The sequence below is a fragment of the Medicago sativa genome, chromosome 1 (assembly GCF_051527215.1).
Source record: "Medicago sativa cultivar Bolivia chromosome 1, Bolivia_mono, whole genome shotgun sequence".
Classification (NCBI taxonomy): Eukaryota; Viridiplantae; Streptophyta; class Magnoliopsida; order Fabales; family Fabaceae; genus Medicago; species Medicago sativa.
This window is the reverse complement of record NC_140749.1, coordinates 50,967,690-51,039,778: the sequence shown is the minus strand read 5'-3', so window position 1 is coordinate 51,039,778 and position 72,089 is coordinate 50,967,690. Positions and strand designations below refer to the sequence as shown.

General features: G+C 34.5%; 4 protein-coding genes, 3 long non-coding RNA genes and 1 pseudogene across 8 annotated transcripts; 5 read left to right on the top strand and 3 right to left on the bottom strand.

Annotated features, from left to right (window-relative positions):
* Nucleotides 1-8,776: 8,776 nt before the first annotated feature.
* Nucleotides 8,777-8,855, top strand: LOC146955166 (small nucleolar RNA R71; annotated as a pseudogene).
* A 4,113-nt stretch (nt 8,856-12,968) lies between these two features.
* On the top strand, nt 12,969-21,457 carry LOC146955164 (bZIP transcription factor TGA10-like). Its single transcript, XM_085720411.1, has 11 exons — nt 12,969-13,419; nt 13,641-13,747; nt 14,360-14,454; nt 14,629-14,751; nt 14,872-14,940; nt 15,019-15,078; nt 15,204-15,281; nt 15,638-15,713; nt 15,806-16,077; nt 17,276-17,515; nt 21,140-21,457. The coding sequence occupies exons 1-11, from the start codon at nt 13,142-13,144 to the stop codon at nt 21,287-21,289; spliced, it is 1,548 nt and encodes a 515-aa protein (XP_085576537.1). The 5' UTR covers nt 12,969-13,141; the 3' UTR covers nt 21,290-21,457.
* LOC146955165 (uncharacterized) lies at nt 14,448-21,272 on the bottom strand. The gene is made up of 2 exons (XR_015016431.1): nt 21,135-21,272; nt 14,448-14,728 (listed from the first exon to the last, which is right to left on the bottom strand). It is a non-coding gene; the product is annotated as an uncharacterized LOC146955165 (long non-coding RNA).
* Nucleotides 21,458-24,111: 2,654 nt separating the features above from the next.
* Nucleotides 24,112-24,648, top strand: LOC146955163 (uncharacterized). Its single transcript, XM_085747901.1, has one exon. It carries the CDS (start codon nt 24,112-24,114, stop codon nt 24,646-24,648), a length of 537 nt encoding a protein of 178 aa, XP_085604027.1.
* Nucleotides 24,649-26,671: 2,023 nt separating this feature from the next.
* On the top strand, nt 26,672-27,073 carry LOC146955162 (uncharacterized). The gene has a single exon (XM_085747894.1). It carries the CDS (start codon nt 26,672-26,674, stop codon nt 27,071-27,073), a length of 402 nt encoding a protein of 133 aa, XP_085604020.1.
* Nucleotides 27,074-29,328: 2,255 nt separating this feature from the next.
* LOC146955161 (uncharacterized) lies at nt 29,329-33,645 on the top strand. 2 transcript variants are annotated; one of them, XR_015016425.1, is made up of 3 exons: nt 29,353-29,499; nt 29,589-29,682; nt 32,360-32,586. It is a non-coding gene; the product is annotated as an uncharacterized LOC146955161 (long non-coding RNA). The 2 variants fall into 2 exon arrangements; XR_015016429.1 differs by lacking the exons at nt 29,589-29,682; nt 32,360-32,586 and adding an exon at nt 33,289-33,645 and having other exon boundaries at nt 29,329-29,499.
* A 14,939-nt stretch (nt 33,646-48,584) lies between these two features.
* Nucleotides 48,585-51,598, bottom strand: LOC146955160 (FT-interacting protein 1-like). The gene has a single exon (XM_085720401.1). It carries the CDS (start codon nt 51,443-51,445, stop codon nt 49,049-49,051), a length of 2,397 nt encoding a protein of 798 aa, XP_085576527.1. The 5' UTR covers nt 51,446-51,598; the 3' UTR covers nt 48,585-49,048.
* A 16,010-nt stretch (nt 51,599-67,608) lies between these two features.
* On the bottom strand, nt 67,609-68,140 carry LOC146955159 (uncharacterized). Its single transcript, XR_015016377.1, has 2 exons — nt 67,985-68,140; nt 67,609-67,887 (listed from the first exon to the last, which is right to left on the bottom strand). It is a non-coding gene; the product is annotated as an uncharacterized LOC146955159 (long non-coding RNA).
* Between the last annotated feature and the right edge of the window lie 3,949 nt (nt 68,141-72,089).

Genomic DNA, 72,089 nt, shown 5'->3' with positions numbered 1-72,089 from the left:
CCTTATTGAGTTTATCTGCGCATGAGAATGCACTATTGAGATTGTCTCGTGCTGCTTTTGATATTACTGCATCTGAGACTTGTTCAAAGATTGAAGGATCCACGAATTGGTGAATGAAGAACAATGATTTGTAATCTTTTTTCTTCAACTCTTTATGTTATTCTCTTTGTGTTTCAGTTGCATTTTCTACAAGTGCTTCATAACCAGAATCAACAATCTCAAATACATCTTGAAAACCAAATAGCAATTTCATCTGTTTGTGCCAGCTATCATAATTCTTCCCATCAATAAATTGTAAAGCTCCAGGAAGATTGATGAACACATTCACCATGATTTCAAGGTTCAAGGATCAAAATCGTTGTTGCGATAAGAATTGTAAGAGCAAAATCCTTGTGTTGTGAATTTGAGAGAAAGTAGAGAGGAGATGAGAGAAGAGATTAAAGAGAGTTTTGGGAGAAATTCTAACTTGTATATAATTTTAGAATGTCTCTAATACATGATGATAAAAGAGGGAGTAGGGATAGAACGTCAAAAAGAAATCCAAGTTACAACCAATGCATCCTTAAATGGAGATAACATGAGGCAACAAAGATTGATACAGTACATCGATAGAATAGTAATTCAAATTCGCTAATAATGAAAAGGATTAATTTGTTAACAAACTCACAATATCCAAATTAATAGCGTAGAACGGAAAAAATACATAAGTTGACAAATATGATGATTTCCCATTGCTTGAAATACTTATATCTTTGAACTTTAAAGTCATTGATTGAATTTGTATTGAATTTAATTAATCTTTCAACCTGGATCGATTGATTAACTGCACCAAAATGGTAAATAAAAAACATTGAACTAAGATGAGAAATTATAACAAGCATCACACTAAGACGGCAAAATCACACAAAAAAGTGAAAGAAAAATTAAATTGATGTGAAAACTACTTATTTAACTAAAATAGAAATTACAAAATGACCTGGAGGGGTTATTCTGAGTCAAATTGACTTTGAACCACACAAAGAAAAAAACGGATTTGTTAAAGAGAAAGCGGTGGCTAAAAAATAATGTTTGTGGAGCTCCCAGACAAGTTTTTTATTTTTTATTTATGTAAATGAGAAGTAAATATGATTGTTCCTGATCAGAAGGTGACTGCTGTAACACCCTAAACCCTTAAAGCGATAAATCATGCAAATAATTCAAACATGCAAAAGATTGAGATGTTACGTCTTCTATAAGTTCAAAACTTGCATAATTAATTTTTCAAAACATCGCAGCGGAATAATTATCTTGACAGTTCATCAATAATAAAATAATTCTCCAAGTAGCCACGTCAACATACTACACATATCATCACCAATACATAGTATAAAAAGTCCTCAATATTCATAATAAAGGTAAACACCAAAGACCGACCCCTCAGACTCACCAAGTATTCAAATGCATGCGGTCATAATAATAAGGCACCCTATCCTCAAGTAACTCACCAAAGCAAAACAAACTACTCTTGCACATCGTCTACCCTTCCATAATAATAAGGCAGACGGTCAACCAAACGATCACTGTGGGTTAGTTCACATCTCATAATTAAAGTATAGTCAAACATAAGCATTTAAGGATTCATACATAACATATATACATACCCAACATTCCTAGAATACTAATTCCACATAGATACCATCTTTCCCTTATCATATCATATCAACATATTCATTCTTAATCTACATTATCATCAAAAGCTTGTCACCTAACAACACCAATCTGATATAAGAATTTCTCACCTCAATCCTTATTTAATCTAATAATCAAACTACACCAATCTCATCATTTAGGAATTATAATCCTACATGTCACCCTATTCATTTTACATAAGGTACATACTTTCCTAATACATACAAATCATCTAATCCACACCAATCATATATGTCACCTAAACCTTTGCCTAATCAACTTAACAACTACATTTCTTCATTTCAAAAGTTTAGGCAAAGAATTCATCAACACCAAAGAAATCATCAAATCATATACGTGTAATTCACATTTATTACTATCACCAATATAAACATCATCCATTAAAATCACCAAGTATACAAGCATCACCAAAATATCAAATATCAACATGTACAAATCTTCACACAATTCACATAATCACAACGTTCATTGAATTTCACCAATGCACAAATTAACCAAGTCATATATTCAATTATAACACGACTCACCAAGTATTCAAATGCATGCAATGTTCTAGACTCTTCTTTAGATGCATGTGGTACCAAATTTTGGACATCGGAGGTAATATTACCGAATAATCCACCAATCATCGTGATTCCCATCTTCATGATTTATTTGGATACAACCGGATATACTGATTCATTCCCTCATCTTTGTTATTTTTCCCATATTCGTGATTACATACTCAATGAATACATGGACTTCAAGTAATGACTCGACAATGCATAACTAAAAATTCACCATCATTATATAATTTAGACCAGTATATAATATATATCCCATCTTCATGATTAATACCTCATTTGCATCGCCAAGTAATTACAATCCATACGTAACAAATCACCATCAACATTATCATAATTAACATCAAAACATAATCATATTTATCACCAAATGCTCATCAAATAGTCATCACCAAAAGAACACCTTCACTTCATAATTCAGAAGTCATAATTCAACAAGATTCATCATCAATTCATCAAATTAAAATCACCAAAGAATAATCATCAACAACTATCTTCTCAAGGAAACAACACCTTTTAATAATTACATTTTACATAATTACATTTTACATAAAAGACGAACAACTAACCACATCATGCCATTCATCATTTTTAACACCCAATCTTCATTGACTCAATCTTATACTATTATATTATCATGAAAGCTTGTAACCAAAAAAAAAATATTATCATGAAGGTAAAACCATTTGCAAGTTATCCAGTCATGAAAGCATATTTTAACAAAGTTCGTCTATTGAAGTGGAACCAAAGTCATTAGAAAGTTAACATCCATATCTAAAACTTTCATGTTTACAACTAAGGCTGAATCGATTCAAACAAGTTAGAGAGAAACCATGATACGATTCAAAATTGTCTGAATCGATTCAAAGCTGCCCAAATGCAGATTGATGCGATTCAAACTTTCTTGAATCGATTCAATGGCCTGGAAATCACATTTTCAGCTTCGGGTTCATCCCCAAATCATCCCAAAAATCCCTATTTTGATTCCCAACAAACTCAATACGATAAAAATCATTTTTCAAGGTTCAAATACACCATTTAGACCTTTTTCACGACAATACAAAACAACTTATACTTCAATTCACTTCGTTCATCAAGGTTCCAACAACAACAACAACTTACACACACCAACACATACATCACACTCAATTCATGAATCATCATCACCAACATATACCCAACAACAATCATAGCATTTAAATTATGAACTCGTCAATTGTCAAGAACAACATCATATTTTTCATCAATTTAAGTTAAAAGTTCATCATAATCATTTTAACACATAACCACCATGAAGTTTAAGCATAATCAACAAGTTTATGACTAATTTCACATACCCAAATTCATCACGTAAACATAAGCACGAAAATCAGCATATAAATTCATCAAAATCACAATTCATAAATAATCACTTAGGACCCATAATTGAAAATATGAAATTATAGCTTAATTGATGAAAGGAATCTATTCCCCTTACCTCTAACTTCACAAATCCTAGCTTTGGCTTCACTTTAGCTCCTAGCTCTTCAACCCCAAGCTCCCCCTCTTGCTTCCTCTTATATCCTCTTATGACCTCCATTCTCTCTCTACCTCTTATGTTTTTGTGAAATGAAATAATGAAGGCTTAACCTAATTTCTCACAAGAGTTATGCTTATATAGTTGATAGGCCAAACCGCAAGTGCATGGTCTATCGAAGTAATAGTAGTAAAAGAGAGTATCGTTCCGCTAGGGAGTTATGAATTTAATTAACTTTTAATAATGATTAGATGAAGGTTTCAAAGGTTAAAAAGTTTGGATTTTTAATTAAAAGAAATAACAATAATAAAATAAAAGAGTCTTGGAATTATTGGTTCATCCTAATGACAAGTCCTTCACTAGCCAAGACTTTAACTTCTAATTTCATGCTTTACACCTAATTTCTAAAGACCGGTTTCCCTTTAGCCCCTCATATTTCCGATCAAGTCCGGTGAGAGCTTACCTCTAGCAACCAAGCCTATTTCGCTGACTTGATTACTAGAAGAAGCTTATAAGGATTGAAACTACACATGTCTCATGAATTGCAAAGACTATTTCACTGCCTTTGCAATTCTTGTCTAAATTCACTTGTTCCAATATCAAAGCTCCTCTTTCGCATTATGAATTGATATTTGAGATGATGGATTAACAATTATCAAACCCTCCACTTTCGTTTCCACAGTTTGATAATGGTTAATTCATGTTAAAACGGTGAATTTAGATTAGAAATTAGAATCACATGAAATTAGGGTTAAAGCTTGGTTCGACTAGGATTATGTCATTAGACTTATCCAACAATCCCAAGACAAGAGAAATCTACTCACTCACGTTCATTGTAGATATGGAGGAGAAGAAGAAGAACATAAAATAAATAACAAGAAAATAAAGATGAACTTTTATTCAAAGAAACAATTGTCACATATTATTTCCAAGAACAAAAGTTGAATATTTGTGATGGAATGCTACTCTATTTATAGTTTTACAATCGACTTAAAATCTAAGCAATTGCAAGGGCTTTTCGGTAAAACTAAAACAGAGTAACTTGGCCTTCAAGCAAAAGCAGCAAAAAGAGTTCTGGGAGGTGGCACGACCGTGCCACATGTTGGCACAGGCCGTGCCAAGCTTCTGACTTGTGGGAGGCATATTTTTGTCTCCGTATCTTCGTATTTTTGCTCCGAATTTGCTCCAGACTCCTTTCTTTTGCTCCAAGGCTCCTTCCATCATATATTCGTTCCTGAAATATAAAATATGCAATTGAAGTAAAAAGATTCAAAAAGGAAATAAAATTGCAATAAAATAAAATAAAATCTAAATAAAACTAAACTAAATAATATATAAAAATAGACTAAATATAGACTCATCAAACTCCCCCACACTTGAATCTTTGCTTGTCCTCAAGCAAAAGGCAATAGACATAGCAGCAACAAAAAGATTTAACATGGCAATACAATTGAAAAACTCAAGTCTCTCTTAGGGCTTAATTTCAAAGTACACTAATCACAATCTTAAGCATTCCTTATGAACCTATTCAACACAGCATCAAGTCTCAAGTGAGCGTGTGTGTAGTCTAACCCTTTTCTTGCTCCTGTATAAGACAGATATTATGAGGAACATGTTCTATCCTTAATCCTAAAGTAACCGAGAAAAGTCCTTTCTTCATTTCATATAAGAGAGATGGGAATTTAGTTAAATTTAGATTAACAATTTAAGCACAAGGGGCTGCAGATTGCTTAGGGGTTATCTATCCTCATAGGAAGTCTTTATGGAGAGGGTGTCCTTTCCCCCTAGATTCAAAATCACCCTAAGTAGTGCTGCAAAATTTTTATCATCTCCGCGTAGGAAGTCTTTTTGGAGAGAGTGTCCTTTCCCCCTAGCTTTGATGAATTTATTTCCTCATTTGAGGGATTTGGAATTTAAGCTCAATTAGGGAGTCACCACCACATTTAGGAAGTCAGAGAGAGGGTGTCCTTTCCTCCACATGTTGGTGCCATTCTCTCGCCCCATTTAAGTTTAACACATTATAAATATAACAATAAAGCACAATTATTTCCCACACAAACTTATACTACTTTTACTCTGAAGACTTTTAAGGGTCTAAGTTAACATTAAAGCTAGAACGTGTTCCTTAAAATACCTACTCATACACTTGCTCAAAGATTGCAACCGAGTGCTTTTCTCATTGGAGAATTTTTCACAATAAAACAAGATGTGGGTATAGCAAGAACACAAAAAACACAAGAAATCACTTTCATGTATAAGAAAAAACCTTTTAAGGAGAGACAAAACAAAAAATTTTATGCCATAATTTCCATTAAAAACAAGCTACTTAATCATGCCTTTCGCTATAAAAATAAAACAAAAGAATAAAGTTCAAGGGAGTTTGGAACACTACGACTCTAGAAACTTTATTAGGCTCCCCCCACACTTAGGAGAAGCATTGTCCTCAATGATTCAAAATAAAAGAAAATTAAAAGGAAAGAGAAGAAGAAGAAGAAGAAGAAGAAGAAGAAGAAGAAGAAGAAGAAGAAGAAGAAGAGAGAGAGGAAAAAGAGAGAAGATATAAGGAAGAGAGGAAGAGGAAAGCTCACAATTGTTCATTGAGGTCCATAAGGAGGACCTTGGAGATGAAGGTGTTGCATCCTTCGTCGGAGCATTTCATTGCTCTCATGTGTCATGCAGTTGCCTCTTTGGACATCATTTCTTAACCCCGATAGTTTAACACCTTTCCTTTGTTTCTCGGTGGTTATCCTCTCAACCTCGGTTCACATCCATGCCCATCTTGCATTGTCATTTAGCTCACCGGTTTCTTGGTCATGGTGCTCTCCCTCATGGTGCAAGTTAGCACCGTCTCCTCATCTAGATTTGCTCCTCATGTACCTGGACATCATCAACATACAACAAATTTTCTTCCACCTTGGTGTTAGTCCGAGATGGGTTATGAGGTAGTAACAAAAATAAGCATATTGAGTTCGAGTGAATATTGCATTGGCGGATGATGTTTTATGAAGTTCATAGCAATTAGGGTGTCTATGTTAAGCCTATTATTTCCCTAAATTGGATTGATCCCCTCATCTTCACCCACTCCAAATTGCCTATCTATGTATGTGATGATTCGCCCCGCCACTATCTATCTTGCCTGATGGTTCTTTTCCATTTCTCCTTGAAGCAATTGTACTTGACCTTGGTTTGACTTTGTGTTTTGATAAAGGTTAGGGTCTAGAAAGGTTTTTGGTGTAAAAGGTTGGTTTAGGTTTGGGGTTTATGTTTGAGTAAGGTTTATGAGTTTAGGTGTGGAGATTGGTTAAGAATTTGTGGTTTTTAGGTTTAGGTTTAGGGAGAAAAGGGGTTGGTGAATTATGGGTTTGGGTGGATGAAAGTTGTTTTTGATGGAAGGGTTTTGTTTAGAATTTGGGGAAGAAATTGGTTGAATTGGTGAAGATGTGATGGAGATATGAAGGTTTGAAGGTTGTTGGTTATGGAGGTTTTAGAGAGAAGTTTGAAGGTAGAGAGATGTTGGTTTGTGAGAATGAGGGAAGAAGAAGAAAATTTTTGAGGTTATACTTACCTAGAGATGTGCACGGCCGTGCCACATATTGGCACGGGCCGTGCCAGGCTTCTAGAGTTTGGGTTTGGCTTGGTGATGTTTGGCACGGCCGTGCAGTCTGGGAGCACGGGCCGTGCCAGCCTTCTGGTCACGGGGGCTTCGAAATTTTTCACTTTTCTTGAATCTACTCGGATAATTACCTACAAAACAACTTAAAACAACGGAAAACAAACAAAACTAAAACAATTAAATGTGTGGGTTGCCTCCCATGAAGCGCTCGTTTAGAGTCATTAGCTTGACGGTTAGAAAGTGGTTTAGCTATCCTATACCCAATCTCTCAGAAAGGGACAATGGCAACAAAGGGACATTCTCTCCCAAATCACACATGGCTCTCTCAAATGTTTCAGATCCTATGACACAAGGTATGGAAAAGCTCTCTGGATTCTTAAGTTTAGGTGGCAATATGTTTGGAAGTATTTCAATAAAATTTCGAAACTGCGCATCTAACTTGGATTTAGCAAACTCTTGTGTTAAAGGAATTTTAGGCTCATGAGATGGTGAAATAAATGGCTTTTCATTCTCTCCTATGACTTTCTCACTGTGAGGCTCATCACTCCCTACCTCTCCTTCATTGTTCTTAACTTTCACAACGGGGTCCTCTAATCGTTTACCATCCCTAAGAGTAATAGCACTTATATGGTCTTTGGGGTTGGTTTCGATTTGACCTAGAAGGACTTCGGAGGTTTGAGATGAAGTAGCCGCTTGTTGGGCTACTTGAGAGATTTGAGTCTCTAGAAATTGTTGGTGAGTAGAAATGGAGTCCACTTTAGATGTAAGTTTGACAACAGAGTCGTTCAAAAACCAATGTGATTTTTAAGTTCTTGAATTTGCTTGGATTGATCCATAACACATTTTTCTAGTAAAATTTCCAAGCTGGATTTTTGAGGGACTCCTTGGTTGTTTGCATAACCGGGTGGTGCTGTTTGTTGTCCAAAGGGATTTTGAGGTGTTTTGTTATAAAAAATTTGATTTGGCCTCATCCCTCGATTATATTTATCATAGTTTAATTGCTTGGGACTTTCAACAGTACTACCTAGTTTGCATTCAACACTAGTATGACCAAGAATTCCACAAAATTCACATGGTGGTCAAACAGGAGTAGGTGTGACAACACTTACACTTAATTTATCAAATTTTTGAAAAAGTGTGTCCACCTTAGCAGCTAGATGATCAAGGGAAGAAATTTTATACATATCTACCTCCTTTTTAGAGGGTGAAGGAGCAACATTAGTGATGTCCCTTTCGTAGGTCCACTGATAGTGGTTTTGTGCCATGTCCTCGATCAAAGCATAAGCTCCTTTGTATGTTTTATTCATCAAAGCTCCACCTGCAGCTGCATCAACATAAATTTTTGTGGTACACAAAAGGCCATTATAAAAAGTGTGAATAATAAGCCAATTCTCTAAACCATGATGGGGACAACGTCTAAGCATTTCTTTGAAACGCTCCCACGCATCGTAAAGAGATTCTCCTTTTTGAGTGAATTGTATGATTCGATTCCTTAATTGAACAGTTTTAGAATAGGGAAAGAATCGGGCAAGAAAAGCTTGCTTCATTTGATGCCATGAAGTGATGGAACCAATTTCCAATGAATGAAACCAAGCATTAGCTCTACCTCCTAAGGAAAAAGGAAAGTAGTGCAGCCTTACGGCCTCTTGGTTTGCATTCAAGGTTCCACTGAGTCTTAAAAATGTTGAAATATGAAAATTCGGATCCTCAGTGGGTGATCCGAAAAATTGATTTTGCTACACTAAGTGAATAAGTGCAGGTTCTATTTCAAAATTGTCCTCAACCGTTGGGTACACAATAGCATCGTATGACTTATTTGAAGATGGGATTGCATACTCTTTGAGAGTGCGTTCCTCAGCCATATCTTTATTATTTTATGCTTCTCAAAAAGTTAAAGGCAAAAGAAAGAAATAGAAAAAGAAGGAAAGAAAAAGAAAAAAATAAAATAAAATAAAATAAAAAAGATTTTTTTTTTTTCAGTCTAATCTTTAAAAAAAATTAATCAAATTACAATAACTCCTCGGCAACGGCGCCAAAAACTTGATAGGCCAAACCGCAAGTGCACGGTCTATCGAAGTAATAGTAGTAAAAGAGAGTATCGTTCCGCTAGGGAGTTATGAATTTAATTAACTTTTAATAATGATTAGATGAAGGTTTCAAAGGTTAAAAAGTTTGGATTTTTAATTAAAAGAAATAACAATAATAAAATAAAAGAGTCTTGGAATTATTGGTTCATCCTAATGACAAGTCCTTCACTAGCCAAGACTTTAACTTCTAATTTCATGCTTTACACCTAATTTCTAAAGACCGGTTTCCCTTTAGCCTCTCACCTTTCCGATCAAGTCCGGTGAGAGTTTACCTCTAGCAACCAATCCTATTTCGCTGACTTGATTTCTAGAAGAAGCTTATAAGGATTGAAACTACACATGTCTCAAGAATTGCAAAGACTATTTCAATGCCTTTGCAATTCTTGTCTAAATTCACTTGTTCCAATATCAAAGCTCCGCTTTCGCATTATGAATTGATATTTGAGATGATGGATTAACAATTATCAAACCCTCCACTTTCGTTTCCACAGTTTGATAATGGTGAATTCATGTTAAAACGGTAAATTTAGATTATAAATTAGAATCACATGAAATTAGGGTTAAAGGTTGGTTCGATTAGGATTATATCATTAGACTTATCCAAATATCCCAAGACAGGAGAAATCTACTCACTCACGTTCATTGTAGATATGGAGGAGAAGAAGAAGAAGAACATAAAATAAATAACAAGAAAACAAAGATGAACTTTTATTCAAAGAAGCAATTGTCACATATTTTTGTCTCCGTATCTTCGTATTTTTGCTCCGAATTTGCTCCAGACTCCTTTCTTTTGCTCCAAGGCCCCTTCCATCATATATTCGTTCCTGAAATATAAAATATGCAATTGAAGTAAAAAGATTCAAAAAGGAAATAAAATTGCAATAAAATAAAATAAAATCTAAATAAAACTAAACTAAATAATATATAAATATAGACTCATCAATAGTCACCACATAATTGGGCTAGGTTTCTAATTGTCTTAATGGGCTCAACATTCTTACAAACTAATTCTCAAAAGTTCCGTCAAATAACGAATAATTATCGTCTCTAAATAATTACCCCAAATCACTAGTAACTTAATAAAAATAACTATTCTCACCAAAACACAAAAATAACCTTCAAATAATATGACTAATTTACACTTTTCTTACAAAATGACCAAAATACCCCTGAGTCTAAAAATGACTAAAATACCCTGTTAGCCACAAATCCCAATAAAATACACACAAAGGAAAATAATCACACACAAGTACCTATAAATACACAATAAATAAATAAAATAATTCTAGCGAAAAACGGGATCTTACAACTGCCAGTGCTCTTTAATGCGGTTGTTTGAAGGTGGTGGAATGCGTCAATTTGAATACTAGAACGGCGGGGAGTGGGAAGGGGGGGGGGGGGAGGGGTGGACCTACAGACACTCCGACGGTCAAGTCAGTATACGTTAGAAATAAGGGTTAAAAGATGAGAGAGAGTCTACCTTGGGGTCTGCGAGGAGTCCCGTTTATATAGAGGTGGGTGTTTGCAGAGACGTTGTAACTTGTAAGGCACACATGTGTATGACGGTGAAAGATTTGCGGGAACGTGGGAAAGAGGCGTTACAGTTCCTTTGAACAGGTCTCTGTTGCTCCGCGCACCACTCTCGTGGGGAAGGGGTGTGTTGCGAGTAAACTGCCAAATGTGGTATTGGACTTGATTTGTTATTGGACCTAAACAACTGGGCCCTAGGTCTTTGACTGGTCCAGAACAAAATATTTATATACTTTTTTAAATGAGATACTTACACTAAAAAAACATGACTATTACGACGGCTAAAATTTGCATGTTACGACATTTTTGGCACTATAAAGCATTCTGGCGTTTTCAAAACTATCGTAATTTTGCCTGCCGCAAAGTTTAAATTTGCGGTCCGTAGGTAACCACCATGACAACTGCTGTTTTATACATAACTGTTATTATTTTTTGACCAAACGGGGTTTGTTAATAATCTATCCGATCGTAAATATAAGAAATAATTCAAATGTAGACCACATACATTTGACTTTGACTCATTTAGATGAGATGGAGTATTACTCTTACACATAAATTAAGTTTATTCAAAAATGTATACTTCCCGTCTTTAATTATAAGATTTCATTTTCTTCAAAATTATAAGATTTCATTTTAAATTTTACGGATAGTAAGAAATAGTTAGAGATTAACTTTTTTTTTTTGACGTTAAAGACAATTTCATTAACAAAAGTCTGACAATAAATCAAATGCCAAGACTGCAGAAATACAAGGCGGAGTTTCTTCGACCCATATAACTTTTAGAGATTAACTTTTATAATTGACAATGTAAAATTTTTTTTAGACGTGCATATAATTAAATTGTCTTTTTTCATTAAATATATTCAATATTGGTTTTTCATTTTCCATGATAAATATGTAATATTATTTAAGATTGGCAATGAAAAAAAAATAAAAAATGCATCAAATAATTTAAAAGCGACTTATTGTTTTATACATAATTGTTATTATCTTTTGACCAATCGGGGTTTGTTAATAATCTCTCCGATCTTAAGTATAAGAAATAATTCAAATGTAGACCACATACATTTGACTTTGGCTCATTTAGATGAGATGAAGTATTACTCTTACACATAAATTAAGTTTATTCAAAAATGTATACTTCCTGTCTTTAATTATAAGATTTCATTTTCTTCAAAATTATAAGATTTCATTTTAAAATTATAAGATTTCATTTTCTTTCTTTCAAAAAAAAAATATTTTAAGTTTCATAGAAGATTATGCGTATTTCTAAAAAAAATTATTAAAAAGACATATGTTTTAAGTTTCACATAGAGAAAAATATAACAAACAAAATTGAGTTAAAAATGATCCTAAAAACAGAACCGCGTGTAAGTTTGCATGGAAACGTTAATAGTAAAAGTTCAACAAAAACAAAGGAACAAGACTTTTAGTCATTTCCACACTCAACATCATTAACTAAGGGCTACACAATGGAGCCATACCTGGTTTTTACATTTCACATAAACGTGGTTTTTCTAATCAAACAAAAAGACAGTTTCTCTTCCTCTCAAGTGTTATATAAAAATGCATAAACCGTTAATCTTGTTGTATCTTAATAACATACGAAACAATTTTAGATTTTCGTAAAAATTTACGTGAATGATCTATGTGATACAAACTTAGAATCTAACGATCAAATTTAAAAAATATGTATCGAGTAAAACGATATTGAACGGTGTAACATTGTTGTAACTTTTACTCGGTTTAATTTGATCCATATATATGTGTGTGTGTTTGTGTGTGTGTGTGTATATATATATATATATATATATATATATATATAAACTTGTAGAGGAGGATATCCTGGGAGAACCGCTTTATCTACAATATTTTAATATTTTGTAATAGTCAAAAAGATGAGAGAGAAAACCAAAGGGGAGAGAGAAATATACATAGATATAAAAGAAAGAAAAAAAGTTTTGTTGTTTAGTTTCATAGCATTCAATTCCATTTTCTCTCTTTAATATCACTCTCTTCTATACCCTATTTCAAATAAGTTTATAACCGACTCTTCCTCAAATAAAGCTTCTTTTCTCTATCTCTTTGTGTAGTCAAATGAAATGATTTTAAGGGCAAAAGACAGAAAGAAGTTTAATTATTAATGGGGTTTTCTTTGGCTTTTGAAGAAGCTGAACAACAAGACCAAGTAGATGCAAGTTTTTTAGGTACCAATAATAACAATTCTATGCTCATGGCTTCCAAAAACTCACATGAATCTCAACATGAATCTCTTCAACAACAACAACAAAACGATCAAAATCTTCTTCATCATCACCAACAACAACAGAATCAACATCATCCTCATCATATGCATGACCATCAAATTTCTTTTGGAATGATGCCATCTTCATCTTCATCCTCTATGCCTAGCAACTACTTGTGAGTTTTTTAATTTTTATTTTAATTTTTTTATATTTTTTTGTAGAATAATAATATTTGTCACAATCAAACTTGTTTACTTTCTGCAAAGCTGTTGAATAACTGATCCAACATGCCAGTTTCTTATGAAAACAAATAACCAATTTTATTTTATCATTTTAATATTATGATTTTTTTTTCTTATGTCATTTTTAATGTGTTTTTTTTTTGTTTGATCTCAGAAGCAAAGATTCAAGTGCTTATGATTTAGGTGAATTGGATCAAGCATTTTTTTTGTATCTGGATGGACAAGCACAAGCTGATCCCTCTAGTGTTCAAGATCAAAGACGTGAGCTCTCTCTCTCTCTCTCTGTGTGAAAGAGAAATTCACAAATAAAAATAAAATTTATTTCTGTTTCAAGTATTAATTTTTGGTCAAATTCAGTAAGATGGGCATGCACTTTCTTGCATAATTTTTCATATCAATTTTAAAGATTCTCTGTCTAAGGGTTTGTTTTGGTCACAGAAGATTCATATCTTATCTTCCGTATACTAGTACTTTTATTTTGACTAGATCTTTTCAAAGAAGAAAAATAAAGCAAAAGATTTGAAAGAAAAAAAAAATGCAGAAGAAAAATTATTTTCTCTCTAATTATCTTTCTCCAATTTTGATTTTATTAATTTTTTCTTGTTTTTTTTTAGCGTGAGATCATGACATATAACAAACCTTGGTGTCATGATCTCCTTAGAAAAAGGTGGTATGCATTGAAACATGATGCTTTATTTTCTCTCTTTAATTTCTCTCTTGACTTTCTTTAAAACCCTTTGTCTTCTTCAACTAAATATATGTGATTTGTCCAAGTGTTACATTTCCCATAATTAAGATAAGACTTGGTAAGATATTATTGATGATGGTGATGAATGAAATGAAATGTATTAATGTATGTGTTTATTTCAACAGAGAACTCATCATCATCAGGAATGAAGCCACCACCAACTCTTAACATTTTCCCATCTCAACCAATGCATGTAGCACCACCACCATCTAATTCAAAGGTATAAATAATTATAATTAACTTAACTAAATTGTCAACTAACAATTATACTATAGATATACAATGCAACCTTGAGTTGACAATCTCATAATTTAGTTAGCTACTAATAATATAATTTATAGTTGAATATTAACATTATATTAAAATATTATTTGATAATTTGTATTTGGTATAGGTTAGCATGGGATTAACCTCTCCAATAACAAGTGGCTCCAAAAAACCATCTCAACCGTCCATGGAGTTGGCAAACCAACGAAATGAAAACCCTTCTGCACCTGCACCACCAAAACCTGTCAAGGTAGGTACATTATAATATACAATATACATCATATAATATTTATTTATTTATTTATCTACTTATTTTTTCCCATTTTTTATTCTAATTAATCAACTTTGCAATATGAATGATGTATGGCAGAAAGAGAATAATCGCAAGGCTACAACTTCAAGTTCTGAACATGAAGGACCAAAAACACCAGATCCTAAGGTTAATTAAATTAATTAATATATCTTAATTTAATTTCATTGAACATATAATTAAAAATATTGAAAATGTTATGCACAGACTCTGAGAAGACTTGCTCAGAATAGAGAGGCAGCAAGAAAAAGCAGGCTTAGGAAAAAGGTGCAGTGAATTCCCTTACAGGATGATTGTGTTTTTATTCCCAAAAACTGTAGTATTTGCTTTTATACATTTTAGGAAAAAAAAGTACTTGTCAAAGCTCTTGCTTATATACCAATTTATTTCAGGCTTATGTTCAGCAGCTAGAAACAAGTAGGATTAAGCTTAATCAGCTTGAACAAGAGTTACAGCGTGCTAGAGCTCAAGTAAGGAACTAACCTCTATTTTTGTGTAAAAACTAATTGTTAAAAATTGGTATCAAGACTGGTACCGATTCTCTGCGGTGACTGCACCGTGCAATCTGCTGCAGATTCATTGGATTGTAAACGAGAAAATGATCTTAATATTTTTCTCCGAATATACTTCTGAAATGAAATATAAGCAAAAATATTTAAATATACCTAGTCAAAATTTAGAACAGATACATTTGACATTTTGATTTTTTTTTTTTTTTTTTATATATTTCATTTTAGGGGGAGTAAAATTTTCTCTCTCTTGATCCAACATGATCCAACAATTGTAGAGCAAAGGACCTAAAAACAATGTTTTGTTTGATTTTTAGGGCGTGTTAATGGGAGGAGGTGCACTTTTGGGAGGAGACCAAGGAATTCCAATTTCTATGAATAGTATTAGCTCAGGTATCTTTCCATATACTAATAAAATCAAACTATAGAATATAGTGTATGATTTTTGTGCACTTGTAACAATTTAGTTTGGAACAAATTTTCAGAGGCTGCAATGTTTGATGTGGAGTATGGGAGGTGGTTAGAGGAGCATCACAGGCTAGTGTGTGAGCTAAGAGCAGCCGTAGATGAACACTTGCATGAAAATGAGCTTAGGTTATATGTGGAAAATTGTTTGGCTCACTATGATCAAGTAATTAACCTCAAAAATGTTCTAGCTAGAACAGATGTGTTCCATCTTGTTTTTGGAATGTGGAAAACCCCAGCTGAACGTTGCTTCATGTGGATTGGTGGATTCAGACCATCTGAACTCATTAAGGTAAACATATGTAGCATCAATATTCAACCTAGCCTTATAGAAATATTGGTTTTAAATTGCCGTTACAGTCAGGGCCGGCCCGATGGGCGTGCAAGGTGAGCTACCGCCCAGGGCCCTAAATCTTTGGGGTCCATATTTCTTGAAACATTTCCAAAAAATATGTGTCAAACTTAGGAATATGTGATCAAAATTGCAGTTATGATGCCGTTACGGTTAGCGCCGGCCCAATGGGCGTGCAAGGTGAGCCACCGCCCTTGGCCTCAAATCTTTGGGGTCCAAATTTCTCGAAACATTTCCCAAAAATACGTATCAAACTTTGGAATATGTGATCAAAATTGCGGTTATGATGCCGTTACAGATATCTAAATAAAATTTTATATTGTGCAATCTAAAATGATGATGGAAATTTTTATTATTTGCATATCCCACACTAAAATTTTGTGACAAATAGATGATAAATCACCAAAACAAAAGGGTGATCTATATACCTTTTATCTGAAATTTAACAATGTATAATCTTTTGCATTAAGAAAAATATCCATCCTTTTTTATTTGTTTAAGTAAATTGTTTTTTTTTTTTTTTAAATTGAATTTGACTAAAACTGTAGTTGGAGTTCCCAAAGTAAATTTAAGGGTAATAGATTTGATGTCATGAATGAATGTGGAATTAAAGGTACATTGAAGTATTTCAGTATAGAGTTAGGCTTGATTCCCATAAAGCCATACCTTTCACTAAAATTTGTTATTGGAATCAGAAAAATGGACTAAGATGGAAATAGAAGAAAAGTGGCACGGGTCTCTATCTCTCATTGTCTATGGGAATGAGTTTCCAATACCCAATTTTCCCCCTAATTGACCATAAACTCGTGTAAAACAAGTTGATCACTTCTTCTTACACCCTATTCGGTCACTATTATAATTAAAAATCAATATTTTAGATTAATTCATTAAATGATATATATGATCTATAATAAAAATCATATACATTATTAACTGAGTGAATTTGAAATGTAAATTTTTGTTTATAATAGTGATTAGAGGATAACTCATGTGCTTTAATAATATTTAGGCGTGTAAAAAAAAATGGACCCTTATCATTTTAAGTAATTTTTATTAGAATAATAAAATATTAAAAACATTTATTATATTATTTTTTGGTTGAATTAATATTGTTTTATTTGATGGATATGTGTTTTAGATAATTGTAAGTCAAATTGAGCCTCTTACGGAGCACCAAATACTTGGTATATGTGGGTTGCAACAATCAACACAAGAGGCAGAAGAGGCACTTTCCCAAGGGCTTGATGCACTCAACCAGTCTCTTTCAGAGACTATAACATCAGACTCTTTAAGCAATCCTCCTAATATGGCTAACTACATGGGACAAATGGCTCTTGCCATGAACAAGCTCTCCACTCTTGAAAGTTTTGTGAGACAGGTATGTTTAATTTCTTATGCTTTGACTTATATAATTCATATTCTCCCAACAACTTATAATGTTTTGCATTTTCTTGGAAAAACCCATTTTCATTTTTATTAATTTTTTTCTGTTTAAGATTGAATTTTATGAGAAATTGATTATATAAATGTTTTAAAAGTCTTCACAATAATTTTAATCGAATTGCTATTGTGGTTGTATCAGCAAGACTTTTTTATTTTTTGTTAAGTTGATGCTCACACCACATATTGCATCGGGATGTCCTTACTTAATTACTAAATTGGGCGACATTTTTTTAATTTTTTTTACAATTTTACAAAATATTAAGGATTGCGACATAACCATAACTGCAATTTATACCATGGAACATATATATTATACCAAAAAATAAAATGAAAAAAAATCAAAAAACTAATGTTCATTATTTCATATTGAATTTCTGGTACAAGCAATGTTGTGAATAGTTTGTGATCTTGGTTAACTAGTTTTGTGGTCCCCCTTGAAAATTTTTACCAAGTTACTATAAGTCCATAACTGATCTCGTGGGGATCAGGTAGGAACAAGAATCTGTTCCTTCAATCATATGGGTAGGGACACCAACTCCAACCCTCACATTATAAACTACTACTTGCATGCATTCCTCACTCTCATGAAGTTGTTACATAGAATCTACGAACCTGGATTTTATAATATGACTCCAACTTATTTTTTTTTTTTAGAGGAAATTAAATATGACTCTCATTTTCATATTAGTAAGGTATGTCAATGCTTAATTATTATTTTTTTACAAGATATACACAGCTAGAGAGGGGAAAGACACCCATTTATATTTTTAGAGTATTTTGCAATATAAGAAATTATTGTTTGTTAATATACTCATTACATAAAATAATACAAACTAAAAAAGAGACATAGAAATGGAGAAATACCAAATTATTTAAGGATAATTAAATCCAACCAAATGTAAGTCTAGATTTGTATTTTAGTTTGAAAATAGTCATTTTTAGTTATATCACCAAAATATTTGTTGTACTTAATAAGATCAAACACTAATTAAGAAATACACAAAAAAAATAATAATTAAGAAATACACTTTTAATACAAAAAAGGTTTAGTCGAGTTTAGTATTGTACTAGGAAAAGCTTAGCAAAGGTACCAATATAAGGACAAGTTGCACGGCCTTTAAGATATATTTCATGGTTGTTTGTGATTCATGTAAATCAATGAAGATATTAATTAATCATTGAATTTATAACATTGAGTATCAAGGTTACTAAATGAACAATGTGACATTGAACATAAACACGTGAGACTATGGTAGATTAGTGTGGTCCCTCATTGATATAATCTTCATATTTTGAAACCCATATCTGTGTGATGTCATGGTCGTAACCGTAACTTGAAGACATAACATAGAGTCGTCACCATAACTTGTTGCTTTTTAGCTATTCTAAAACTCAAACACGTTTTGGGTTGGCTTATTTATTTTGGTGAGGTGAATACTTTTCTATTTTTATTTTATATCTTTATACTATATATGGAACTGATGAAAAACAATTATAAAATTCTATACATTACAAACAAAGAAAAGTGAAAGCATATAGACTGAGAAATTGTATAATATTGTGTCAAAAAAATGAAATGTTGTATAACGGAATTGAACATTAATTAGTCCAATTCACACACTCACTTCATACTATTTGGCCAATGACTTAACAAACCACAAGACCGACCAAACACATTATATTTTCCTAAGATGGTGTTTTATTATCAACCATAACAGCATTTTACTGAACCTACAAATTTTTGTTTAAATTATATTTTTCATAACTTTCATAATACAAATTCATTCATTAAATTAAATCCTCGTGAGCTTAGCTCAGTTGGTATGGACAATGCATAATATATGCAAGGTTCGGGGTTGTTCAAACCCCTGCCACCACAAAAAAAAAAAATTTAAATTCATGTAATCGATTTGGTTTCATACTTCTTTTTAAGTTGACGATAAAGTCTATCAATTTAATCTTTGTTAAAATAAAATTTATTTTTGATAAAAGTTTTATGAATTTAATGTTGTAAAGTACAATAAGAGGTGTTTCCAATAAATTAAAAAACAATCAAGAGACTAAAGTGTTACCTTTGTTGGCCTTACCCTTAAGCGGCCCTGACAACCGATACATATAAGTCCAATTCATGCGACTGGTTCAGATTGTAAAATCCGAACGTTTAAAAGTTATAGAATTTAACCATCAGGACCTAACCCTCCAACGAGAGTTAGTTACGTCTCGATAGAATCGGGGATTAGGAATCGAGGAGGGAATTTTGGGGGTTTTGAGAAGCATATGAATAATTTGAGTAAGGGTCTTTTTCATTTTATATTCTTTTTCAAACTTTTTTGTGAGTTTAACTCAAATGAAATAAACGAACAATAGACATTTGGGCTCTGTTGTTAAAAGACCAACCCACAACCACTCCATAATTTGATTAAGTGAATATTTTCTAATTTTGTTTCATTGCATAGCTGAATTAGTAGTTGAAATATTCAATTGAAGAAAATTTTCAATTATTGGTAATTACTTTAAAATGTGGCCATACCGAGCTACACTTGTCTGTAAGTGTAAAAACCTTCTTCAAATAATAAAAAAAAAAAAAGTAAAAACTCAAAACTTTTCCACCGTAGCAAAATTGACCAAGTTGTTTAGATATCCTAAATTTCTTTGTGAACTTTGCTAAATAATAATGGATTTTAATTACAAGTCTCCAACTGATAATTTATTTGAATGATGTATTCAAAGTAATCAAACTAGAATAAGAAACTTAGGAATCATTAGGTAGACAACATTATCATAATGATTATATTTGATTTTAATCTCTCAAGCAACCTTTCTCGTTTAATTAATTTTTAAGCTTGTCCCTTTTCAATTTGACCAGTTTTTTAGTTTTGGTGTACCTATGATTCAAAACATTTTTTTTATCACCTCTATCTTTTCACTATATTTTCTTTGTGTGTGATATATAGTTCAAAGTTTTACTATGACCATCTATTTACCGTTTATTTTTAATGAAGACCTGTCCAACTTTTTCAATATGCTAGTACATCTTTTCTTCTTATAATTTTCATGGCTTGAAATATGTTCACCAATTTATAATTTTCAAAACTATATGTATATTAATTAATACAAAGTAGAGAAGTCTTTTATCGATAAAATATAAACTAGAGAAGTCGGTTGATTTAAATTACTGGTGAGAGAATTGAATAGTCTTCTATACATTAGAACAAAAATTCAAATCCTATTACAATTATTGAAAGAAAAAACTAGTAATAATTAGCATATAGTATGTAATTTCAAGTTTTTTTTTTTTTTTTAAGAACTTTTCTGAGAAAAGAAGGTTAATTATATTTGTCTGTTCATTTGCTCGAAAAGTCAGTTTCAGTTTTATTAATTTCTATATATATGATGTCTATGTGTGTGACCATATAACTCTTTGTTATTCTAACGTATAATAACTAAACTATAATAATCCATTAATATCAACCCTTCTAGTTTGAGTTTGAATTTGACTTGCAATATAATAAACTCAGAAAGAAAGTGACAAAATTATTAATTTGAAAACTCACTGCAGGCAGATAATCTGAGGCACCAAACAGTTCATCGTCTGCATCAGTTGTTAACAGTTCGTCAAGCTGCAAGATGTTTGGTTGCAATGTCTGAGTACTTTCATCGTCTTCGAGCATTGAGTTCTCTCTGGTTGACCCGTCCTCGCCAAGAATAGTGTGAGTGATGAGTGAGTGTGGTAGAAATTAGTATTACTATTAGTGTCACATTTCATATAGCTATGTGCTATGGCTAGCTAGATTTATATACATATGGTCTTGTAGTTTTTTTTTTTTAATATTTTCTCTAACATTCTAAGTTAAATTTATTATATTTTACTGTGATATATTACCCTTTGGCCCTTCTTTTCTATTTCCCTAACTTGATTATGACCACTTGCTTGGATAGACAAAATAATAATGATAATCAACTGAAAATTGGTTTAATTATGTTTCTAGTCCCTATAAAATAGCGACCTTGTAAGTTTAGTCCTTACTTAATTTTAATAGCATTTTTAGTCCCTATAAAAAAAAATGTACTTATAATTTTAGTCCCTGCTAAAACAAAGTTTGATTAATTATCCTTAAACTCTTAAATTTTTAAACGATTTTTTTGAGACAAGATTAGAACACTGTGAAAGGTTCGTTTACTAAAATTTAGAATTTTCAGACATGAAATGAATTAAATATGAATTTTTTAAAACGACAAAAGTTAAAGATAAAAAGTAATAAAATCTGGATGTAGAAATCAAATTTTGCGATAATTTTTTGCGGAGGAACTTTTAGTAATGTTCTAAACATGTCTGCAAAAAATTGTTCAAAAATTTAAGAGTTTAAGCATAAATTAAACAAATTTGAATTGAGTAGGGACTAATACTCAGGGCAAAAAAACAAAATTAGGGACTAAAAATGCTATTAAAATTAAGTAAGGACTAAACTTACAAGGTCGCTATTTTATAGGGACTAGAAACATAATTAACCCCTGAAAATTTAAGAAGTAAATATGGTTATTGTGTTGTGTACGGTAACAAGATTATCTTAAGGAAGATAGATAATGATACTCATATTGATTACGGATTGATGGAGGAATTATTTTGTTGTCGAAGATCTCGCTGAAATCTATGAAAGGAACCATGTTGTCGGCAGAACGGAAAGGGGGTGTGATTATGGTCTCCGACGTCCAAGTCAGGTGGAAAATAAGGAGGTTGAGAGGTTTTAGGGATAGAATAGATTTACCTGAAATTGTAACGGAATTCTCCTTATATAGATAGGCGTACAAGAGAGTGTTGGGATTGAAGCCTTATTCATTCTGCTATGTTTAAATTATTCAATAATTATTATTTATACTTGAATAGAAGGCAAGCAGACAACAAGTTGTGCCGCTATTTATTTTTGGATGGCAAAACCAATTCTCGTAAACACAATTTTATGGACCTAGGAGACATGATATTACTATGCATGACCGTTTGAACTCTATGTAGAAGTTCAACAACATCTGGTGCTAGGAAACCGAAAGTGTCAAACACAAAAGGTATAAAAGCATGTTGATTGTGAGAACACATTTTCTCATGTTTGACCACTTTGCTTGACACAACTTTTAGGGCTGCCTGTCCTACGGCAAAAGGTCCGACACCTAATCCAACAAGTGGTGAAACACCAGTCAAGTCTACACATGCATGTTTTCCTCCTACCCATCCGTACATCATAACATCCGCAGGCCTAAGTGTTAATCTTCTATCTAGTGGGTCAGTCAGGAAGTTCACAAGCGCCTCCTTCTTCACTGATACTCCCGCTCGTCTGAATATATCAAAAAGTACATCCCTAGAAAAGTCATGTCTGTACTTAAAGCCGAGAAGCTCCTTACAATGAACAACAAGCTCCCTAAAAGTATCCAGGCATGCCTTACGATAAAAAGGACATACCTCATCAATAGGAAATAATGGAATCATAACGTGATATCTAAGGATAGTACAATACTCCACTGGTGACATATGCTGACCTAACTCATCAATCGGAATAGCAAGAAGAAAATCCTGATCATGTTTTGCTTGCAAGCATCAAAAAATTGCCTTCTATCTCGTGGTCATGTCAAACTTAACTTCCATATCTTGAACACTTTTACTAAAAAGAGTACTCGCCAAAACTTGTTGTGCTTTAGGAGGGACGGTGTCTATATGCTAGTAAAAATGTTAACATCAAAATCTGGAATCGAACCACGAAGACCATCCAAAGCATTATCAAAATCTGAGTCTATACCACATATCACACTGTCTCTCAAAATATGATCTTGTAGCACCCAAGATTGTGCCCTAGAAGCCACAAAATCGTATGAGGAAGTCTTTAATGCTGAGTACAAACCCAACCCTCTAAACCTAATAGGTAAAAAAGCCACCTGCATTGAAAGTCCCCAAACAAAGGACCTTCACCAACCACAATATCCTCAACCGCTTCACGCAGTTCTTTATCAAACAACATAGCCGCTTCCTCCACGTGAATCGGTTGGCATGTCCATAAGCCAGAGAAAAGTTTGGCAATACCGATGCATGTCCTTAAGCCTTATTAGATTTTATCTTATAATTGAGTCTTTGCTAAGTGAATATGACCTTTTAACCCAACCGAAACAGTTACAAAAATATTAAAAAGCATATTTTTATTAAATTATTAGCAATAATTACAAAGGGAGAAATCCCATGACTAAGACTCAATGGCGTAGATTCTAACGCCAAAAAAGGCTGATGTTTTGAAGGACATTACTAATACTGAGAAAGGAAAGAAAAGGCAAGTGGCTGCTTTTGAAATGATTTGAAAACCTGCCACTGAAAGGATTTTTCCTCCTCTTTCTGTAGTAAAAGAAATTTTTACAAAAGAGGATGACGAAATGACGTCAAAGTTTAATAGTTCTGAAGCCGATTTCGATGTCATTTGCGTTGTATAAATTCTCCCAATCGAATATGATGTAACATCCGAAATTACTGAAGACGAGGGAGACTTCACTGAAGAAATGGTTGTTCACAAACCGTTACACTATTATGTTATGGATAATGGCTGTGTCGAAGGTGAACAGGCGATGTTTGAGAAACCTGATCATCACATGAAAAGTCATCTTATGCCTTTGTTTATCCAAGCTAAAATAAATGACATTGGTATTAACAAAGTGCTCATTGATGGTGGTGCTGCTTTGAATCTGTTGCCACAGTTTCTCTTAAAAAAGAGTCTGTCAGAGTCTGACCTGAAGCCACACAATGTCATACTTTCCAACTATGAAGGAAAGTCCGGAAGTTCCTTTGGAGCTGTAGAAGTCGACTTGGTGGTAGGGACTGTGAAAAGATCAACACTTTTCCTGGTTGTTGCTTCTAAAGCCAACTACAATTTACTGCTTGGAAGAGAATGGATACATGGTGTTAGTGATGTCCCTTCAACTATGCATCAAAGGCTCAGTCTTTGGAAAGAAGATGGTGTGCTGGAGAACATAAAAGCTGACCAGAGTTACTTTCTTGCAGAGGTCGACACTATTTGCAAAAAGACTTTTGACAAATAGTTGGCGAAAATTGCGCCATGTGTTTGGTCCATGAAACTTCACCCTGAAGATGGTTTCACTTGGAAAAAAGAAGTCACTAATGAAGGAGGCGTACTCAGAACCAGGGCCTCTGCTTACTCAAAAGCTTCAATCTGGGGACGCACTAGAATTCCACCAACTGGGTGGGAGGACAATGATAATTGATCATGTATGAGCCTAATGTTTGGCACAAAATTACGACTTATGTAGCCGACATCAAAGAAAAATCAGCTTTGGAAGCGAAGATCGAATAAGAGGAATACATCAAAAAAGTTAATGATGATTTTCAATATAGTTCGATGGAAAACCAAAGGTTAGATTGCATCTATGATGATGAACTTTTAGGTTTCGAGAAAGATCCAATGGGGCCAGCAAAGAAAATGCGGGCACAAGACCCTTTGGAAGAGGTTGATCTAGGTGACGATACGGTCAAAAGACCCACATACGTTAGCACCAAGATTGACAAAGAATTTAAGGCTCAAATTTTCGAGCTCTTAAAGAAGTACAAAGATTGTTTCGCTTGAGATTATCATGAGATACCAGATCTGAGTCCAGACGTTGTAGAACTCAAGTTACCTATCAAGCCTGACAAAAAGCCGGTGAAACAAACTCTAAGAAGATTTGCGCCACAAATCCAGTCGAAGATCAAGGAAGAAATCGAAAGGATATTGAAATGCGGCTTCATCAGAACTGCAAGGTACGTAGATTGGTTAGCTAATATAGTTCCCTTTGTTAAGAAAAATTGGACTCTTAGAGTATGTATTGATTTTAGAGACTTCAACCAAGCTACACCTAAGGATGAGTATCCTATGCCAGTAGCAGAAATGCTTGTCGATTCGGCAACATGTTTTGAATGTTTAAGTATGCTAGATGGCTATTCTGGCTATAATCTAATTTATATTGCTGAGGAAGACGTATGAAAAACTGCTTTTAGATGTCCAGGGGCTTTAGGTTGTTATGAATTGATAATGATGCCTTTTGGATTGAAAAATGCTGGTGCGTGTTATCAAAGAGCAATGAATTTTATGTTTCACGACTTCATAAGAAAGTTCATGCAGGTTTACATAGACGACATTGTTGTCAAATCTTCTGCTAAAAGGATCATTTAGATCACCTTCAGCGCTCATTCGAAAGGATGAGAAAATATGGATTGGAAATGAATCCATTGAAATGTGCCTTTGGTATTCGTGCAGGTGATTTCTTAGGTTTCGTTGTGCACAAAAAAGGCATTGAAATAAATCAAAACAAAACGAAATCGATTTTGGAGACAAAGTCGCCTTCGACAAAGAAAGAACTCCAATCTTTGTTGGGGAAAATCAAAGGAGATTCCGAATTGGTTGTCAAGTAGTTGACAAAAGAATACAAATGTGTTAAAGAAAATTTAATCATTTATTTTGTTACTGCTAAGGCGTTGTTAAAACGTTTTGATTTGGCAAACATTCAACATGTGCCACAAATTGAGAACCAAGAAGCAAAGGACTTAGCTCAAATTGCTTCAGGTTATAGAATCTCTGAAATAAAATTTGAGGAGCTCATTAAAATAAGAGAAAGACTGGCCTCAAAGGACTCTGCTCCAGATAAATTACGAAAGCCAAAACTTGGGGGGGGGGGGGCAATGGAGTCAAATCAAAATGGTGATAATTATGATGATGAAATTTATGCCGAAATTTTTGCCATTAACAATTTGTCAGATAACGATTGGCGTAAACCAATTGTGGAATACTTGCAAATTCCTACAGAGAGTAGTAGTCGAAAAACTAGGTATAGGGCCTTAAGTTATGTGATTATTGGAAATGAATTATTTAAAAAGACTCTAGAAGGAGTTTTACCTAAGTGTCTTAATGAAACTGAGCCATAATTAGCAGTGTCCAACACTCATAGTGGAGCATGTGGCTCTCATCAAGCACGCCACAAAATGAAATGGCTTTTGTTTTGACAAGGTGTGTATTGCCCTTCCCTGTTAAAAGACTGAATAGATTTTGCAAAAGGATGCCAAGAATGCCAAATGCATGGAGGAATTCAACATGTCCCTGCTAGCGAATTGCATTCGATTGTAAAACCTTGGCCATTCAGAGGATGGGCTTTCAACGTAATTGGTGAGATAAAACCTGGTTCGTCAAAACAACATAGACACATTTTGGTTGGAATAGACTATTTCACCAAATGGGTAGAAGTCATCCCGTTACGAGAGGTTAATCAAGATGCAGTGATTAGTTTCATCCAAAATCATATTATATATAGATTTGGAATTCCAGAAACTATTACTACTGATCAAGGATCGGTTTTTAAGGCCAAAAGATTGTGCAGTTTACTGATCAAACAGGATTCAAACTGCTACCATCGAGACCATATTATGCTCAAGCAAATGGTCAAGTTGAAGCTTCCAACAAAGGAATTATTACCTTAATGAAGAAAATGGTAAAGGAAAATCCAAAGAGTTGGCATAAGATTCTCGATCAAGCCTTACGGGCATATCAAAGTCCACATAGGGAATCTACCGACACCACTCCTTTTAGGTTTACATTCGGACATGATGTTGTATTGCCCGCGGAAATCTGTCTTCAATCGATGAGAATCCAAAGACAATGCGAAATCCCCATTATTGGGATATGATTCTAGACGAATTGGTTGATTTAGATGAAGAAAGGTTAAGAGCCTTGGATGCTCTTATAAGGCAAAAGGAGAGGATAGCGACGTCTTACAACAAAAGAGTTAAACCTAAAACTTTCGCAGTAAATGATTTGGTCTGGAATATGATTCTACCTATGGATAGGAGAGATCAAATTCTCGGCAAATGGTCACCTAGTTGGGAAGAACCATGGAAAGTCTTGGAAGTGTTTTCAAATAATGCGTACGAGGTTGAAGAACTAGCTAACGACAATCGAATTATGCGCATAAATGGAAAATATTTGAAAAAATAAAAGTCATTACTACAAGAAATCAAAATAACGCAAGATTGATTCGAAAACATAAAAGATGGCATTAATAATTTAAAGCCACTAATGGGCAAAGTACAAAAGTGTCGAATGTCAAAGCATTAAAACATGAGTCCCATTATATAACATTCGACAAACTACTATAAAAGTGAAAGCCCCAAAAAGATTAATTGAAGCCAAAGAAAATTGGGCTGACGCTAAATGTTCTTCGAAAACAATGAAGTACACTATCAAAACGGAAAAGAATACAAACTTCAGTCTGGGAATACTCATGGTCATCCCCAGGAGCAATCGAGTTGTAACCTGCCAGCCCTCCATCTCCTTTACAGGTATCCTTTGACAAGCAAAGAGTCATTTTTGAGGTGTATTAGTGATATTTGTACTTACAGGTCAGTCTATTTAAAAACTTTTTTTACAAAAAAATTAAAAGTTTATACTGATATAAAGTTTTTATATTTTAAGAAAATAAATTTTGTTAATCCCTAATATTAGAGAAAACAATAGTGTCAATAGAGAAGAAAAAGTAGGTAGATAAATAACACAACAAGGTAGTTGAAACAAGATGCAAAACTCGATCTATATGGTACAAGGATATGAAAGAAAATTGCTCCAGTTTTGCTACAACTTCAAGATAATATTCCTACAATTGACCCATTTGGGGTTGGCCTAGTGGTTGACTTGGGATCTTGGTGTCTGCTTCCTCTTAAGGTATCAGGTTCGATTACCTTTGGTGCCAATTTCAGTGGGAAACTCCTTAAAAGAACCAACTAACAATCTCTACTAGCACCCTAGAAAATCAATGTGAGTCAATGTTCAAAGTGATTCTAGGAAAAAGTGTTTAATCTTGAATAATTTATGGACAAAGAGTTTATGAGACCTAGAGAGAATAGATGCAAATGATTCAATATTTTTAGAGTTATGAGGAGAAGAGTTTATATAGTAAAGGAGGGGAAGGAAAATTTCGAACCAAAAACAACAACATGAATCGATTAACTAAATAAGTGAATCGATTAAAACCACTAAATGACAAAACTGAGAAAGGAAGAATGTTGATACGTATCAAATGATTTTTGAGTCAGTTCAAAATGCCCGGGATGAAGGTTGATACGATTTAAAATAGATTGAATCAATTCAGGATAAGCCAGAAACATATAGTGATACGACTCATGTATTTTTTGAGACGATTCAAAGTAAATCGATTCACAAATATCATGAATCAATTCACACTAAGTTTTGTGATACGATTCAAACATGTATGAATCGATTCTTGCAGAAGAAATATAGTTTTTGACAGATGATATTTGATGAAAAAGAATTTTCTTGAGACACACGTAAGCTTGGGTGCTTTAACACATTCTAAAATACAACTATCAACTAATCAAACAAGCTAAATTAAAAACACAAAATTGATAAACACTATAGCCAACATCATCAAAATAACTAGCTAGAGGCTTCAATTTTGTCAAAAACAAATTATCCTATGGTACTTTTAATGTATAAATAAACGTGTTGTCATCTAATTGATGCATAAATTTTAAACCTAATGTTTTTATCGTACATCAATAATATTTCTCTTTTCATATTTTTCCATTGTCTATCAAGAAAATCTCGAATAAAAAGAAAATATAATGAATTTTTTGGAATTTAATAAGGCTAAGTGATCAATTAAGTGAGCTAAAGAGTAAACAACTATGATTTATTATTGGTTTATTGCAGCACCTAAAAGGTAAAAACTATTTACAAGAAATTAACAAAGCGAATATTTTACTTATAAAGTGTTGAAATAAGTTTCATATTATTACATGAAAAAGAGGAAAAATATGGCTCAAATTTCCAAGTCTTTTTATGCTTTAATTATATTTCTTTCTCTAATTCTTGTTAGTAACCGGCATTAAAAGTAAGTAGTTTTGCATTTTGTTCTTTATGTTATACATAACATTTCATTACCTTTTGATGAAATTGATTTATTGTTATTTTACTTTGCAGTTCTAAAGTGCACCGTCGATGGTGATTATCCAAACAACTTTAAGTGTCCCCCTAATACATTTGTGAGGTGTATTAGTGATATTTGTACTTGCAGGTTAGTCTATTTGAATACTTTTTTTACAAAAATAAAAATAAAAATAAAAGTTTATACTGATCTAAAGTTTTTAATTTTTAAGAAAATAAATTATGTTAATCCCTAATATATTTTTTTTAAGCAAAAAAGACAAATACATTAAAATAAAAAAAGATATAGAGACTGGGGGGACATAAACCAAACCCAGGTAAAACCCAAAACAGGGATACATCGTTATAAATCAGACCAAGAAAACAGTCCTAAAATATCCTAACAAAAATTCACTAATCATGAGCATAACCCAGCGAACCCGCGCACGGGGACGAAACCAGATTACAAAAAATATGAAAAGTGAACATTCGTCAAAAACAAATAGGATTTAATTTTAGAGAATGGATTGACTGCCAACACAGTAACAAACCGAAGTGCCAACAACTCCCTGCACAAGCAGCAAGCATAAAGCTCTTTCGAGCTCGACGAACCAGAGTGTAAGCGGACAAGTTGTCTTGAAGCCTGCAGATCTCAACAGATCTGGAATCATCAGAGAGTCAAGCAAACATGCCACCAAACACAACAAGTTACAATCCGACGCGTTAGAACTCAGATCGTGGGATGAGTCCAATACGTTAGTAACCAAACAGACCCTTTCGGGTTTAACGGAACCGGACCCTTTCGGGTTTTTGAAACGAACTCACTTCATCGCAAAAAGGCCAACAGTCTAATCCACCCAATCCCTGCTCAAACAAAACAACAAAAACAACCGTCGGAGACCCACAAAAACAAACGCCCGCCGGCGGCAAACAAGCGGCAACCAACGAAACGAAACACAATCGGCGAGAAAGAACACAACCACCGAGAAGAGTCTGCCACCAAACCTCGACAACCACAAGTTGCAAACAGCCCAAGACCATTGCATGAACCACCTCAGTCAGCCACCATGAGCCTTGCGACGACCGGACAAGATCCCGCCAAAGGAGGCTTAATCAAGCTCGCTGGAGAGAGAAATGACAACAACCGAAAGGAAAACTGCAAAAGGAAGTCAAAAGATCTGGATAAACAGACCAAAACCGACGACAAAAGCGACGACCCTACCACCCAAAGCCGCCACCACGAACAAGAACAAACAACCAAACTGCGGAGGTACAAGATTTGACTGAAAAACCACCAAAACTTGAATACGACGGAAAGCAGCTGAACTGGAAAGAAGTGACGGCAAGGATGAAGGGCCACCGATGGTGTGGAGAAAGATCTCATCACACCACCAACCAAGGAAGCTACATCTTGGAGAAAGGGTTTGGATTTGTGGAGAAGAAGGTTAAAGTCGGATGGGTTCTTGTTTGCCTAGAGAGAAGGGGGAGAACGAATTATTAGAGAGAGAAGTCCTATCTATTGGATGAGTAGTGAGATTGAAGAATCACAATGAAGAATAATTCAAAATGATTTTGTCGATTAATCCCTAATATTAGAGAAAGCAATAGTGTCAATTAAGAAGAAAAGGTAGGTAGATAAATAACACAACAAGGTAGTTGAAACAAGATGTAGAACTCGATCTTTATGGTACAAGGATATGAAAGAAAATTGCTCCATTTTTGCTACAACTTCAAGATAATATTTCTACAATTGACCCATTTGGGGTTGACCTAGTGGTTGACTTGGGATCTTGGAGTGTGCTTCCTCTTAAGGTATCAGGTTCGATTACCTTTGGTGCCAATTTCAGTGGGCAACTCCATACGGAGTTTTGCTCTGGCTTTAAACGGGGCCATCCCAAGTAGGCAATGGAATTCATCTCCTCGAATTAGTTAGTCCTTGGATCGGATACCGAGTTTTAAAAAATCATTCCTACAATTGATGTAACATTTTAAGTATAAATTTTCAATTTTATAACCATTCCATCTCCTCTCTTAAAACATCAACACTTCCATTGATTAGTTTCATTATTTTGTTGCAATCTTCGTCATTAGAAGTCTTATTTGCGTGAAATCAACGCAAAAATTATGTGTAATACAAAGATATTATTATTATTATTATTATTATTATTATTATTATTAGGGTTAATACGTTTTTACCCCCTGTAATATGGGCGAGTTCTGGTTTTCCCCCCTGTAAAAAAGATTCTTTCGATTCCAACCCTGAAATATGAAGATTCTTTCGAAAACACCCCTGATCCCATCTGACACACTCCAGGTGCTGACGTGGCGCGCCACGTCATCTTTTTATGATGATGTGGCACGCTGACTGTATAATTATTTTTATTTTTATTTTTTTTATAGGGACATGTGGCATTTATGATGGGATCAGAGGTGTTTTCGAAAGAATCTTCTTATTTCAAGGTTGGAATCGAAAGAATCTCTTTTACAGGGGGAAAAACAGAACTCGCCCATATTACAGGGGGGTAAAAATGTATTAACCCTTATTATTATTATTATAAATCAATAAAGTTGAGTCAGAACTCATGTGTAGCCATTAGTTATGACAACGTTAATGACTTTATGATGAACATGAATGAATAGATATATTACTTTAATTGACAATATGTTTTTGACTCCTTAATCACAATAGATGTTGTGTATATGTGTTAAACTATTGTGAATCATTTAAATTTGCAATATTTTTATTTAGTTAGCATGTTTAAATATATAACTACCTTTAAATTGTTTATCGAATGCTAATATAACAATATTTTTGTTGTTTATGTTAGGAGTTTGCTACATCAGGAACCTTAAACAACGTTCAGAGGAAGCCAGTGTGTTGGTGACTATCAAAAATGTTTATCCACTTTAATTTGTATTTATAATGTTCTATTTTGTAGTCACTGTTCCTTGAAAATTCGCGCTTTCATAGATGTTGTCTAGTTGAAAAAAATAACAAGTTTATGCATTGAAATACAAAGAATGGAAATAAGTTTTATCCAAATTATTTTTTTGATGGAATAAGTGTCTTGATTTATTTATTTTTTTTAGAATTATTTTAAATATTATACTTCTTACAAAATGTTAACAAAAACTATTGATTTCCTCATCTTGAATTTAGGTTTGGGTGTCACGTAACCATTAATATAAAAAATATTATATGTTAGTTATAAACGTATATTGTAAATCTATGTCAAAATTATCCGCACACTTTAATTTTTATTTTTTTTACCTTTCCATTTCTTTGACCTTGAAAATGTGTTATTATATAAGGTATTAAAAACGAAAATGCCGACATATTTTTTTGACAATGTCATTACATAATTATAAGTATCTACTTTGATAACTAATGTCAATATATGACTCTAAAGATTAATTATACATTCTACTTTTAAATTTAACATACGATTATTGAATGATATAAGTAATATTATTTACAAGTCTTAAAGGTTATCCTTAGATACAAAAAGAGGTAGCGAAAATCTCCTTAAATGTAACAAGCCCTAGAGATTATTGATGTGTAATTTAGGCAAGTGCATCAAATCATACCAAATAATAAATTAGTAATGTTATGTTTTTGACTGTTGTGTAGTTTCATCTTGTTAGAGCAATATGTTCTAGCAAGATGTTGTACCAGATGTCCTAAACATGTGTTAGCCTGTAATTTTGACAGACTCATTTAATATGGTCAACATTTGGTTGACCTTTAACTTTGCAGGAATCGAAGGCTTTCTCATTTCAAATTGAGGATTTCGACAGGATGGCAAGCCTAGAATAACATTCAAGGCGGGAAAACACGATTTTAAGCTCAAGAGCGGTTCCATTAGTGGAAACATGGGGACAAGCGGTTGTCCAAGATGGAGAAAGGGCTGATCATGAGAGTAGTGCTTCACCAGTTAGTTTCTTTTAGTATAAATAAGAGTTTCAAAGTCGGAAAATGGGTCGCAAATCATTTATATAAATTCTACAAAACTCAAACTACCGGCGTCAAGGGAAACAAGTTATACAGAATGTATGTAAACTGATTTGTAGACCACTTTACTTTTAATGCAATGAATTTTACATTTTCCTTTAAGTTTATGTGTTCAAACTTTTACTCTTTTCTTTGATTTTGTCTTGCTTTTACTTGCAATCTCAAACCTGTCGAGAGACAATGTCTTTTTATTTCAAAACCCATCCTGCTCTATAAGTAACCTAAGTGCATTTCGTGGCCTTTTTCAAACCATTTTTGATCAAAACTTTTGCACAACATGTCCTGAGATTTCTAGTTCGGTCTCGCTTGTAATAATCAGATCTAGCCTGTAGTTTGCCGAAAACATCGGTAAACAACATGTAGTACGATATCCTTCATAAGGTGTTGTATCGTATTTCGCATTCTTTGGAGTGATGTTTATTCTTGTGTGATCTAAAAATATTTAATTTAAGATTTGGTTTATGTTACTTGTGCTCCAAGAAGTGTGTGGTTCTAGAAGCTTTTCTGTGTCGGTTTATATATTTGAAGTTATTTCCAAAAAAGATTTGAGAAATATATATTTTACTTCTCAAAAGATTGTTGTTGAAAATATAATTATGAACAAATCAATTTGTTTAGCCCATTGACGAAAAATCCCATGTTTGAACAATGGCTATATAAGGAGACTCAGAACTAACTTCTACTCACGAAATCAAGTATTGAAGAATTGAATCATTAGGGTTTCGTTGTGTTTGAGTCATTGTGTTTTGTATAAGAACAATTGAGAGAAAAAGAATTTACTACAAAAGCTTTGTTGCAAGTCAAAGTCTGAAGACATCAGAAGCTGACTGGCAGAGTCTGAAGCCGTCGGAGTCTGAAGCCACCAGAGTGTGAAGACCTTCAGAGTCTGAAGTGAAGAAGCTAAAGTCAGTTTATTTGGTTATTGGAAGACACAAATTTGCAGAAGGAATAGAAGACTGGAGCAACAACCATTTCAGAGGAATTATAAGGAATTAGATCATATCCATTGAAGGAGATTAGAGAAAGGACAATGAAATTCCGGCAGGCTAGCTTTCATATGTTTTATACGATGTTTCAACATCAGATACGAATAGAATGTCGAGTAAGATGTTTTAACATCGAGCTAGCAGAAACCAGACAGATCAAGGCAAATATAACAGATGTTGAATTTTTAGCGCGTTAGTTAGAAGCTGTTCTATGTGATGTTTCAATTCCGGATGCATAGAAAGCAGATGTTCCGTTAAATGTTCCAACATCGTGCTAGCAGTAAACATAAACGAAACAGCAAAATAAAAGACAAGAAAGTAAAAGGCACAGAGAGTTTGTTAGCCCGGTTCGACACAACTCACCTACATGTGCGGGCTACCAAGCCAGGAAGGAAATCCACTAGTGTAGTCCTTATTCTATAGCTCTCAGCAAACTCGTTTACACTAAAGACCTAGGACCTACCTGTATTGATTTCAACCTAGGAACTCCTAGATCTGAGATCTCATCTCACTATCCTATGGTCAGTCACAACCCCTGTGACCTATCAGGCCTAAACACAAACTCAAACGGTGAAGTTACCTTCAAACACAACTACCTAACACCGTGCTTCACAGTTTGGGTGTAGTACACAATCTACCTAGCTCCTTGCTTAAAAGCTTCGGAGTAGGTCATGAGTTTACAACTCAATAAACAGTCCTAGTCCTAGACTTGCATCACAAACGATACAAGAGAAGAACACACATGGAAGATGACTCAAAACCCTAAGAATCTATTCTTTTATCAATCGATGGTTTTGATCCATTACAACTCAACTAAAGGTCCAACTCAATGCATGGTATTGGCTTGAGACCTGAGAGTGTGCTCCTCCTCAAGGTCTCAGGTTCGATTCTCTTTGGTGCCAATTTGAGGGGGTTAGTTTAGCTTCTTCAAAATTCAATACTCTTGAATTGGTGAGTAAAACTAGGGTACAAGTCTTCCTTATATAGTCATTCAAAGCATGGGCATTTTCGTCATAGGCTAAACATATATTTGTATCAAATATTCTCTTCATAAATATATTGAAACAAATATTCTTCAAAAAATATATTTTACAAAATCTCTTTTGAAAATATATTTTACAAATATGGTAACTCCTAAAAAGGAGGAACATTTTTAGGAACCGCCAAACACACCACCAAGGAATCCTAAAATATTGTTTATATTTTAGAAACAAATCTTCCAGCTGATTCCGGGCAAAAATGCGTTGCTTGGTGAATGAGAAATAGGACGTGGTTTCCTTAATAAGATAAAGATTGCGTAAACCAAGCCACATAAACAGGGCACACTGAACCATGCCAAGATGTTGGAACATCGTATCCAACATCATACATGAGTATTTGTTTTTGCAACAAATGAAGCCAATACTCAAATACCCAACAGACAATAGTACAGTTGTACAACCACTTATCCATTAATCCATTATTGTCTGCGCATAGTACAAGCTATAACTATGTCTCTGCTGGTCAATTCTCCATACAAGGAATGGTTTTCAAATTATGAATGAACATCATCCCCCTTACCTCAATTGAGCACAAACTTTAACTTAGGCTTCATTTTTTCTTCACCCCCTTGAATCTCTACCATTTTCTTCTTCTCCCAAGCTTATTCTCTCTAACCCTTGTTCATGCTCTTTCTCTCTACCTCTCTCTACCTCTCTCAAACGTTTGTGAAAAATGAGTGTAAAACCCTAATTTCTCTTAAGACTAGAGTTTATATAGGCTCTACATAAATGGGCTCAACCCTCAATTGTCTTAATGGGCTTAAAGTTCTCATTAACTAATTCTCATAGTTTCTAGTCACTTATGGATAAAAATGACGAATAGTTACTGGCTCTTAATTAATTACTCTAATCGACCAGTAACTTGGTAAAAACATCTATTGTTACCCCAACTACTAAAAATAACTCTCGTAACAAAAAGACTATTTTACCCTTGTTAACCAAACGACCAAAATACCCATGAGTCCAAAATGACTAAAATGCCCTTCATAAGCCAAACTCTACCAATCCCGGGTAAAATACACACAGAGACAATTAATCACAAACAAGCACATATAAACACACATAATAAACAAATAAAATAAATCTAGCGAAAAATTGGGTTGTTACAATCAACATGGCTTAACCATCATGAACAGAAGCTCAATACAAGAATCAAAGCCATCATAGGCTAATAAGAGAGATGAAGAAGAAAGCCATGGACATAAACTATTGCCACAACATGACAGAAAAACTCAATGAGCGTCAAACGGAATGGAACCTCCAACAATGAAGCTTAAAAAAAAATCCAATAAATTGTTTGTAATCTGCATAATGATATACAAACTAGCAGAGAAACATAAAGCTTCAGCAACGATCCAGGGGAAAATGCCATGCTTCCGATATCAAACCAAGGCTTCAAAAACAGATCTGAAACCATGAAGCAAAAACAGCAACTAAAGCATGGTCACGAAACAGCAGCAACAAAACAATGGAAAACTAAGAACAATTTCCAACATAAAATTTTCATCATCAACAAAATGCAGTAGAGATGTAAAAATATGTGGAAAATTAGAAGTAAGAAGGAACCAATCTCCAATAATCCATATTCAAGGAATCAAAAGGCACCAATCAAGATCACAAGCTGACAAGTAGTAGGCATTGTTGCAGACATGTCCCATGAGTGTAAATGTAAGAGTGAAATATGCAAGCATACTTATCCAAAAGCTATATCATCCATGCAACTTTAAAACTTCCCACCGTTGGAAAATAAGCATATCCAATGAGATGCTTCACCACAAAACCAGCATGGTTGATTCCAAAAGGAACACAACAAGAACCAATACTCCCAATATATGGCTTTGAAGGTAAAACAAACTCATAAAAGATAGTGCAATTCCAGCAACTTCAGGAACTTGCATTCAATATGTTGTATTGGACCAAGAATACTAAGAAAAATAACATGTAAATGTCCAAAAACAAAATCAATCCAACACTTCCAAAACCGGGAGCTGAAAAGCACGTGACCATTGGCAATAATCACAATTGTCAAACAAAAATTATGGATGTAGCTCAAGATTAGAACCAACTACAACAAACTTCCAATTCAGGAACAAAAGCCACATAACCAAATCGATACACCAATGCACCAAAAATCAATCAAGTAGAAAAAAGAAATAGAAGGCTTGCGTCATGTAACATACTAGAATATACAAAAATGGATGAAACACTCACAAATGCAATTGCACTAACAACTGTCGTCATCGAATTGAACACAACACCGTACTGTTTATAGTGAAAACCTCCAACAAACACCTTATGAGAGAGAAAGTAACCTGCCTCAGTTCAGAAATTACAAAATCCAATGCCTTTTCATGAGCACTGATCAAAATCATTCACCACGATATCTTCATAGACATATCTCAAAAATTGGATGAATCTAAAACCCTCATGAATGATATCAATGGGACATATAACACACAAACTCACAAACAAACTAACAAAGAACAAAGGAGAGACTTTCTATTGAACTCTATTTTTATTCATGAAAACTTGATATATCACAATGGTACAAGCATTTATAGGCAAAATACTAAGACTATTCTTAATGACTAAGCATACTTAGCTTCCAAGTAATTATACAAACATAAGACACCTAGTATCCATGTGTTGCTCTTTTATGCAACTCTTAATTGTTAAGTAAACTTAATGGACAAGTAAGTTACTAATAGCTAAGTATTAGTGTTCAATTCTAACTTTGCAACTTAAGTGGCAATCTTATCTCATAAGCCACATCATACTTCTAAAATCTTCTAGATTATGCTTGATTTAATTTTTTAACATTGCCTCCCTTAAATCAAGCTTGCATCATTCCAAGCATTTTCTTTATTTTGTAAAATGACTCGGTCTTCAACGGTTTTGTAAAAATATCTGCAATCTGCTCTTCAGTGGGGCAGTACTCGATCACCACTTCTTTCTCATCAATTAGTTCTCGGATCTTGTGAAATCGAATATCAATATGCTTGGACCGTCCATGAAAAACTGGATTTTTGCTTAATGCAATTGCTGATTTGTTATCACAATATATCTCCGTAGGAGTATTCTGCTTCTGATGCATCACTTCTAAAATTTTTCTCAGCCACACTGTTTGAGTAGCACAACTGGTTGCTGCTATATATTCTGCTTCAGCTGTAGAAAGTGCGACAACTGGCTGTTTCTTTGAAGACCATGATATTGCACCAGTTCCCAGATGAAACGCGTACCCTGACGTGCTTTTTCTTGTTTCTATATCTCCTGCCCAATCACTATCTGTATATCCAACAAGCTTCACATCATTATTATTACCATAAAAAATTCCTTCGGTCAGAGTACCTTTAATATAACGAAGAATCCTTTTGACTCCTTGCAAGTGACTAACACGCGGCTCCTCCATGTATCTGCTAAGTAAACCAACTCCATATACTATATCTGGCCTTGTTGCAGTCAAATATCTCAAGCTTCCAATCAAACTTTTATAATGAGTTGGGTCTACCCTTTTACCATCTCTTTCTCTTGTCAGCTTCAATTTTTCTTCAACGGGTGTGGAAATTGGCTTTGATTGCTCCATCTTGAATTTCTTCAAAATATCACTTGCATACTTCTTCTGAGAGATAAAGATTCCATCCTTCTGTTGAACGACCTCAATGCCGAGAAAATAGGACATTAGGCCCAAGTCTGTCATTTCAAAACATCTTATCATAGCCTCCCTGAATTCAACAATCATCTTTGAATTGTTGCCGGTGAATATCAGATCATCGACATAGAGGCACACAATAAGAACATCTCCAGGATCAATGAATTTGATGTAGAGTGTGTGCTCAAATGGACATCTCTGAAAGCCGTTTTGAATGAAATAAGAATCAATCTTTTTGTACCATGCTCTTGGCGCCTGCTTCAAGCCATACAATGCTTTCTTCAATCTATAAACTTTATCTTCCTTTCCTCTAACTACATATCCTGCAGGCTGCTCAACATACACTTCTTCTTCCAAAGTACCATTAAGAAATGCAGACTTAACATCCATTTGATGTATTTTCCAATTATTCTGAGCTGAGAGTGACATAAGCATGTGAATCGTATCTAATCTCGCAACGGGAGCAAATACTTCAAAATAATCAATACCTGGTTTTTGTTTGTAGCCTTTAGCCACCAACCTCGCTTTATAGCGATCAATTTCACCACTGGGTTTGTACTTTGTCTTATACACCCACTTCACTCCTATCGGCTTCTTGTCTGCTGGTAATTCAGTCAGCTCCCATGTTTTATTCTTCTCAATTGCATTGATTTCTTCATCCATAGCTTTTATCCAATTTTCATTACCAGCAGCTTCTTCAAAAGTAACTGGCTCACAATCTGCAAATAAGGCAAAGTTGATAATCTCTTCATCGGATGGATCATTATCGGTACCCAAGACACAATCTTGCAGTCGAGCTGGTACTCTTCGATTTCTTTGTGCTCTGTTTGATGTTTCTGGCTCATCAGGTTCGTTCGGTTCATCAGGTGTTGTATCTATATTCTCAGCCTCCTCTTCATAATCATTTGGAGTTACTATCAGCTCCTTTTGTGACTTTGATGACCAATTCCACATTCCTCCTTCATCAAACGTCACATCTCTGCTGATGATCACCTTCTTTGTTTCCGGATTGTAAAGCTTGTAGGCCTTTGAATTTGAACTGTATCCAATAAAGATACATTTCTCGCCTTTATCATCTAACTTCTTTCTAATTTGATCTGGTACATGAACATATGCAATACATCCAAAAACTCGAAGGTGTCTAATTGAGGGCCTCCTTCCACTCCATGCTTCTTCGGGAGTCTTCTCTTGAACACTTTTTGTTGGACACCTGTTCAAAATATAAACTGCAGTAGCAACTGCTTCTGCCCAAAATTCCTTTGGCATTTGTTTGGCTTTCAACATGCATCTCACCATATCCATGATTGTTCTGTTCTTTCTTTCAGCTACTCCATTTTGTTGAGGAGTGTATCTGGTGGTTAACTAATGTTGGATTCCATGTTGCTCAAAGAAATTTGTGCCGACGAGGTATTCTTGGCCTCTGTCTGTTCTGAGTGCTTTCATTGAACAACCACTTTGTTTTTCTACGAACGCTTTGAATGTCTTGAAGGCATCAATAGCTTCTGATTTCTGCTTTAGAAAATACACCCAAGCCTTTCTGCTAAAATCATCAATGAAAGTAATAAAATATTTGCATCCACCAGGTGTTGGTATTTCAACCGAGCACAAATCTGAGTGAACGATCTCCAGGAGTTTCTTTGCTCTCCAAGACTTTCCGGTTGGAAATGATTCTCTATGCTTCTTTCCAATTTGACATGTCTCGCATACACCACTTGGAATGTTCACAACAGGCAAACCAGAAACATATTCTTTTCGTGACAGATAATTCAAGCCAGAAAAATGAAAGTGACCAAATCTCATGTGCCACAACCAATCATCATTTGGAATTATTGAACTCAAGCAAGGAAATTGATCATGTTGAATTTTCAGAGGGAATAGGCGGTTAGATGACATTTTTACCTTCGTGATGAATCTTCCATTTCTATCGATCAAAGTGCAATAGCCTTTGTGAATCTGCATGTTGTAACCTTTCTCTGACAGTTGTCCCATGCTCAAGAGGTTGTGATGAAGACCAGGAGCATAGAAAACATCACTAATAAAATTTTGCGATCCATCTTTCAATTTGATAGCAATTTGGCCTTTCCCCTCAATTGGAATATTTGATTTATTTCCAAACTTCACGGTAGATTTTACCGTTTCGTTCAGAGAAGAAAATAATTCCTTTTTCCCACACATATGATTACTACATCCGGTGTCCAAATACCAAATATTTTCTTCTTCCGAAAGTGTATTGCTTGCTAAAAATAAACTTTGTTGATTTTGAGAAGACTCACCAGCATCTTGATATGAATTCTCCGCCATGTTTGCCTGATGTTTGTATCTGCAATCGGCTGCTTTGTGCCCGTACTTTCCACAATTAAAGCAACCATTATTTGTCCTCTCTTGGTTGTAATAACCTTTTCCTCTGCCACGATTGTTGGAACCAAAGTTGTTTCTGCCTCTTTCTTGATGTGATTGATTGAAATTGTTGTAGTTGTTGTTTCTCCATTGGTTGAAGTTGCCACGTCCTCTTCCTCTAAAGGTTCCTCGACCTCTACCTCTGAAATTTCCTCTTCCTCCATTGTTGAAATTATCACGTGCTCTGGCTTCACCCATCTGACTGGATTCAGCAGCGTTGTTGAGGTTCACCTGGCTTTTCAAGGCTTCCTCCTTCACTTTTTCAGTCTTCTCTAATATTCGATTGACGTGGCTTTCAATACTTCCCTGCAACTCTGCTACCGACAAGGTATCGGTATCGTGGGATTCTAATATCGTAGTCACCACATGATCAAACTTCATCGGCATGGTGCGTAGAATTTTCTCCACCACCTTGCTATCCGGAATATCTTCTCCATACACTCTCATCTTGTTGACAAGATTAATAACACGAGTAAAATATTGTTCCACTGTTTCAGAACTGGACATTTCGTACCTTTCATATTCTCTATGCAGAGACTGCAGCTTCGATTTCTGAGCTTTCTCAACTCCTTTGTGTGACAGCTTCAATATGTCCCACGCCTCTTTTGAAGTCTTCGCATTTGCTATTTTGCCGAAAATTGAGTAATCTATTCCTTGAAGAATTTGAGATAGTGCCAGCTGGTCCCTTCTACGAGCAAGTTCATCAGCTCCTTGTTGCAAACCAGACTCCACATAGCTCCAGATGTTGTGAGCTTTAAGATGTGTTGTCATCATAAATTCCCAATAATTGAAATCTAATTCAGAATTCAATTTGGGACCGGACCAAACGATATTGAAATTGTTTGCCATATCTTTTTCAAAATATGCTCACAATAACTTTGACACAATGAGAACTCTTTTGTTCCTCACACACTCGGACTATTTTTGACACTGACTTTGACAGAGTGAGAACTATTTTGTTCCTCACACACTCAAACTATTTTTGACGCCGACACTTTGCAGGACCTAACCTGCTCTGATACCAATTTGATATCAATGGGACATATAACACACAAACTCACAAACAAACTAACAAAGAACAAAGGAGAGACTTTCTATTGAACTCTATTTTTATTCATGAAAACTTGATATATCACAATGGTACAAGCATGGCCTTTTATAGGCAAAATACTAAGACTATTCTTAATGACTAAGCATACTTAGCTTCCAAGTAATTATACAAACATAAGACACCTAGTATCCATGTGTTGCTCTTTTATGCAACTCTTAATTGTTAAGTAAACTTAATGGACAAGTAAGTTACTAATAGCTAAGTATTAGTGTTCAATTCTAACTTTGCAACTTAAGTGGCAATCTTATCTCATAAGCCACATCATACTTCTAAAATCTTCTAGATTATGCTTGATTTAATTTTTTAACATTGCCTCCCTTAAATCAAGCTTGCATCATTCCAAGCATTTTCTTTATTTTGTAAAATGACTCGGTCTTCAACGGTTTTGTAAAAATATCTGCAATCTGCTCTTCAGTGGGGCAGTACTCGATCACCACTTCTTTCTCATCAATTAGTTCTCGGATCTTGTGAAATCGAATATCAATATGCTTGGACCGTCCATGAAAAACTGGATTTTTGCTTAATGCAATTGCTGATTTGTTATCACAATATATCTCCGTAGGAGTATTCTGCTTCTGATGCATCACTTCTAAAATTTTTCTCAGCCACACTGTTTGAGTAGCACAACTGGTTGCTGCTATATATTCTGCTTCAGCTGTAGAAAGTGCGACAACTGGCTGTTTCTTTGAAGACCATGATATTGCACCAGTTCCCAGATGAAACGCGTACCCTGACGTGCTTTTTCTTGTTTCTATATCTCCTGCCCAATCACTATCTGTATATCCAACAAGCTTCACATCATTATTATTACCATAAAAAATTCCTTCGGTCAGAGTACCTTTAATATAACGAAGAATCCTTTTGACTCCTTGCAAGTGACTAACACGCGGCTCCTCCATGTATCTGCTAAGTAAACCAACTCCATATACTATATCTGGCCTTGTTGCAGTCAAATATCTCAAGCTTCCAATCAAACTTTTATAATGAGTTGGGTCTACCCTTTTACCATCTCTTTCTCTTGTCAGCTTCAATTTTTCTTCAACGGGTGTGGAAATTGGCTTTGATTGCTCCATCTTGAATTTCTTCAAAATATCACTTGCATACTTCTTCTGAGAGATAAAGATTCCATCCTTCTGTTGAACGACCTCAATGCCGAGAAAATAGGACATTAGGCCCAAGTCTGTCATTTCAAAACATCTTATCATAGCCTCCCTGAATTCAACAATCATCTTTGAATTGTTGCCGGTGAATATCAGATCATCGACATAGAGGCACACAATAAGAACATCTCCAGGATCAATGAATTTGATGTAGAGTGTGTGCTCAAATGGACATCTCTGAAAGCCGTTTTGAATGAAATAAGAATCAATCTTTTTGTACCATGCTCTTGGCGCCTGCTTCAAGCCATACAATGCTTTCTTCAATCTATAAACTTTATCTTCCTTTCCTCTAACTACATATCCTGCAGGCTGCTCAACATACACTTCTTCTTCCAAAGTACCATTAAGAAATGCAGACTTAACATCCATTTGATGTATTTTCCAATTATTCTGAGCTGAGAGTGACATAAGCATGTGAATCGTATCTAATCTCGCAACGGGAGCAAATACTTCAAAATAATCAATACCTGGTTTTTGTTTGTAGCCTTTAGCCACCAACCTCGCTTTATAGCGATCAATTTCACCACTGGGTTTGTACTTTGTCTTATACACCCACTTCACTCCTATCGGCTTCTTGTCTGCTGGTAATTCAGTCAGCTCCCATGTTTTATTCTTCTCAATTGCATTGATTTCTTCATCCATAGCTTTTATCCAATTTTCATTACCAGCAGCTTCTTCAAAAGTAACTGGCTCACAATCTGCAAATAAGGCAAAGTTGATAATCTCTTCATCGGATGGATCATTATCGGTACCCAAGACACAATCTTGCAGTCGAGCTGGTACTCTTCGATTTCTTTGTGCTCTGTTTGATGTTTCTGGCTCATCAGGTTCGTCCGGTTCATCAGGTGTTGTATCTATATTCTCAGCCTCCTCTTCATAATCATTTGGAGTTACTATCAGCTCCTTTTGTGACTTTGATGACCAATTCCACATTCCTCCTTCATCAAACGTCACATCTCTGCTGATGATCACCTTCTTTGTTTCCGGATTGTAAAGCTTGTAGGTCTTTGAATTTGAACTGTATCCAATAAAGATACATTTCTCGCCTTTATCATCTAACTTCTTTCTAATTTGATCTGGTACATGAACATATGCAATACATCCAAAAACTCGAAGGTGTCTAATTGAGGGCCTCCTTCCACTCCATGCTTCTTCGGGAGTCTTCTCTTGAACACTTTTTGTTGGACACCTGTTCAAAATATAAACTGCAGTAGCAACTGCTTCTGCCCAAAATTCCTTTGGCATTTGTTTGGCTTTCAACATGCATCTCACCATATCCATGATTGTTCTGTTCTTTCTTTCAGCTACTCCATTTTGTTGAGGAGTGTATCTGGTGGTTAACTAATGTTGGATTCCATGTTGCTCAAAGAAATTTGTGCCGACGAGGTATTCTTGGCCTCTGTCTGTTCTGAGTGCTTTCATTGAACAACCACTTTGTTTTTCTACGAACGCTTTGAATGTCTTGAAGGCATCAATAGCTTCTGATTTCTGCTTTAGAAAATACACCCAAGCCTTTCTGCTAAAATCATCAATGAAAGTAATAAAATATTTGCATCCACCAGGTGTTGGTATTTCAACCGAGCACAAATCTGAGTGAACGATCTCCAGGAGTTTCTTTGCTCTCCAAGACTTTCCGGTTGGAAATGATTCTCTATGCTTCTTTCCAATTTGACATGTCTCGCATACACCACTTGGAATGTTCACAACAGGCAAACCAGAAACATATTCTTTTCGTGACAGATAATTCAAGCCAGAAAAATGAAAGTGACCAAATCTCATGTGCCACAACCAATCATCATTTGGAATTATTGAACTCAAGCAAGGAAATTGATCATGTTGAATTTTCAGAGGGAATAGGCGGTTAGATGACATTTTTACCTTCGTGATGAATCTTCCATTTCTATCGATCAAAGTGCAATAGCCTTTGTGAATCTGCATGTTGTAACCTTTCTCTGACAGTTGTCCCATGCTCAAGAGGTTGTGATGAAGACCAGGAGCATAGAAAACATCACTAATAAAATTTTGCGATCCATCTTTCAATTTGATAGCAATTTGGCCTTTCCCCTCAATTGGAATATTTGATTTATTTCCAAACTTCACGGTAGATTTTACCGTTTCGTTCAGAGAAGAAAATAATTCCTTTTTCCCACACATATGATTACTACATCCGGTGTCCAAATACCAAATATTTTCTTCTTCCGAAAGTGTATTGCTTGCTAAAAATAAACTTTGTTGATTTTGAGAAGACTCACCAGCATCTTGATATGAATTCTCCGCCATGTTTGCCTGATGTTTGTATCTGCAATCGGCTGCTTTGTGCCCGTACTTTCCACAATTAAAGCAACCATTATTTGTCCTCTCTTGGTTGTAATAACCTTTTCCTCTGCCACGATTGTTGGAACCAAAGTTGTTTCTGCCTCTTTCTTGATGTGATTGATTGAAATTGTTGTAGTTGTTGTTTCTCCATTGGTTGAAGTTGCCACGTCCTCTTCCTCTAAAGGTTCCTCGACCTCTACCTCTGAAATTTCCTCTTCCTCCATTGTTGAAATTATCACGTGCTCTGGCTTCACCCATCTGACTGGATTCAGCAGCGTTGTTGAGGTTCACCTGGCTTTTCAAGGCTTCCTCCTTCACTTTTTCAGTCTTCTCTAATATTCGATTGACGTGGCTTTCAATACTTCCCTGCAACTCTGCTACCGACAAGGTATCGGTATCGTGGGATTCTAATATCGTAGTCACCACATGATCAAACTTCATCGGCATGGTGCGTAGAATTTTCTCCACCACCTTGCTATCCGGAATATCTTCTCCATACACTCTCATCTTGTTGACAAGATTAATAACACGAGTAAAATATTGTTCCACTGTTTCAGAACTGGACATTTCGTACCTTTCATATTCTCTACGCAGAGACTGCAGCTTCGATTTCTGAGCTTTCTCAACTCCTTTGTGTGACAGCTTCAATATGTCCCACGCCTCTTTTGAAGTCTTCGCATTTGCTATTTTGCCGAAAATTGAGTAATCTATTCCTTGAAGAATTTGAGATAGTGCCAGCTGGTCCCTTCTACGAGCAAGTTCATCAGCTCCTTGTTGCAAACCAGACTCCACATAGCTCCAGATATTGTGAGCTTTAAGATGTGTTGTCATCATAAATTCCCAATAATTGAAATCTAATTCAGAATTCAATTTGGGACCGGACCAAACGATATTGAAATTGTTTGCCATATCTTTTTCAAAATATGCTCACAATAACTTTGACACAATGAGAACTCTTTTGTTCCTCACACACTCGGACTATTTTTGACACTGACTTTGACAGAGTGAGAACTATTTTGTTCCTCACACACTCAAACTATTTTTGACGCCGACACTTTGCAGGACCTAACCTGCTCTGATACCAATTTGATATCAATGGGACATATAACACACAAACTCACAAACAAACTAACAAAGAACAAAGGAGAGACTTTCTATTGAACTCTATTTTTATTCATGAAAACTTGATATATCACAATGGTACAAGCATGGCCTTTTATAGGCAAAATACTAAGACTATTCTTAATGACTAAGCATACTTAGCTTCCAAGTAATTATACAAACATAAGACACCTAGTATCCATGTGTTGCTCTTTTATGCAACTCTTAATTGTTAAGTAAACTTAATGGACAAGTAAGTTACTAATAGCTAAGTATTAGTGTTCAATTCTAACTTTGCAACTTAAGTGGCAATCTTATCTCATAAGCCACATCATACTTCTAAAATCTTCTAGATTATGCTTGATTTAATTTTTTAACAATGAATTGTAAACAAAAGAAAACTTCGTGGACGTCAACAACAGCATCTATCAGCGACACAATCGAGTCTCAACAGAGCAGCAAAATTGACCACGAAAATGAGGAATCTAGGCAGTGAAACCAAAAGCAAAAACTCGAGAAATTAGGGGAGAAATAAAAAATTAGAATAAAAAATGGTGATAACAACAAAATCGCAATCAATCAAGAAAGTCGAATATAGGATGAAAATGAACCAGAAAATGGAATCAAATCAGGAAATCAAATTATCTTTCTAGAATGAATAAACAAAATAGAAACTGCGAAATCGAATTGAAATCGCAAACCCTAAGATTTGGGGAAAATTACGATAACAAAAGATTTCGAGCAAAACTCGAATGGAAGATGACATTGAACCAGAAATGGAATCTGAGAAGGAGAAAGAGTGCTTGAATTGGAGACAAACGAACACGAAATCGCGAAACCCTAACAATTGGGGAAAATGACAAGAGCAGCATTGAACGGAATCGAAAAACGAAAAAACGCAATACTAGCACAAAATCAAAGCAAGAATCGCAACAATAAACCACCAAGAATCTCATAGTTTGGAGATTCGAACAGTGAAGAAGAGGTACAAATCGAAAAGAAAATTACCAAATCGAAAAGGAATGAACAATATGAAAAATCGATGCAAGGAATTCGTCAATTATGTAATGAGAGAAACGAAATTGAACAAAGAAAAGAATCAAGAAGGTGAAACCGAATTGGAATCAGTGAGAAAGTAAGGAAACGAAAATGGTAATGAGAAAGAAAGTGAAAATTAGAGAATTGATTTTCTTGAGAAAATGCAGCGGAAAATATCCTTTAAGGTGGATACGAGATTAGATATAATACCACGTTATGAAACATGGCAAGGAATGAGAGAAATAAAGCAAAGCTCTATGTATTGATGGAAATTAGATATTACAAATGAGTGAAAATTCACACTAATGAGGTGGTTACAAGCTATTTATAATACTATCTATTAGGACTAATATCCTACTAATCCTATGTTTCTAATAGTTTTATATTGAGAAATGAGAACACGTGAATCCCAAATAACAATGATTAAATAAAAAAAATTAGGAAAATCAATAATAACTGCGTATACATCAAAAGTAATGAATTACTAATGCACTCATACAAAACAAAACAAGTGAAAAGAAAAAAATAAACAGCATGAGATCTTGTGTTTTGATCATTTGAATCCTCAAAGTCAATGTTTCAAAAACCAAACCAAACCAAACGAAATCGCAAGATCTCGAATGAGGATTCAACTATCTCAAACCGCTCGAACCAGGATGAAACCGCGACTGTGACGTCCAAATAACCGACCTGTAGTAAAGGCCAATTCAAAGCATGCTATCAGCACCAGATGGCAACCTCTTGAAGAAATTGCTTGGCACAGAAGGCAACTTGCTCCTAAACTTTGGATGCCTAAGCCAGAAAATCCCAGCAACAGAAATAACAATCTTAAAAGGTGTAACATATAGTGCCACAGCAGTTACAAGACAGAAGATAACAAACAAAAATGTTGCTCTTGGATCTCTCCAACTAAGCAAAGCTTGAAGCCTCTCACCTTGTGTTGCAATATCACCAACCACAGTTTGTATTCTTCCAGCAACACTCCTAAGCCTATCATACCTCATTCTTATCACATCTTGTGCCTTAGAGGTTGGAAAAGTATCAAACTCTTCATCTAGTTCATCTGGATGTGCTGCTTCAGCCCATGAAATTTTTGTATCCATATGTGGAGGGTGTCTAGGTCTTTTCCTAAAATTCCATATTCCAATGAGAAACATGTAGAGAAAAATTGTTGGTAGGATCAATTCTGGATAACATATTAAGATGAAAAAAAGAACATGAACTAGTATTGTTGTCACTGGATTCTTCCACTTTTGTACCTCACCAAGCCATTTACTCATAGATATTACCCCTGAAAAAAGTGATACAATTCTGAAAAAATTTGCTTTGCTTCTTCTTAAACTCCATATATGTGAATCCACATCAAGCATGTATTCAACAACTTCTTTCCTAAGAGGTGGTTCTGCTCTTCCTAGCCTCACTGCTACAATGTTCATAGCTTGGTATCTTAAACTATCTAATTGGTTCACAGTGAATGGATGCAAGTAATGCATTTTTGGAAGTAAAGGGTGTCCATAAAGGTAAATTATGTGTGCTAAAGAAAGACATGTGAAACGAATAGCTAGTTGAAGCTCTCCCATTTTTTTCAATCCAGAAGGTTTTAGAACAAGTAATGGATATGAGTTTGTGTAGATTCTATCCATTTCTAAAGTTGATAAACGAATTCTCACTTTACCAATTTTTGCATCATTAGTTTTGGCTCCACTTTGTTGAGAATTTCCACCACCTAAATGACAATTGTCAAAAACACCAAAAGTTATGACTGTGCAAGGATCATGAACTTCCCATGTATATTGTTCATTCCATTTTGGATTAAAACTCTCAGTGATTGTTCTTGTTCTAACCCATTTCATACCATATTTTGCTACACAATAAGCATCTGTTGAACTTTTACCATTGCCTGTTTTCATTGGTGAAAGTCCTTGTGCACTCAATATTCCAACTTCAAGTATCCCAATTGGTTGCTTCCAAAGTTGTCTAGCAGTTGGTCTTGTATCACTTATATACATTGTGGATTCATCAAGAACATGATAAGCACCTTCAAGACAAACTCTAAGGTGAATCCTACTTGAGAATTTAAGTTCGTTACCTTTATCACCTTCGAGAACGCCAAAACCAAATCTTTCAACGTTGTACCACCGCGAATGCACCGGGCGATGATCCATCCGAGTCTCGAATTTGTTCAACGGCAAGGTTAACTTCGCCACAACTTCGTCTTTCCCGGGACTCGCCTTGTTCTCCAACGTCAGCACGAGGTTTTCTTCGAACGGCTCAGCAGCTACGAATACAAGATCTTCGTTCCACATTGGATTCGGTGTTTTGGTCGGACATAGCTTAGTTTTAAGAACTTGTTGTCCAACTTGAGCTTTTACAAAAACTTGTGGTGGTTGGCTTTTATCATGTGGCTGAACATCTTGAGCTTCAATTACATTAACCCTTAAATACCAAAGTTTCGGATTAACATAAACCTTTGATCTAATATTGTAAACTCCTTCACCTTTAACTGAAGCTGAATCTGAATGCCATGCCTCAGGAAACGCTTCATCAGCTTGTGTTCCCATCCAAACCGCTAACATAACTTCACCTCTTGTTCTTGTTTCACCTTTCAAATTCCCTAGTCTATACCATTGCGGCGCCAAAGGACTATCTGGTGGAACTCTTGTTGGAACTTCATGCATATCAAATTCAACTTTTCCAATATAATCATCTCTAGCTACCATCTCTTTGTCTCGTACAAATACTTCAACAACCGATGATTGTATCTTCTCCTTTGAGAATGCGAAAACTTGCTTCCATTCGGGGTTTGTTTTCTTCTCAAAGTGTCTTGTTTTTCCTTTGTAGTTGCCAACTTTCACTTCAACATAAGGATCTACGCTTCCTGTGACTGGATTTGGTGGCAATTCTTTGGCTTTGACAACGCGAACATAGAGGTAGAACATCTGTTCCACAAGGTCGTAAGTGCTCGTTGCTCTTTCGCTGTAAAGCCAACCGGTTCCGCCTCGTTGTCCTCCATGTGGCCATTTTTCTCCTAGCTGTGGCTTTGTGTCTTTTAGCTTGTAATCATCTGTGTTTGGCTTTGGAGCTGCAGGTTTAGAAGAACTCATCTTTCAAGTTTCTTCTTGATGCAGATATAACTTTTACTATTATGTGTCTTTGTTTGTGATGAAGCTGAAGTGAATTTAAATGGTGCAAGTGAAACTTCTATGATATATTTTGGTTTCTATTTGACAAATGAGCAAAGTGATGAGAGTGGATTTCTTAAAATTTGAGATGATTGAACTCTTTTAAACATAGATTTGTGAGTGAGCCTCTCTTGAAAATACTTTTACGCCTTTTCTTAAAGTTAATATGCTCGTTGTTTATTAATTATGTATTTTGTATTTTTTACTATAACACTTCATCTTCCCCACTTATGAAATGGTTATGTATATATATCATACATTTTAAATGATCTGTTACAGTTTTAAGACATTTTCATTCTCTTGGTTTTCTATTTCCTTTGTTATTCATCTTTAGTGCTCTATCCATGCACCTTTAAGGCATGGATATATCATGATCTCAACTTTAAAATCTTCATGAAGGTTTTTGTTTTTTATAAATCATTGTATCCTCTATTGCAAATACATAAATTAATCATTCGTGATAACTAAATTCATTCAAGAGCTTAACCTCTCATATCATATTTTTCTATATGCACCAACCAAGTATCAAATATTTGTCCAAATTCCTTCAAAAAAAATTAAAAAATATTTGTCCAAATAGAAGGACTCAAGTATCTAACTTTATCAAATTTTCATTTCATGTTACACCTAGTCAAATGCTCCACGACTTAAGAGCTTCTAATGTATTTACCATTGTAAATTTTTTCTTGGCTTAAATATGTTATTCGTCCCTGCAAATAGGGGTCGCTTAAAATTTCATCCCTGCAATCGCTAATCCTTTTTTTTTGCCCCTGCAAAGTTTAATCAGTTAAAAATTCATCCCTTGACCAAGTTAATGACTGCCACGTCATCAAATTAACAAAATGGCATGGGAATTGACGAAAATACCCCTGGCTTATTTTTTTTTTTTTTTTCCTTCAAAAAAAAAATTCAGTTTTTTCCCGAATTTTTTTTACGATTTTTTCCCGAAAATTTTTCAGTTTTAATTTTAACAGTTTTTTTCCGAATTTTTTTTTGACTTTTAATTATTTTTTCAGATTTTTTTAATTTAAAAAAGAATTTTCAAAATTTTGAAAAAAAAAATTTTTGAAGGAAAAAAAATTAGCCCAGGGGTATTTTCGTCAATTCCCATGCCATTATGGTCATTTTGATGACGTGGCAGTCATTAACTGGGTCAAGGGACGAATTTTTAACTGATTAAACTTTGCAGAGGCAAAAAAAAAGGATTAGCGATTGCAGGGACGAAATTTTAAACGACCCCTATTTGTAGGGACGAATAACATATTTAAGCCTTTTTTCTTTAATCATAAGAACAAAGTCTTGTAGAAGATTCCTTCTTACACTAAGGAAGCCAAGTGAGGCCGTCCAATTCCTTCAAGTTTGAATATATTCTTAAAGTTGAGAATATGATTCTCCAATGAAATAATATTATGCTAGAGGAACATTCATTGTGAGTGCATTCACCTTATGCGAAAGTAGAGATACGAAAAAGCCACTTGTCGAAATTCCAAAATGTTATAAAGGCTCACTTTGAGAGGACAAATATAATCTTTTAGAAAAACAAAATAATGTTGGACTTGCACATAACCGCTGCAAACTTTCCTAGATGCTTTTGTCTTTATTCCATGAAGCCAAATTTTATAAGACTACTTCACCCTTGTTCTTACCTTTTTTTTGTGTAATTTTGTAGTGAGACATGGCTAATATAGTAATTTGATTTGATTATATACACCTTCCATATTGTACTCCCGAGTAAATGTGCTGTGTGGAGACCAAAACAGTTGAAGCAAATAAAGTTGTGTACGCGTTGAACTTAAAGAAAAGGATAAAGAAAGCTAAGGACGAATAAAGATCGAGAGAATAACATTCTAAAGCAACTTTTCAAGGGTGACTTACCTTATAAGAATTGTATCTTTTTGGCTTAATTCCAGTTTTGGCGCCATAAGTATCACAATTATGCGATTTTGGCCCCCTATAAAAAACAATAACAAATCAACCCCTTAAGTTTACCCCTTTTAGCCCTCCAAAACAATTTTGACCAAGGCATTGCATATGTGGCTCCCACATCACTTAGAGTGAGTGAAGCCTAGCTATAGAGTTTTCTTTACATGTTTTGATGATGTTCTTTAGTCTAGTTTATCGTTTTATTAATTGCATTATGGCTAGCATGTTAAAGCACCCAGCATCTTTGTGTCTTGGTCTAGGTTTCATCTTGAGTCTTGTGAAAAAGTGTCATTGTTCATCTTTTGGCATAGTGAATTGATTCATCATACACTGAATCGACTCATTTAAGTCTCTGACTACAGATGAATCGATTCACAACCTTTTGAATCGATTCACATTTGAATCGACTCGTTTCAATTTGAATCGTCTCATAAAACTCTATGACTTTGCACTGAATCGATTCATCTGAAGGATGAATCGTATCATTCTTCATCCTGGGCTCACTTGAATTGATTCACTTGTACACTGAATCGTTTCATCCTTCATATATTCTTAACTTGTTTTTTGTTGTCTGAATCGATTCACTCATTTAGTGAATCGATTCACCAAAGTGTTTTTGTGCGAAATTTCACTCTTATCACCCCTCACTATATATAGTCTCCTCCTCACAACCTTAAATTCATTGAATCATTTGCAACTATTCTCTCTAGGTCTCAAAAATGCATTGTTCATAAATTCTTCAAGATTAAACACTTTTTCTTAGAATCACTTTGTACATATTGAGTCACATTGATTTGCTAGGGTGCTAGTAGGGATTGTATGTTGGTTCTCTCAAGAAGATTGATTGGGCTTAATCAAGGCTTCAAAGTGAAGTGGATAATCTCATTCCACCTCCAAAGGTCTTGGGTGTCTTTCTAACCGTTCTTGAAGTCGAAGGAGATTCTTTTACCGGACGTAGCATCGAAGGCTTGAGTGAAGAGTTCGAAGGGGTGCACGAGTAATCAAGGATTCGAAGGTTCAAGGAGCACCAAATTCAAGGGTTACTTGGAGTTTGGGGGAGTGTTTGCATAGGGGTTGAAGAATTAAGTTTAATTTCAATGAACTCTTGTAAACACATTGTAATCAACATTTGTTACTTAGTGGATGACCTTGGTGAAGGTGTACTTCACCAAGAATAGTAGGCGTAGCTCTAGCGAGAACGAGAAAGAGCGAACTACTATAAAAATATCGGTGTTATCTCTCTTCCCTATCCTCTTTACTTTTTACTATTGCATGTGATTAAATGAATAATTTTTAGGATAATTGCTTGTGTTGATCTAAGTTGTTTTTCATTGAAAAATAATATAATTCATTGAATTAGGTTTCAACTACTTGAAGTGTTTGGTAAAATTAGCGGTTCAACTAGCTGATAAATTTAAAATTACATAAAAGGACATTTTTAATTCATAATAAAGTTTATATCAATTAATATTTAAAGTATTTAAAATTTAAAATTTGTTAAGTTAATATTATTATTATTAAATTAATTTTTAATCCCTAAATGTTAATTTATATTTATTTTCATTTGCCTAAAAAAGTTTAAACGTAACAATAAATAAAATATAGTCTGTACAAAAAAATATATAATGAAGGTAATTAAACGTAACGTTCTCATTTTTTTTTTTTTTGTGGAGAAAGTCATTGTCCTTGTTCTTATTCTCTACAATTATGATATACCCCACAAAAATAATGTGTCATTTCGCAAATAAAAAAGGTGACATTACATATTGAAATAGTCACAAAAAAAAAAACGTAACAATTGTAACGAAAAAAAACATAAACGTAACGGTAGAAAAAAAAATATTTTTCTATTGAGGAAAAAAAGGATCTTTCATTCGTAAAAGAAATAGCATTCATATTTAAATCATATGTATTTTACTTTATAATATAATAAATGGTTAAGGGTAAAAAATGGAATTTAGTTAGACTAATAAGGGTAAAACTGGAATTAAAAGTGAGAAGCTATAAGCTATAAGCTCAAACGCTACTTGAAATAGCATCTGAAAAATAGCTTATAAGCTCGTAAAATAAGCTATAAGCTCGTGGCGAAAAAACATTACCAAACAGAGCTTTTTTAGTCAAACGAGCTTATAAGCTATAAGCTCGTTTCTTGGCCTTACCAAACAGAGTCTTAAGGAGCCAAAACTGCAATTAAGTCTAATAAATAAAGTGATTTGGGTGCCACGTATGCATTGACCTAGTCAAAATTGGTTCGGGGGCCAAAAGTGCAAAAGGAGGTAAACTTAGGGGCTGATTTATTATTGTTTTTGATAGGAGGCCAAAATCGCAAGATTGTGATACTTAGGGTCAAAACTGTAATTAAACCTATCTTATTTATAAGCAAAGTATATTAATTTTTTTTTTGAGCAAATATTAATTTCTTGTTTTGGTGCTCTAATCTCAAATATAAATAATAGTAATGTTATAAACCTATCTTTTTTATAAGCAAAGTATATTAATTTCTTGTTTTGGTGCTCTAATCTCAAATATAAATAATAATGTTATTTGGGCACACATGCGACAACAATGCAGGACACCAACACTGTTCACACTATTTATACGGTGAAAACTTTTTCTTTCGTCACTATTTCGAAAATATAGAGGAGGATTTTAGGAACACAAAAGTTGAGTTGTCTCATCACCAAATTTCATAACTTTTTTTTTTTGACAAAACAGATTTCATAACTTCATTAGTCATAAAAATAAAAATACGTTGTTAACAACTTTTGGAAGATGAAAATTGCTTTTTTGACATTGAATACTTCCTATTGACACAAGTAAATGATCAAATTACCCCAGCGGTAGTTAACTGCCTCAGGCATATGCGCCGGCAGTTAACTGCCGGTGGCTCCTCCAAGGGCAGTTAACTGCATCCGGCTTTGCAGCTTTTTATTATGATTTTACGTGTTTCGGTCGAAAAATCAAAATAAATCGAAATTTATTCAGAATTCTACGAAACTTTACAGACACCTCTATAAAAATACATATAGATGATGTGAAAAGTTTTGTAACATTCCGAATAAGTCTCGATTTTTTTTTTATTTTTTCGACCGAAACGCGCAAAATCGCAATTGAAAAAATAAAAAAAATCGACACTTATTCAGAATGTTATGAAACTTTGCACATCATCTATATGTATTTTTATAGAGGTTTCTACAAAGTTTCATAACATTTCGACTAAGTCTCGATTTATTTTGATTTTTCGACCGAACCATGCAAAATCGCAATTTCTTTCAAGTGCGAGTCCGAAAAAGTGTCCTAGAGGTTGAACTTTTTCACGCTTTTTTGCACTCATGTTTAGAACAAAAAAATAACATCTCCGACAAAAAATTTGAATTTTCGACAAGGGACGGATTAAATATGAATTTTTAACGCGCCTAAAATTTAAGACACGAAAACATCAAAACATCAATCTAAAAATTGAATTTTGAGCTGTTTTCTTCCAGACACCTCTATAAAAATACATATAGAGGATCTGCAAATTTTCTTAGTATTTCGAGTAATCCTCAATTTATTTTGAAATTTTTACTGAAACGCGTAAAATTGCAATATTTTTCCAACTGCGCGTCTGGAAAAGTTATATAGAAGTTGAATTTTTTTCATTATTTTTTGTACACATATTAAGAACATAAAAAAAACATTTCCCGAAAAAAATAATAATTTTTCGACAACGGATGGATTAAATATGAATTTTTAATGCGCCAATAACTCAAGAAACCAAAACATCAAAACGTCGACCTAGAAATCGAATTTTGATCTGGTTTTTTGCAGACAGCTCTAAAAAAATATATATATAGAGGGTCTGTAAAGTTTTGTAGAATTCTGAATAAGTTTCGATTTATTTTGATTTTTTTGACCGAAATGCGTAAAATCACTATAAAAACAACAAAGCCTGCCTCTGGAGGAGCCAACGGCAGTTAACTGCCGGCGCATATTCCAGAGGCAGTTAACTACCGCTGGGGGTAATTTGGTCATTTACTTGTGTCAATAGGAAGTATTCAATGTCAAAAAAGCAATTTTCTTGGAAGATAAATATCATTAATAATGTTGACAAATTTATTAACAAGAAAATGTAAGGTACTAACCACTTATTTACGTAGCTTCCAAAAATGGCAGATTTGCTTAGATCAAAAAGCGGTTCACAACGTATTTTTGTGGTTAATATGTGTATTGAAATTGGTTAACGACACAACTCAATTATTATGTTACAAAAATTTCCCTCTAAACAAAATAAAATAGAAAACAAAGTTGGTAAAAAGATACCGTTCACCTATGGATACGATGAATTGTGTGCGAGGTGTTGTTTATTTAAATACATCTATATTGGTCACTTACCATTTTAGTTCGCATTTCTTCAAGACCTTTCAGAAGACCAATAACACGTTAACATGTGGAATAACCTACACCACCTTAAGGCTCCGCGTATGAGGGAACACGTCAGCTCAAGTGCACCGTACCACACATAAGTGTGCCCCCGCGCGACAATCTCCCTATATGTGTCCTCTAACCGTCCCTAATCGCACGCCGCATAACTCGGACACGGTTATGCTCAACGTACGCCTATATAATTGTGAACTTGCTTCACCTTCAAGGTATGATTCACTTTTCACAACAGTTTATGCACTCTTTTTTAGTTTAATTACTGACTTGAGCGTCGGAGTGATAACGTGTCTGCAAACACTTTCGTTCCACCGCAAAGACTCAACGCCGCTGTACCGGAAATTGTTACCGTCACACCAGAGCATTATCCGCCATTGTTATCACTCATGCATCCTCATCGGACAGATCATTTGTGACTAGAAGGAGGGGATCATTCACTGATCGCCACGGTCTAACGATCCTCCACCGTAACCGTTTTCTGTTACGCACACCTCCGTTTATTTTCATAACTTCCATTTATTTTTCTTGTTTATGACAAAAACAACTTCATCAACTTATGCAATTTCCATATTTTGTTTTGTTGAATTACAATATTATTATTTTTTGGTTGATTGCAATTTCCATATTTGATTTATATTAAATTTGGTCCTATTAGAATTCCTAAACAACAATAAATTATGGTATCTACAATCATTTCACACTATTTTAATATCATTAAATGTTAATGAAAAATAAAAAAATGTAGGAAGTTTATTAAAAAGTTAATGGCCGCTGATCATATTCAAAATATTTAATCTATATCTTTAATATAGTAAAATGATAAATTGAATGAGCTTTAGAGATAAAACGACATGTTGATATACCTAAGAGGCATTTAATAATAATGTTAATTATATGAATGGTTTTAGGCCTTGTCAAAAAAAAAAAAGAATGGTTTTAGGCAGTTACGGGTGTTCTATTTATAAAGTGATCAAACAATTATTTGTTTGTTACATTTAAATTAAAGAGATAAAATATGGCAGCAATTCTAAAAATTAGCTATGTTTTGCTCATCTTGGTTTCCCTAATTATTGTCGCCACTAGCCATAGTAAGTATTTTTTTGAAAAGGCCAGTAAGTAATTAATCAAACATGTTTCAATATTCATGTTTTCACGTATGAAATCATTTACCCTTTTCAAGTAACTTTCACTTGTTCTTATTTGACATACAGGTTTTCTTCCTTGTGAAACTAAGGACGATTGTGTATTTGATGACTGTAAATTTCCTAAAAATCCAGTGTGTTATTTGGAAGCATGTCATTGCTGGTAAGCTTAACTTTTTTTTTTTCTTTTTTTTCAATAGCAAGCTAAAAATAATTCCATGTTACTTCTAGTTAGCAAGCATGGAACTTTGTGTGTTGTACACTCCATCACTCCCTTGCACGTCATAATGTTTGAGTTGGGGTTTTATGTTTGGGTTAATAGGTCTTTACCGCCTGTAATATAGGTCATTTTCGGTTTTTCCCCCGTCATTTTTTTTTTGATCTACCCCTGTAAAAAAAATTGTTTTGATTTACCCCCTTATAGGCCAAACAAAAACCAATTTTATTTTTTTTTAAGAAATTTTCGTTTTTGTTTGGCCTATTAGGGGGGTAAATCAAAACAAATTTTTTTTACGGGAGGTAAATCAAAAAAAAAAATTACAGGGGGGAAAACCGGAAATGACCTATATTACAGGGGTAAAAACCTATTAACCCTTTATGTTTTTATTGTAATGTGTAATTTTTTTTGATTTGTTCTTTTTTTAGTTTTTTTTTTTTCAATTATAAATCTCATATTTGTTGAAATGTGTGAGAGTGAATCGTTCTATTTGGTACCCTAAGTAAAAAGATTATTTTGTCTATCATCAAATTCAAAGTTGTACCACTTTACAAACGACTTTTAAACATGAGGCTAAATTCATCACGTCATATATCACTTATAGTACACATGAGTATACACAAGTTTTGTTTGAAGATGGATGCAATCATAAAATGGATACTTTTTTATTCTTCACCATTGCCCATAGATGGATGAAATTACTTTGGTTGTTTGGACTAAGCATTTGATTAAATGAATGGTTTTTGGTAACTCTGTAAGTTCTACAAATAAATTAATTGAAATTAACAAAGCTTGAGGAGTTCTATTTATAAAGTGATTAAAATTGTTTTCTTTTTTTTTATTAAAATTGTTTATACTTTACTAATATTTGTTTCCCTAATTCTTGTTTTAACTAGCCCTATAAGTAATTTTTTCACACACATTTCAATGTTTATTTTTTATCATAGTATAAAATATTTCACTCCTTTCTTGTAAATTTCATTATTGTTATTTGGCATACAGGTTTGCTCCTTTGCGTAACTAAGGAGGGGTTGTGTACATCATAAATGAATCTGTCCTAAAAAGTCCATGTGTTATTTGAAAGCATGTAAGTGCTTAATTGTAAGCGGAACTATTAAGTTAAAAATAATTTTAAGTTACTTCTAATTAGTTTACAATTTAATATGTATGTTTCTTTTTTCTTTTCTTTTTTTGGTGCAATATATGTATGTTTTTGCTATTGTGAAAATTTTCACACTTTTATTTATGCTTTTGTCACTTTTCAATTTCTTTTGATAAAGCTCAAAAGACTGTTTCTATTATCTTATGCAAGTATTCTTACCTTTTTTGCTTGTAGAAGATATCAAGAACCTCAACTTCGTTGAATATTTTTAACTAGATAAATTAATGAATAAAAAGATAAATTTTGATTTTGCAGAGTAATAATGAATTGTTATTTCTATAAAAAAAAAGAAGAAATATATTGTTTTCTTAAATTTAGTCTGAGACTGATATAAATATATAGGGATTTGTCAAGATACACCCACTTGTTTTTTATGAAGGTTTAACAACATGCAACTTCGGTGTTTTTTAGCTAAATACCGAGTCATAGACGCCCTTTCGGGCTGAACCAATCCAATCGTTTCTAGATTGAGGGATGAACAAACGATGGAACTCCAACACAGTCCACCTACGGCGCATAAAGCAATCGCAGTAGATATAGTTATTAAGGTACGTCAAACGATAACTACCGTCAACACGAGGTATCTACGCACCTAGCCCTTTCGAGCAACATCAGATGAATACACAAAGACTTGTTGAATCCAGATCACGGGATGCATCCAACAAATCCACGTACTGATGAACAGAACTTTAGAACCCAGATCCTAAATCCAGTAATAACCGGATAAAAGATTATCAAACAGAGTCAAACAAGCCAAAACAAAACCACACTCGTCCTCAAATTCCCAAAACCAAACGAAAACATAAACAAACACAACAGTGACCAAGGCAACCATCATTGTCAATGAAAGTATGAGGCGACTGTAGCCGTAGAAAACAATGTCGGAATTCCTTGGAGAGCTAACTAGAAAACAACCTCTGACCTTTTACCGACGTAGAGGAAGCAAGTTAAGCTTTAAAACCAGTAGATCCCGAGAGGACAAATATCAAGATCGGACCATAACAGAACCACCAACCGGCGGTGCACCACCATCCAAAGAGGAACGAAATAGTGACAACCCAACAAGAGATCCAGCACGGAAACAAGACAGCTCCCAAAAACCAACCGCGACAACGCCAGTAAGGAGACAACCCTTCGGGTAAGAGACCCACCCGGGTTTGAAGGTGGTGACCCGAAGCAAACAGACTCGATATCACACCACCAAGAACATGGATCTATCTTGATAGCTGGATTTAGATTTTTGGGTGGTAATGGGCGGAGGTGGTGGTGGTGGTGGTTTGTGAAAGCTTTCTTATTGAAAAGGGAGAGATTCGTAAGTTCAAAAACGAGGGAATCTCGATGTTTGTGAATTTCTAATTATAACAAACCTGTCAAATCACATGTAACAAACCATGTTTAACTTTTTCAATGACACTAACAACAGAAAGTGTATATTTTTTTTTATTTGTTGAAGGATATATAGAAAGTGTAATATTTTTTTTTAATGACACAAGCAATATAACATTGTTATAGGAATAATTGTTTACGGTTAGAATTAAAATAATGAAAAGTTAGTCCAAAATCTCATATTTCTTTTACATGTAGTATTATAGTATTATATAATTTAAATATTTGAGATAATACTCGATTTTGCCTGAAATCTATTATTTGTTTAAAGTATTATATATACTAAGAAGGAAAATGCTAACCATTTCCATTGGGGCATTGGTTAAAATACTAAAATAAGTAAGTTTGCATTGAAAAGTGGTGTAATTATTGCTAAGAAAAAAGTAAAGACTTGTATTTCTAAGACAAAGTTTATACTAATGGAATCCTTTACCATTGCCCTTAGGACACTGGTTAGCAAGACCCATAAAAGAATTATGAGATTTTGGGCTGACGTTTTCATTATTTCAATTATATTTTTAAATAAATATTCCTAAAATAATGTTATATTATTGGTGTCATTAAAAAAACTTATATTACACTTTCACAATTCGAAAGACCGATCATATTCGTATAATAATATTATTTCAACTAGCGAAAAGTCGGGCACTAACGTGCCCGTCCTTTTGCTATTTTTATTGCACCAACGTTTGAAACTTACGAACAATGTTTTTTTATGAATTTTAATTTTGATTAAAAGAAAAATATAACTGTTTATTGACAAATCAAACTAATCTTGATTATCTATTTCAATGAAACCAACAATATAACAAAAAAAAATTAATCTAAATTCTAATATTTTTAATGACACCAACAACAATCTTTATTATATAAAAAGTTGTTGTTTAAGGGTATAATTGGGATAATGAATAATGAAAATGTAAATATAGACACACTAATCTAGTTTGTTATACTTTTTAAATAAAAAACTGAACATTTATGTTTGGTACACTTTTATTTTAATATTTAAATTTATTCTTATCTTTTGTTGGCGCAGTTTAAAAGCTTGAAACTCAAGCAATGTTCTAGGGTTTTCAGATTTTGTTGTTTTTAGAGAGAATGAGAAGAGAGAATAGATGATAAGAATTGAGAATGTGAAATTGTATTATTGATGTATGTGAACAATGTACAAGAGGTAGCTTATATACAAGTTAGGTTGCTTGAAGCACAAGCTAAGTAACAAACCCTAATACTAAGCTAACTTCTAACAAACTTGTAACTAAATCATAACAAACAAAAACTAAATGTGATTAACCACTAAGTGTGATTGAATCACTAATTAAGTAAACTTCAATTAACAAACAAACTAACATCATCCCTTAATTCAAGTTTCCATTTCTTTCATTCCAATCAAACTCCTTAGCTTGATGAATTTTTTAACCTTCAATGACTTAGTGAATATGTCTGCAAGCTACAGCTTAATGGAACAATGAAAAATTTGTAGTGCTTCCTTGTTCACTTGCTCCCTCAGAAAATGGAACTTCGCTTCTATGTGCTTACTTCTTCCATGCAGAACTGGATTTCTTGCTAAGCTTGTAGCAGATTTGTTATCTACAAACAATGCTATAGGTCTTCTAACCTCTATCACCATCTCCTTGAGTATGTTTTCAAGCCAAACTGTCTGACATGCTGCCATACACTCTGCAATATACTCAGATTCATAGGTTGACAATGCCATAACTAGTTGCTTCTTAGCATACCATTGAAATTGGGGCATTCAGAAACTTGAATAGATATCCTGAAATATTTTCCGTGTCCTGCTTATCTCCACACCAATCAGCATCAAAATAGGCTATCAATTCCATAGAATTTTCATTCAGACACTTAGGAAATAGAATGCCAAACACTAGTGTTCCTTTGATGTATATCATCACTCTTTTGACTGCTAGCAGATGAGATACTCTTGGTTCACTCATGAACCTGCTTATTATTCTAACTGCATATGCAATATCAGGCCTACTATTGCATAGATACCTTGGTGATCCCACAATTTACTTGAACAATGTAGGATACACTAGTTTTTCTTCTTCTTCATTCATCACTAGTTTCAAATTAGTCTCTGCAGGTGATGATGATGGATTGAAGCCCATCATATTAAACCTCTTCAATATATCAGATGCATACTTCATTTGATGCATCACCAATCCTTCTGCAACTTCAGCGAATTCCATGCCTATAAAATATGTCAAGTTTCCTAAATCTATCATTTCAAAATCATTCATCATCTGATGTTTGAATGCTTCTATCTCATTCACATCACTCCCAGTCACTATCAAGTCATCAACATAGAGACAGATGAGTAATTGACTACCTTCAATTCATTTCTTCAAATAAACACCATATTCAGACTTGCATTTTGCAAAGTCTTGCTGCACAAGAAAGTTGCCAATTCTCTTGTTCCAGGCTCTTGGTGCATGGTTTAATCCATAGAGTGCTTTGTGTAATCTATACACCATATCCTCCTTTCCTTTTACCTTGAAACCCGGTGGCTATGTTACATACACTACTTCATCTAGAGGACCATTTAGGAAAGCATACTTCACATCAAGATGATACATTGGCTAGTTTCTTCCATAAGTTATAGCAACTATCAGTCTCACAGTCTCTAGTCTTGCTACTAGGGCATAAACTTCAAAGTAATCCATACCAGCCTTCTTCATGAATACCCTAGCCACTAATCTAGCTTTGTATTTGGCTACTTCACATTGGGCTTCAGTTTCAACTTGAAAATCCATTTCACATCTATAGCCTTCTGTCTAGCAGTTAACTCAGTCAGTTCCCATGTGTTATTTATGTTGATTGAATTCAAATCTTCAATCATAGACTTCTTCCACACTTCTTCATTCAATTTTATTTCATAGATGATTGGTTCTGCATCTTCTAATAATGCTAAGTGAACAAATTCCCCTTCTACATTGACTAGATTGTCAGGAGTAATTTCATGTCTAGCTAGTTTTGTGGAAACAAACCTATGTCTTCCTAAAGTTCTAGTGACTTGATTCTCTTCAACATGTTCTTCATCTTGAACTTCAGTATCTAATTGAACTTGTTTAACTTGATCATATTCAATTATTGTGGGAACTGTATGATTAGAACCCTTTTCTTTCTTGTTCCAATCACAAGCTTCATTCTCACAGATTTTAACATATCTACTAACCACTATTGAATGATTTAGAGGATGATATAATATGTATGCACCAGTTTGATGATATCCAACCAATATCATAGGTGCACTCTTATCCCACAACTTTCTTCTCTTTGCATCAAGGATATGCTTATAGCATAAAGAGCCAAAAACTCTTAAGTGTTTAGCAGACTGCTTGCATCCTAACCAAATTTCTTCAGGAATTTGATCAAGTTTCTTAGTGGGGCATCTGTTCAAGATGTAAGCTGCAGTTCTTACTTATTCTACCCAAAATGTATTAGGCATCTTCTTCATTTTGAGCATACTTCTGGTCATGTCAAGCAAGCTTTTATTTCTTCTTTCAGCCAGACCATTATGTTGTGGAGTATATGGAGCAGTTACTTCATTTACAATGCCATTGTCTTCACAAAACTTCTCAAACACCTTTGAAGTATACTCACCACCACCATCAGTTCTTAAAATCTTAAGAGATTTTCCACTTTGTTTTTCTACTAAGATTTTAAACTTCTAAAACATATCAAATGCTTCACTTTTGGCCTTAATCATATATAACCATATTTTCCTGCTAAACTCATCAACAAAACTGATGAAGTAATTGTTGCCTCCTAATGAAGGAACCTCTAAATGACCAGACACATATGAATATACAACATTTAGTAGCTTCTTTGATCTATGTGTTGCATTTGAATTGAATGCATTTATGGGTTGCTTCCCTATCAAGCAAGTATCAAAAACTGTACTAGGCATCCCAATTTTTGGTACACCAAGAATCATTTCTTTATCAATTAGTTGATTAACATCTCTAAAATTGAGATGGCCAAACCTATAATGCTATTACCAGCTATCTTCACCTTTTACCATAGCCTATTGACAATTCAATTCCACATCTTTCATGTTAGTCTGAAATGTCGTATTATTTGCGAAAGGAGTTTTCAAAACTAACCTTTGATGTTTATCAAACAACTTCCAGACATTATCCTTCATAGTAACTGAATAGCCTTTCTAAGTGAGTTGACCAACACTAAGTAGATTGCACTGCATACAGGGGACATAAAGAACATCTTCAATTATTGTTATTTTTCCATTCTTTCCTTCAATGGAAATCTTCCTCATTCCTTCTGCAGTTAAAGTTCTATGATCTGCAATTTTCACCTTTATGTTCCTTCCATGATCAACTTCCCTCGACCATTCTATGTTTCCAGTCATGTGATTAGAGCAACCAGTATCTAAGAACCAACTTTTTGAATTGCAGCTCTCAGTACTAGTTGTTGTAACCATGAATAATAATGAGTCAGGATCTGAATAATCCTGTGCAATCTTAGCTTGTTCATCATCATTCCTGGCTTGCTTTCCTTTACCAAACCAACATTTATAAGCAAAATGTCAAAACTTCTCATATTTGAAGCAATGAATCTTCTTCTTATCAAAACATTTCTTCTTGTTTTGATTAGAATTTTCTTCCTTTGAAGATTCACCTTTCTCAGATGTTTTGTTCTTGCTGTTAGCCCAATTTCCTCCCTTATTGTTATTCTTCCCTTTCTTGAAGTTCTTCATATCATAATCATCCTTCTTGATAGTTTAAACTTGCAGGGCTTGTTGAATTGATCTTTCATTACTTCTTTCTAAAACCATCAATTCATGAGCTTCTAATGAACTCTGCAGCTCCTCAATCTTTAAGGTTTTTACGTCTTTTGATTCCTGAATTGCCATAACAATGAAATCAAATCTTGATGATAATTTCCTCATGATCTTCTCATCAATTTGTTGACCAGTCATAGCTTCTCCAGAAGCCTTCATCTGATTCATAACACTGATGAGTTTGGAGATGTATTCAGCAATCTTGTGCTCATCCTCCATTTACATCAACTTAAACTTCCTTCTGAGTGATTGAATCTTAATTAACTTCACCTTATCATCACCTTCATGATACTTTGAAAGAATATCCCAAGCTTTCTTTGAACTAACTAATTTTGAGATTCTTTCAAAATTTCCTTCATCAAGACTCTGTTGAATCAAGAAGAAAGCCTTGCAAATCTTTGTGCGCATTCCCTTGCACTTCTGTGGCATTCATAGCTAAATCAGCAGCATCATTCTGCACAATATCCAACAAATCTTGTGCTCCAAACAGATTCTTCATCACAACACTCCATCTTTCCCAATTGTGTACTTCAAAAATTAGATGATGAGTGTTGAAACTGCTTTGACCATTCATGGTGCTTCCTTCAGCGTTTCTACCTTAAATTTGCGTGATTGAAGATCTTGATTATCCTTTAGAATAAAACCAAAGGCTTTTGATGGAAATTTGTTTGCGGAACTTAGAAGCTTGAAACTCAAGCAATGTTCTAGGGTTTTTAGATTTTGTTGTTTTTAGAGAGAATGAGAAATTGTATTATTGATGTATATGAACAATGTACAAGAGGTAGATTATATACAAGTTAGGTTGCTTGAAGCACAAGCTAAGTAACAAAAGCTAACAATAAGTTAGCTTCTAACAAACTCGTAACTAAATGATAACAAACAAAAACTAAATGTGATTAACCACTAAGTGTGATTATATCACTAAGTAAACTTGAATTAGCAAACAAACTAACATCTATTTGTTACATAAGTTATTTGTATTGAAAATTGAGGCCATTTTTTGAAAAGAAAAAGTCAACTCAAAAAAAGCTGAAAGTGGTAGTTTTATATTGTATATATTACACTTTATATAAGGCACTATCACATGTTACATTTACCGGAACTCGAAAAGATACTAATTGTCGGGGTCTGGATCCAACCTAGTTGTGATCTCCTTGATCTATAATATTGCTTATTCATCTTATTGCACATAAAAATAAAACTTGCACTCACAATTAAATTTAACACATTGCGCAATTTGTGGAAGAAGACACATATTTTTTGGACAATCATCGTCGAGTGTGCATTTCCAATCTGCAAAGACAAATAAGAATTAATGAATATTACCTACATGTAATGAATATTGTGTATAGCATAAAGAAGAAAATGTGAAAATAATATAAAAACTTACTTACAGCCATTGGTAACAAGTAATAGAGAAAGAAATATTATCAAACTAAACTTGAATATTTGAGACATATTTTTTCTCTTTTACATTTGATAAATAAATCTTTTTTGAACACTTTATAAGTACCAATTTCACTTTTATAACTTCAAATAAAAAAAATCAAGCACTTAGGAGTTGCAAGAAACCATTAATAAATTGATATTAATGTTAAATGCCTCTAAAGGTAGATCAATGTGTCATGTTTTTCTTTGGGATTAATGTGTCGTGTTTAATTAAAAATATTGAAGCCAGCCAACTATTCATTAGAATTTTTATTTTTAATTTGTATATAGCCTTTCATGATAGATAAGAGAAAAATCCTCAAATTGAAATAATATTGACAACCGTTGAAAAAATGTATGTTATAGAAATAATGCTTCAAAGAGGTAACACCATAAAATAGGATTAATGTTGTCACACATAAAACACCAAAATATAAACTTCGTATTCAATGTTAAATTTAACTTCTAAAAAAAAGTTAAATAATGAAGTTCATTTGCGGTTAAAAATACAAGTTTTCAAAAATCTTTACCTAAGGTAAGGTATATCACAAACGTACACATAAGTCTCAATCAAATGTTTGAAAAATCAACAATAACAAAACATGACCTAGTGCCCAGTAATTAAAAATCATAAGATGTTTACAACTTTCCTCAGAACAGATAATGACAAAGTAATCTTCCCACGAGTAAAAATTCAAAGGCGCCAACGTCCGCAGACGCCCGAACAAATGCCCCTTTTTGCAGCTATAGGCCATTGACCCATAAAGGCATCAACGGCTTGGGGGCAACTATTCAGGACCGGTCATAAGACCAATCTCGTATTGACACGTGGACTATGCATACACTGCTTCAAGGCTCCACGCCTGAAGGAACACACCAACTTTAGTGCACCACATTACATCCAAGCACTCTCCCGCGCGAGGATCACTCTACATGTGTCTTCTAATCGCTCCCTAATCACACCCCGCAAAATTCGAAGACGATTATCTTCACGAGCGCACTATATAAGGGTGACTTAGCTTCACCCTCAAGGTACGTTTCACTTTTCATAACACTTTCTAAACACCCTTTCTAAGTTCCATCAATGACTTGAGCGTTGGAGTGCTAACGTGCCTACATACACCTTTTGTTCCATCGCGAAGACTCATCCCCACCGTACCGGAGCACATCGCGCCACCATTGCCTCTCATCCATCTTCACCGGACAGATCATATACACCAAATACATCATTTATTGAATAAACATAAAAAATTATTTTTTGCTTGTAATAACATCCAGAGAGAGTACGTATTTAACTTATCAATACCCTACATTAAATATTCTATTTGTTGCTTACATGAAATTTAACTTCATAGCTCTCTCTAAAAATATTGTCTCTGACCTCTCTCTAAGAAAGAACACACCACCTTCCCTCTTTTCCAAAGCTTTAGTTCTCAAGATGTAGATGGTGGTGGTGGTGGTGCGACGGTGGGTCGTCCATCCCCATCACCTCTCAGCCCAGTCCTCTCGACGGTGATTCGTCAAGGCACAAGTTTCTCAGCGCTCTCAACTGCGGATTTTTTGCTCTGTTATGCTGCTTCGCTTCTGTTTCTTGTCGTTCCTGCTTTGGGTGTTGTTGGGTTACAGAGTGACTACTCAGATTCGGCATCGATATGTGATTTCCATAGGTTTGGTTGTTGTTGACTCCTTTGGGTTTCTTTCACCTTCCTATGTGGTTGAACAAATCTTCGTTTTTGTTCTGCTGCGATGTCGCTGAGTACGTGTGTGGGGATCTCCTGCTGTTTTGTGTTCGTGTTCATGGTTGTTGTGTTGCCGGTTCTGTATCGTATTGTTTTTCTGTTTTGTTGTATTGTTTGCTTTGTGTTTCAGATCAGAGACTTCAGGCGGTGATAGATTTGGCCATTTTGCGGTGGTTCGGTTTCGTAAACCCGAAAGGGTCTAATTCTTTTAACTCGAAAGGGTGGTTTGGTGAAATCGATAAGGTTGGTGTTCCTGTGCTTGACTCTGATATTCCAGGTCTGTTGAGATCTGCAGGCCAAGTCTTCAGTGTTACCCCCTCTTCGATACTATCTTTTTATATTAATCTCAGTCATATCGACTGTTATCGGACTGTTAAGCTCGAAAGAGCTATTATACCTGCTGCTTGGTTCAGGGGGTTGCTGGTACGTGGATCTTGATAGCGTGTTGGCGGTTGATCCATTCGCCAATCTTATACCTTTGTTGATTCTATGGAGGTCCACTCTTCATATTTTTTTGTAATCTGGTTCCGTGCTCGTACGCGGGTGCGCTGGATTGAGTTCGTGAGGAGTGCTCTTTATATTAGGATTAATTAGGTTGAACTACTTGGTCTGTATTGTATTATGTTATTCCCGTTTGGGTTGTATATGGTCAGATCTAATATGTCCCCCAGGCTTTGTATCTGATGTGTTTTATTTTCATAGTATTGAGGCAATTATCAACAAATATAATATTGTAATTAAATGTTGAATGTAACAACAACACATACATATTATAGTATTAAATCTTAGTTATTTTGAGAATTAGTTTTCTCAAGTATGAAATTTGATTTTGGTTTACATAAAGAGGTGAGTTCTTTAGTTGATAAACATTATAACTGATCAACGGTAGATTAGTAGTTAAAATTATTGAAAATTAAATTTCAATTATGATCGATGATACTATTCAAACATAAAAACTAATTATATATATATATATATGTGTGTGTGTGTGTGTGTGTGTGTGTGTGTGTGTGTGTGTGTGTGTGTGTGTGTGTGTGTGTTATTTTTACAAGTAAAACAATGACTTGATTGACATTGGGTCAATACAAACTACTTTTTGTCCTAATGAATTTAGCTGAGTTGGTAAAAATAATGTATAATATATGTAAGATTTAGGGGTTCGAACCCTACACACCTCTAAAAATAATACAAACTACATTTTTATTTTCTGTTGTTTTGATTAAATTAGTATTAATTGAGCAATTGATTCTAGAGAGAGAAAGTCTGACCTCTCTCCAGAATTGTAACTTCCTGCTTGTTGTTTCCAATATAGTGCCGTGCTTTTTCCTACTTACCTGTGTGTGTCTGCCCCATGACCAGGAGAAAGAAACCTCCGGTGGGAGGACGCAACCTTGGGCCTCTACCGGAGTTCATTCGAGCAAGGTTGGAGAACTCCATTTCCTTTTATTACTCCAACATACATGATGAGGCAAAGAAGGGGGAATTATGGAATGCATTTGGGGGTTGTGGTAAGGTAAGGTAAAAGACGTATTCATACCTTCAAAAAGGAACAAGGATGGTTTTAGATTTGGCTTTGTTAGGTTTGAAAATGAAGGTCAAGGGGAGGAACTATTGTTGAAGCGTGGTAAAGTCTCGGTTCAGCAGTCTTCCGGTGAGAAGTCTAGGCCTAGGCTTGTGGAGGTCTTTTGCTGCAGCTGTGGCGGCAACTCCATCATCAAGGTTAACAGAGGTGGCCGAGATTGTGTGTGAGGTTTCTCCGGGAAGGTTGGAGGAGCTTTTTGACTCGGTAGTAGGCCTCCTACAGTCGCATATGTGTGTTAAAAAATTACGTGAGCAGTTGATTGTTGCTGGAATATCTTATATCATGGTTACCTCATTGGGGGGAAGCAGGTTTTGATAAGTTCACCAATTAATGGGCTGCTAAAAGAGTCACTATTGGCTAGAATGGATTGGTGGTTATCCTGGTTTAAAGGCTTCACAAGATGGTCCGAGGAGTTACCTCCGTTGGGTCATTATGTGTGGCTGCGGTTAGTGGGTGTGCCGGTTCATCTATGCAATGTTACGGTGATTCAACAGGCCGGAGCAGTATTTGGTGAGGTATTGGAGGTAGATGAATCGCTGCTCCGACATGTCAGTTACGAGTTTTATAGGGTGAGGGTTTTGGTTCCAGGGGTGTTGGCGGTGGGGGCACAGGTTGTGATGGTGGCCAACGGTAGGAGGTTCGCGGTGTCGGTTTTGGAAGAAGCACCGATGGATTTAGTGGTGGTTCAGGGTCGAACTGCGCCGGCCGGAGGATGTGGTGTGGTCGCAGACGGCAGCTCATTCGTC

Bases quoted from the DNA above. Each gene is read 5' to 3' on its own strand.
- LOC146955164 (XM_085720411.1), top strand. From the start codon at position 13,142: ATGGGGTTTTCTTTGGCTTTTGAAGAAGCTGAACAACAAGACCAAGTA. The intron at 13,420-13,640 runs GTGAGTTTTTTA...GTTTGATCTCAG, and splicing joins TCTATGCCTAGCAACTACTT to AAGCAAAGATTCAAGTGCTT. The intron at 13,748-14,359 runs GTGAGCTCTCTC...TTATTTCAACAG, and splicing joins TAGTGTTCAAGATCAAAGAC to AGAACTCATCATCATCAGGA.
- LOC146955163 (XM_085747901.1), top strand. From the start codon at position 24,112: ATGGTTGTTCACAAACCGTTACACTATTATGTTATGGATAATGGCTGT.
- LOC146955162 (XM_085747894.1), top strand. From the start codon at position 26,672: ATGCATGGAGGAATTCAACATGTCCCTGCTAGCGAATTGCATTCGATT.
- LOC146955160 (XM_085720401.1), bottom strand. From the start codon at position 51,445: ATGAGTTCTTCTAAACCTGCAGCTCCAAAGCCAAACACAGATGATTAC.